General features: G+C 46.5%; 1 protein-coding gene across 1 annotated transcript; it reads left to right on the forward strand.

Moving 5' to 3' along the window:
- Positions 1 to 1222: 1222 nt before the first annotated feature.
- LOC135910149 (dentin sialophosphoprotein-like) lies at positions 1223 to 60567 on the forward strand. Its single transcript, XM_070521011.1, has 9 exons — positions 1223 to 1369; positions 5870 to 6328; positions 17331 to 17789; positions 23053 to 23511; positions 33787 to 34230; positions 38479 to 38937; positions 47721 to 48179; positions 54686 to 55144; positions 60376 to 60567. Exons 1-9 carry the CDS (start codon positions 1223 to 1225, stop codon positions 60565 to 60567), a joined length of 3537 nt encoding a protein of 1178 aa, XP_070377112.1.
- Positions 60568 to 72089: the final 11522 nt, after the last annotated feature.

Below are 72089 nucleotides of genomic sequence, written 5' to 3' on the forward strand. Positions count from 1 at the left end.
GCTGTACCGTGATGGCGGGGTGGGTGAGGAGCCGGTGCAGGAACCGGATCTGTCATTTCTTGATATTTAGTGTGTTGCTTATGCATTATTCACCCTTGTCATGCTTTTAGTGTATCAATAAACAACGCTGCGTTACACATTTTATAGTCGCCTGGAGCAAATGTTTCGTGTATGTGTACAATAATGTGAGTGAATTGTCGGTAATATCGTAGGTGTCCTTTTTTGATAGTGAGAGCGCTTTTGGTGTATCTTGTTGTCTGTATAGATTTCTCTTTCTTCGTACAATATGTTGCATGAAAGTGTTCACAACTGCCTGCATATAAAAATTGAATCAGACGGACGGCGACACTCCACTAAACAAATCTTACATTTCAACGCACAACTGCAACAAAAACACGAAATAACATTTAATCCTTAGCAAAAGTGCTAGACAAAGAACTACAAAGAAACTTAAACAAAATATTTTGGCCAAAGTTGAGGGCCTCCGTAGGGTTAATCACCGGACTTAATTGGTTGATCTGACACACATACACACAAAAAAGAAAAAAAAAACGATATATACGCTGCCATTAGTGTATATAATGTTTGTCGGAGCCACAACTACTATCACACATAAAGCGGTCATTGAATACTTCTTAAAATCTGAAGGTGTTGCTTTATATGTCGAAGATTTAGTACAGAAAAAAATAGATTGGTTCCATAATCTGCAAATTATCACAGGGAAACAAAAAAAATTTGGAGATCCGCTGCAATTTGAGGATCTATGTTAAGTGTTTTCTGCGCTGGTTCCTTTCCTATGATAGTTATCGGTGGCCACAATTATTCCATGACCGGGGTAGTTGGAGAAGTATGGGAAAGGCCTTTGCCCTGCATTGGGCGTAACGAGGCTGATGATGATGATCGGTGGTGTTGACACCGAAAGTCTGCTTGCTTCAACGTTTAATGTAACACAAGCGTGGTGAGATGTTAAAGGCATACGGACACAAAATTTGAACATTTTGCAATAATACAGAAAATGCGTCCTCGGTGTGCGAGTACACCGAGAACAAGTAGTCACTTCGCTCATTTTTCAGCGGATGGCCTTATTTTTGGCGTTTTTTTGAGCGCGCGCAACGCCGCCCGGCCCAAGCGAGTTGCAAGGCGTGACGTCACGAAACCCCCGTCGGATAGCCAGCCCGGCGACCACGGTCATGCGAGGCGCGCCGCCGCCGCAATCGCGAGCATGGATTCGGGTTCTGGTGCCTCTACCAGCGATGAGTACACGTCTGCAGTCGAGGACCGTTTCAACTTGGCAAGAAATATAACCGCTTACGGTTGCGAGCCTTCCGCGTCAAGCGGCGAAGAAGAGCAGGCGGCCTTGAACGTGCCGGTCAGGCAGTCAGGGCCAGCAACATGGTAATTGCTTTTTCTAGTAAGCTTATAGTGCTGCAGCAGCAGTTTGTAAAGTTATGTTATGTAGGATTCAAAATGCCTAGTTTCGTGACCTGCGTTGAGGCAGAAAAGGAGCTATTACGGTTGAATCGTAGGTTGCGTAGCTCGTCGCTTTGTGCTTACCTACGCTGTCGGCTTTCGATCGCTGCACACTTCGTTTTTACGCGACGAGGCACGGCATGTGTAGAATTTTCCAGCCGGTTCATAGCCCTGTGTTTATGGCTACATTCACATTCGCGCCATTAGAAGCCATATACTGGTTGAACTCGTTGAGATGGGCGGCTGCGCTAGGGACCCGTCGACCAGATCACTTAGCTACATCGATTCTGTGGACATAGACAAAGGAAAGTCTTTTACTGCGACATTTACTAGGGAAATGCTGCGCGAACAACCAAGTCATGAAACCCGACGCATGATTATGCAGAGACCTATGGAAATCCGTAATTTTTTGCTTGAGGTTGAAAAGCAACGTGTGAAACGGCAATGTAGATAAATGTGCTGCGCATTTTAGATTACTACACATGTATGCTGTTGTGTGGCGTTCATTCACTGGCTGTGTTTTGTGTATTTGATCAATTAAAAGAGCGCTCGTATTCTGTCGTTCAATATTAGACGCAGCGAGAGTGTACACAACATGACTATTTTGTTTTGTGATAAACACATGCATCCGCAGGGTAAACAATTTCTGTCACAAGCCGAGAATATCTGTTCTTTCAACAGGCACTCCTGCTGTCACCGCTGCGGCTACATGCCTACAGAAAGAGAGAGGGTCTGTTGCCAGAACAACAAAAGTTGGCGAACACAGCTAACAGTTACGAATGCATCACTAAGCACCCGCTCTTTGAATTGTATTGCCTCAACAGGGGGAGCCTTTTGAGCGGCATGCCAAGGCTTTTGAACACAGCCGGACTGGTCGCATAAGCGTCGTCGACGAAGTTGTCCGCGCAAATGAAGCCATTTTTTAGAAGTCTCCTTGCTGGGTGTGGTGGCTGACAGGAACGTATGCAAAGTTCACGCACCTTCTTGTCTCTGGGAAATGTGCGCGACGGCGTGTCACGACCGATAATGCTGTTATAAAAGCCGTGGGTGCAGTGTTGTCTGGGAATTTTCTTCCGTCAAGTTGAATGCTTCAATACCGATCGATGACCGTGCGAAAACGCTTGTAAGATGCACCGCCTGCATGGAGCGCTGACGCGGATAATGTTTCACACAGACCACGTGCGAACATAGCCGACGGCGATAAACAAGCACTGCAAGGCACTGACACTCCGGAAAGACTGCGCCGGCTGTGGCTGACCTCGGCCGCGCGCGCGCGGGCACGCGGGGGTATCATGACGTCAAGTTTCAGCTCCTCCCGGCGGCCGCTTGGAGGCAACGCGCAACAGAAAATCGCAAAAGAAAGGTGTTTCTCGTTCTTTTTTTTTAAGCAGCTTGTTGTATTTGTCATTTTTAACAGTTCAACTTTTGTTCTGACGCAGAAAACCACCCACCAATTTTTGTGTCCGTATCCCTTTAAACGTTACCTTGCGTGCACCACTGCTTAGTGTCTGCGTAACACAGAGAACACACAAGGAGAGGTGTTTGTACGATGTATTTTGTTGCGCCACACTTCACAACTTGAGAAGTTTCAGTATTGCAACTGCTTCACATGGCACATCTTATCGTGGCAGGAGTATTAAAAGCAAATACGATTAGGTGGCTGTGCGTGCCAAAAGAAACCTCCGTGGGATTACGAAGCGCGTTGTAGTAGCGTATGCTGCTTTATGTTTGACACCATGACGTTCTCAAGCGTGTCCCAAAACATAAGTGCACGTGCGTATTCGATTCCGCCCCGTCGTAATGCGGCTGCCGCGCTCGGGATGAAGTCGGCGACCTCCAACAAGGCGACAGTCACCATGCTACCGCAGTGGGCAGAGAAACGTTCGTTTGGTGGTCCACCGCTTCAGTAGTGTCCCCTGCACTCTGCGGTGTGCTTTAATTATTGCAGGGCTGCTTCTGCACGACCTGCGTATTTTGCCATCTTTACATATATGCGTATTGTTTATTTTTTGTAAATAGCAATACCGTATTGAGCCGTGCCTTGTACCTATGCTTATTCTGTGTCCCCGAAACCGCTGTGGTATATTAGTAAGGTTAGCCTTGCCTTCAAACGTCACCCCCCTTCCTCGCATGTAAAGTCCCTCTTCTCCGCCCTCCTGTAGGCAGTTCTTTCGACGTGCCCTCTGGTCTCGCACCTTAGCGCCAAGGGAAGCGGTGCAGTTTCTGCAATGTTTATGTTTGGGGCTGGGGGGTCACGGATAATTACAGCTGTCACAAGGTAAATTTGACGAGGCCAGGGAGCTCCAGAAGACATTGAGCACATTCGATGCGTGGGGTCCAAACGAGTTTCTCGCGTCGCCTTTTATGCGAAGCATATTACGAGAGCTCAACCCAGCTCCTCAGGCGCGGCGGTGTCGCCATGAAACCACGTGACACCGTGACGTCACGACAGAGGAGAAGTGGCTTTGGCTCAACTCTTGCAAGACGGGCTGGGTGGGAATCGAACCAGGGTCTCCGGAATGTGGGACGGAGACGCTACCACTGAGCCACGAGTACGATGCTTCAAAGCGGTACAAAAGCGCCTCTAGTGAATGCGGTGTTGCCTTAGAAACGAGCTGTTTCTAAGGCGTGCGTCTCTTGCTCAGGCGCACATTTCGTTGCCGCGCCGAACGCTGCTTTGCTCGACGCTCACCGCGTCCAATGCGGGGTGCGTAGTCGCTGCCCTGTAGCCCATTGTCTTACACCCCTTGGCGGGTCGACGGGAACGCTGTCGCGTTCCACTCTTGAAGCCGAAGCGGTAATGCATGAGTTGTTTCTTCGTCTAGCCGAACCAAATATAGCCAAGCAACAGCAGTTCACCAGGCTAAACAGTGTTTCAACAACTAAAATAAAGGCTAGTATGCTTCGCATCCTGGGCTTAACCTTACCTAAGCCACAGCCATTTTTATTGTATGACACGCTCTTTTCATATTGGCACGCTTTGAACCACCCCCCAACACGGTGTGCCAGAGAGCAGCAGCCGCAGGAGTGCGAAGTTAAAAAGAAGAGGGAAGGAAAGCACCGCTTAAAAAACAATTATGTGAAAACCTATCCTACGTAGAACGTTGATTACGTTTATGCGATAAGCTTTGCGAAAGTTGTGAGAGGGAATTACAACCGATGAAGCCATTTACCTAGGCAGGCGTGCATTGAAGGCTTGACTCCAGACCCACTGCGACACGTATTGGCACCGCCGCGAAGTGCAGGCGTAAATACTTTCAAATATCGCAGAGAAATCAATTAACGTCGTTAGCGTTCGACGGTGAGGCTGCATTGTACGGAACAGGAACGTACGGTCAATTTTTACCGTCTTCCCTGCAGGGCACACACGTGTTCGTACTTGGGTTTCCATGTAGAGCGTTCGTCATCTCCGCGCAGCAATACCATCCCCAATTTTAAAACTTTTTTACCAGAAAGTACTGCGTCTAGCGCGATGTTTCTTGACAAGTCTTCGGCACGATAGTTGACTTTCACGCCATTGTTAAGCAGCTTTCTATAAAATGTTGGTTGCGGCTATAATCTTTTCGACGGCACTTGCAAATGTGTTGTGTTGCGACTCGAGTCATAATGGAAACGCTGCGCAGAAATCGCAGTCAAGGCTGAATATTCAAGGCAATCGCCATGACACTACAATATATTAAAGGCAGGATGGATTCACAACATTTTAACACCTTTTGATAAAGGGTGGTCTTATAGATCGCAACATAAATGAGAGCGAGATAAGAGGAGCATAGGTTTTTAGCCCTGAACAAGGAAAAACGATTTAAGTAATAGTTTGTTTAAATTCCGAAGGAACTAAAAAAATGGACGCGAATGAAAGAAAGCCTTATATATTGCTCTCCAGAAATTAGTTTTCTTGAATATAAAATTTGATAGAGCTTTATAGAGCACGGAATTGGAGTTAGGGTTGAACGGTACAGACGATCCACAGTTGAAGATTTGAGATAGGGAGCCGCCACAGGTGGCGGTATACTAAAGCAATGTATTAGCTGCCGTCGAATAAAAGTAATGGGAGCCTATTTGACAAGAAATAGGCCGGCTTATTGACATATACGCTTTGAATATAAATATCTGGCTTTTTTTCCAAATCAATGGAATTGCATGTCGCTTTCAAGGTCAGTGACCTGAGCGCGTCGCCTTTGCGTCGACGGAGGCGAGGCAGAAAGGGGAGTGGAGAGGGAAAGTTTGGAAGGGTAGCCCTCGCCTCTCTCAGATGAGGCAGGCGCTCAGTTGGCTGCTGACGTCGCTGCCGATCGGACGCTGCCGAGCACGTTGTCCGCGACCACACCGTCTAGGTACCGCTGTAAGTTGCAGAATGAGTTTCGACAAATGCCTTAACGTCACTGCTCTTCTCTCGCAGGCGACAGAAAAGATCCAGGAAATCGAAAACGGTGACAAGTCAGTAAGCCTGCACCGTCGTGTGTTGCTTGAGCAATTGCTCAACGAATGGGCCTGGCTAGACGACTCTGACAGCAGCAGCTCCAGCGACGACGAGGACAGCGATGGTGGTGACGGCGGGCCACCTGTACCCGTCGTCCTTGCCTGCGGCGGGAAGCGTGGCAGAGACGATTGCGACAGTCAGGACAAACATTCATCGCAGGAGAATTCTAGGGATGAAGAAGGTGTATTGCCCAATTTTGCAGACGGAGAGCCTGGACCCTCCAAGCACCCTAGAGTGGACGAGGAAGAGTGCTGTGATTGCAGCCCAGGGCCTAGCGGTGACCAGGAAAATTACATCTCACCGCAGCTCGAAGACGAGCATGACTCTTACCGAATGAAAGTTGCGCCGTTCCCAGACTGGCTGGACAGTGATGGCGGGGTGTGTGAGGAGCCAGTGCAGGACCCGGATCTGTCATTTCTTGATATTTAGTGTGTTATTTATGCATTTTACCCCCTTGTCATGCTTTTAGTGTATCAATAAACAGCGCTGCGTTAGACATTTTACCGTCACCAGCAGCAAATGTTTCGTGTAAGTGTACAATAATGTGAGTGAATTGTGGGTAATATCGTAGGTGTCTGTTCTTTATAGAGAGAGCGCTTTTGGTGTATGTTGTCTGTATAGCTTTCTCTTTCGTCGTACAATATGTTGCATGAAAGTGTTCACAACTGCCTGTATATGAAAATCGAATCAGACGGATGGCGACACTCCATTAAACAAATCATATAGACCGTTTTTTTGTAGGCGCCGCCATATTGCGAACGCAGTGGCGCCGCCTATGAGCAGTGCCATACTGGCTTGGGTGAAAGCGGTCTTTGGCATGGCAGGTATACGCTCGGCGATAGGTTCTGGCGTTTGTTTTCGCGGTCGTGCGGTCTGTTTAGTATGACGTACGTCTTCTATGTGATAAACGGTTCTGTGAGACGTGCTGAAGTGGTTTAAGGCGTCATGGCCGGAATTTTCGCTGGCGCTGAGGTGGACGGAACACGCAGCGTGATGTGTGCGAGCATATTTGAGCCTACAATCAGCCTCGGAGATCAATTGTGTATTTCCGAATGTTCCAATCATTTATGCGACCTATTGCAATATTATCCTCCATTTCTCAGCTGCGGTTTAGGAGCCATGAATATTACGCGACAATCGTAACAGCGTGGGTACCGTTCTGCTACGATAGGAGCTGTGCCGTTATACTTTGACAAGCGTTCAAACTGTCCGCTGCAGGTTACATTGCGTGACTACTTGGTTGGATGGATGAAGTTTCCACCCATGAATAAAATAGTTTTGGCTAGTTATAGCAGCGTACCTTACAGTCTGAATTAAGCTTGTCCAGCAAAGCGACCGTTTACGAACTGCGCGAGCGTCCTAAGCAGTAGTAGGTGCTGGATACAGATATCTTTGTTCTATATAGCGCATGGTCCAAGCATACGGTATCAGCGGTCATATATTTATAAACGTTGTGCTGCGTTAGCCCGTTTTCGCTTGCTTTTTAGAGAAAGAGGATGATAACCGAATTTTCTTTTCGGTTGTGTTCGTTCAGTTCTCTACGACGCACTCACACGTATTACGGAAATTTGGCGCTAAAAATAGCCATCGCATTGTTTTTATGCGAACCCTCTCATATATTATGGTTGTATACAGGCTAAAAAGGCAATGCCGAAGCACACAGCTTATATATGCATCGCGCTGGCTCACCAACCGCAGTGATCGCTGTGTTGAGCACCGCCATAGGCCCCATGCAGCTAGGCTAGCGTAGAGATATGATAATTTCAAGCATACTAGACGTGAAATGCGTGAGAACAACGTTAGTGTATCACAAATATTTGATAGCGCCTGCGACTCAGATGTTTCGTGGTGGCCTTAGGATGGCCGTGCACGAGCGTGCGCTCTTATGTTTTATGTTTTACTGGCTGCGCCAATCGATCAGACAGTGAGCTGATTTACTATTTAATGCTGGTAATACAGAGACGCCGGTTTTCTTTGTTGAATTAAAATCGATATAAGCAAAATAGTAAACAACACATACACGCAAGGCGACTGATAATGCGCGTACACCGCAGCTGATTATGCGAGTCACATTTTTGCGCCCCCAAGACATATTTCTGCCTAAAGTAGTTACCGATGCACCGAAAGGCTTCCCTGACGACCTTTTATGAACGGACACGGCATAAATTTCACAGAGTACGATCTAAAACATCAAGAAATCGTTCCGCAGCACGCGACAGCAATACTTTCAAGCAGCGCCGCGCCGGATCGCCCAAGCCAGAGAGGAGGAAAGGCTCTCCGCGAGCCCTGTCCTCCTCGGCCGATGAAACGGTCTATATTTACACGCAGAATTGCAACAAAAACACGAAATAACATTAGAGAGTTCTAGTGTAGGGGACGCAAGGCGTTGGGTCCCCTAGTGCTTGGGTGCGTTTGAGTACGCAAGCAGAAGCACGTTGTACGCTAGCGGCCCCAAACGCACGCCGCTGTGAGGTCGCATGCGCTCGCAGCGCCATGAACGTCTGATCTTTGCTGCGTTATCATTTTTTAAAACATGAATTCAAGCATATGAAGTAAAGCACTTAAAACTATTCTTATTAAAAGCAGTTAATAGAGAGGTTTACAGTATCCGGTAATCGGGCAAAAGCAGGTTGGGGCGGAGCCATGAACTAGGGTGGCCTGCATGGTGCTGCCACCTGGTGGCGCAATGCTCAAACACACAAAAACAGCTAATATTGCAGTAAGCAGGTGTATTTTACTTTTCTGGGGGTATAAATTTTTGGCAGTAACACAGTTACGCCAGTGCCGACAATTTACACCAGCAGCGAAGCAGAATAGACTTGGTTACAGCAATATTAGCTGCTGTTGTCAATTTGAGCTTTGCGCTGCGAGGTAGGTGCACCATGCAGACCATCCCCGTTTATGGCTCCGCCCCAACTGCGCTTCTCCAAATACCAGACACGCTAAACCTATCTAATAAACAAAAAACGACGCCTGTCGACACTTGGCGAAAGATTTATTAGATTATCTACCCGCTAGCTACTAGTAGGTTCTCCTACACCGCAAGAGTCACGTGGGTAATGTGACCACTTAGGGGCAGCGATGATTTTGGCCGGCCAAACAACCCAAGGATGCAATTAGACGTAGCAGTCTGCGCATGCGCAGTGCCGTCGGCCCTAGTTCTTGCGTACGCAAGCCGCTTGCGTCCCCTATACTAAAACTGTATATTTACTAATTAGCAAAAATGCTACACAAAGAACTACAAAGAAACTTATAACAAATTATTTTGGCGAAAGTTGAGGGCCTCCTTAGGGCTAATCACCTGACTTAATCGGTCGATCGGACACAGCTACACTCACAAAAAAGCAAAAAAAAAAATTAAAGGAACGAAAGATACGCTGCCATTAGGTGTATCTAATGTTTGTCGGAGCCACAACTGCTACTATCACGCATAAGGCGGTCATTTAATACTTCTGAAAATCTGAAGGTGTTGCTTTCTATGCCGAAAATTTAGTACAGAAAAAAAGATGCGCTCCATAATCTGCAAATTATGACGAGGAAACAAAAAAAAATTGGAGATCCGCTGCAATGTGAGGATCTATATTAAGTGAAGCTTCTGCGCTGGTTGCTTTCCTATGATAGTTATCGGTGTCCACAATCAGCACATGACCGGGGTAGTTGGAGAAGTATGGGAAAGGCCTTTGCCCTGCATTGGGCGTAACGAGGCTGATGAATATGATCGGTGGTGTTCACCCCGAAAGTCTGCTTGCTTCAACGTTTAATGTAACACAAGCGTAGTGAGACGTTAAACGTTACCTTGCGTGCACCATTGCTTAGTGTCTGCGTAGTACAGGGAACATGCAAGGAGAGGTGTTTGTACGATGAATTTTGTTGCGCCACACTTCACAACTTTAGAAGTTTCAGTATTGCAACTGCCTCACATGGCACATCGTATCGTGGCAGAAGTAATTAACGCAAATTTGATTAGGTGGCTGTGCGTGCCAAAACTTCCGTCGGATTACGAAGCACGTTGTAGTAGCGTACGCTGTTTGGCACCATGGTGTTCTAAAACATGTTCCAAACGATAAGTGCACGCGCGTTTTCGATTCTGCCCCGTTGAAATGGGGCTGGCGCGGTCAGGATGAAGTCGGTGACCTCTAACAAGGCGGCAGTCACCATGCTACGGCAGTGGGCAGAGAAACGTTCATTTGGCGGTCGACCACTTCAGTAGAGTCCCCTGCACTATGCGGTGTCGTTTAGTTATTGCAGGGCTGCTTCTGCACGACCTGCGTAATTTGCCATCTTTACATATCTGCGTATTGTTTATTTTTTGTAAATAGCAATACCGTATTGATCCGTACTTTGAACTTATGTTATTATGTGTCCCCGAAACTGCTGTGGTATATTAGTAAGGTTAGCCTTGACTCCAAACGTCACCCCCCTTCCTCTCATGTAAGGTCCCTCTTCTCCGCCCTCCTCTAGGCAGTTGTGTCGACGTCCCCTCTGGTCTCGCACCTTAGCGCCAAGGGAAGTGGTGCAGTTTCTGCAATGCTTATATTTGGGGTTGGGGGGTCACGGATAATTACAGCTGTCACAAGATAAATTCGACGAGGCCAGGGAGCTCCAGAAGACATTGAGCACATTCGATGCGTGGGGTCCAAACGAGTTTCTTGCGTCGCCTTTATTGTATGACACGCTCTTTTCATATTGGCACGCTTTGAACCACCCCCCAACACGGTGTGCCAGAGAGCAGCAGCCGCAGGAGTGCGAAGTTAAAAAGAAGAGGGAAGGAAAGCACCGCTTAAAAAACAATTATGTGAAAACCTATCCCATGTAGAACGTTGATTACGTTTATGCGATAAGCTTTGCGAAAGTTGTGAGAGGGAATTACAACCGACGAAGCCTTTTACCTAGGAAGGCGTGCATTGAAGGCTTGACTCCAGATCCACAGCGACACGTATTGGCACCGCCGAGAAGTGCAGGCGTAAATACTTTAAAATATCGCAAAGATATCAATTAACGTCGTTAGCGTTCGACGGTGAGGCTGCATTGTACTGAACGTGAACCTACGGTCAATTTTTACCGTCTTCCCTGCAGGGCGCACACGTGTTCGTACTTGGGTTTCCATGTAGAGCGTTCGTCATCTCCGCGCAGCTATATTGTCGCCAATTTTAATACTTTTTTACCAGAAAGTACTGCGTCTAGCGCGATGTTTCTTGACAAGTCTTCGGCACGATAGTAGACTTTCACGCCATTGTTAAGCAGCTTTCTATAAAATGTTGGCTGCGGCTATAATCTTTTCGACGGCCACGTACAAATGTGTTGTGTTGCGACTCGAGTCATAATGGAAACGCTGCGCAGAATTCGCAGTCAAGGCTGAATATTCAAGGCAATCGCCATGACACTACCATATATTAAAGGCAGGATGGATTCACAACATTTTAACACCTTTTGATAAAGGGTGGTCTTATAGATCGCAACATAAATGAGAGCGAGATAAGAGGAGCATAGGTTTTTAGCCCTGAACAAGGAAAAACGATTTAAGTAATATTTTGGGTAAATTCCGAAGGAAAAAGAAAAATGGACGCGAATGAAAGAAAGCCTTATGTATTGCTCTCCAAAAAATTACTTTTCTCGAATATAAAATTTGATAGAGCTTTATAGAGCACGTAATTGGAGTTAGGGTTGCACGGTACAGACGATCCACAGTTGAAGATTTGAGATAGGGAGCCGCCACAGCTGGCGGTATACTAAAGCAAAGTCGGCGACCTCTAACAAGGCGACAGTCACCATGCTACCGCAGTGGGCAGAGAAACGTTCATTTGGCGGTGCACCGCTTCAGTAGTGTCCCCTGTACTATGCGGTGTGCTTTAGTTATTGCAGGGCTGCTTCTGCACGACCTGCGTAATTTTCCATCTTTACATATCTGGCTAATGTTAGTTTTTTGTAAATAGCAATTCCGTATGGAGCCGTGCCTTGTACCTGTGCTTATTCTGTGTCCCCGAAACCGCTGTGGTATATTAGTAAGGTTAGCCTTGCCTTCAAACGTCCCCCCCTCCTCGCATGTAAAGTCCCTCTTCTCCGCCCTCCTCTAGGCAGTTCTATCGACGTCCCCTCTTGTCTCGCAGCTTAGCGCCAAGGGAAGTGGTGCAGGTTCTGCAATGCTTATTTTTGCGGCTGGGGGGTCACGGATAATTACAGCTGTCACAAGGTCAATTTGACGAGGCCAGGGAGCTCCTGAAGATATTGAGCACATTCGATACGTTGGGTCCAAACGAGTTTCTCGCGTCGCCTTTATTGTATGACAGGCTTTTGTCATAGTGGCACACTTTGAACCACCTCCCAACACGGTGTGCCAGGGAGCAGCAGCCACAGGAGTGCGAAGTTTAAAAGAAGAGGAAAGGAAAGCACAGCTTTAAAAAACAATTATGTGAAAACCTATCCCACGTAGAACGTTGATTACGTTTATGCGATAGGCTTTGCGAAAGTTGTGAGAGGGAATTGCAACCGACGAAGCCTTTTACCTAGGAAGGCGTGCATTCAACCCAGGCGGCACGTCAGGTTGGGCCAACGTTCGAAACATATTGGCACTTCTTGGCCCAATGTCGGCGTAAGATTAAGAGCGTGGTTCCAATATTGGCAGTGCCATTCTGATTCCTGGCCCAATGATGGCCTAAGGCTAACAGCGTGGCGCCAATATTGGCTGTGCCATTCTGATAGAGATCCAACGTTGGCCCACATTACACAGTCAGTATACAATATTGGCTGTGCCATTCTGATGGAGATCCAATGTTGGCCCAGTTTACACAGTCAGTAAACAAAATTGGCACATCCGTTCAACAAGGCGGGTATTATTGGACCGACTTTCCTATGGATTTGCCATTATGGGTTACTAGTTGGTTATCTTTGGAGGACATTGGCCCGTAATAAGCCAATTTTCGCCTTGTCGGCTTTTAGTGCTCTACGACTTGCTGAGATTGAACAACGTGTTTTGAAAACTAACGCACTGATCACAGGCACACTGCGCAGGAACGAGAAATATGTTCTCCCATGTCAACTCCATGAATGGTACACCGCCATTATTGCACTTCTCCTTTACCGAAATGCGCCCCCTAAAGAGAAAAGCCAGTGTACCGCGTAGCAAGCAGGGGAAGTCGCATAAATTTAGCCGCTGCTTTATAGATCGTGAATAAGAACTTGAACTTTCCATAAGAAGCAACGGTATTGAGAATTTGCCTGCGCATCGTATGTTTTGCATGTACGCTCGTCGGCTTTAGTGGGTCAGGATTCTGAGGAGAATTGAGAATTACAGTGCCTCAGAGCTGATGAAACCATTTTATATTGCATCGAGATGGAACGCATATGTATTAGTGAAACTATTGTTTGTTTGTTTAGCATGCATGGTATGTTGCGGCGATATAATCATCATGCTCCTATTATAATATATTTGTTTGTTCGTGCATGTGTAGTAAGCTCCTTGTATGAATGCCCCTGACAGAAAAAACAATTAATTGCATGTTTTGGCATTTGCGTGTCAACAACCTCTTCTTTGCCTTTAGTAGGCACGGCGCATTCCGGATTTCTTTTTTCGGCCTAGCTTTCCATCCTTCAGCCCCCCCCCCCCTTGCCTCTCCCCCACTGCTATGCTATGAGTCAGCGTTCAGACAGCCATAAGCTGCTGTGTCGAATTTTGTGCTCTCGGAAGCATCGGGGAAAGCGGTGGGGTCACTATTGTCCTTGTCACCCTCCGTCGCTGTCACCCCAAAATGCGGTCAGGCTAGGTCCAGCGGGGGAAAGTGGCGTTTACGCCGTATTCTTCGTTCACCCTTTCCTTTCACTCTTTCCTTCTATGCGTCGCTAGCACGCCGACTGGGTGCAACACCGCCTGAGTGCTTGCCGTCTTGTCCGTTCTTGCCAGCGCACTCCTCTCGTGAAAAATGCTCGCTTGCGGTCGTCATTCGTACTTAGAAGCCTACATCTTGAAATACGCAGCAATGTGGCCACGAATTTTTGTGAGTGTTAGGGCACATTCACACCGGCGACTTGAGGAGGTCGCGCGACCAAGTTGGTCGCTTTGCGACCAGTCGCAAATGGTCGCAAACGGTCGCCTTTCTCGAAAAGCGACCATTTTGGGCGAGTCGCTCTCTGCGCGATTTTTCAGTAGCGCGACCGTGGTCTTAAAACTGATAAACCAATCAGCGGCGCACCGGAAGTGATCTTTCGTGTGTCTACATCCGGCCGCCTCCGGCGTCGCATTCAAATTCCGCGTAGATTCCGAGAGTTCTCGCTGAGAACGATAATCTCCGGGATTGCGACTTGCGGGTCGCGCTCAGCCGGGCTTGCCGGTGTGAGCATCAGTCGCCTTCGGTCGCTTTTTGATTGCGAGTCGCAAATGGTCGCGCGACCTCCTCAAGTCGCCGGTGTGAATGTGCCCTTAGAATTAATATAGGCGAAACAACAATTAGAAAAAAAGTCGGCGCCCGTGGCCACCGTCTTCGATGCGGGATGAACTCGGATACAAAGAAGCATGGATCTTACAATGGTGAGTGCATTTGTTTTGCGCATGTTATAAGTTTTATAAGGAGCAATATCACTCAAGCTATATCACCCAAGCAATATCACGCGGTATATATATTACTGAAACAGGCCTGGCTAATGTAGAGTGCCTGTAATTAAATAGCTCTTTTTATTTGCAGCTTTTGAATAGTGCCTGGAGTAGAACCACGTGTAAATCTCTGAATTTCACCCGAATTCCAGGACTATGATTTTATCAAGCCACGCGCGCGGCCTGATCCTGCTAGTGATACCGAGGAACCACGCTTCTTCTCACTGTTATAGGTCAAGCATCATTTCCAGCTGACAGTATTTCTTTCTTTTCGTATAATAGATCCCTCTTTTACTAGTGTTTCCTGACGGAACTTCTCGGTTTCCACATTAAAAATTTCGCACGAAGGCCGCATTGTGTCTACACAGTCTGAAACTAGGCTTTTTGTGCTGCAGCAGATTTTGCTGCAATTTTTTAATTATAAAGTGCTACGCTGACTTTGTGGGGGCGGTAAACAAAGCGGACGGATCCTGCGCATTTTATGTCTTTTCTAAATATTACGTTACGCCTTGTACAAGGTATGCCATATATGTCGAAATATTAAGAAGTGTTACTTGACAAATCTGTTGCAAGAAAGTTTCTTGATTCACCCCTTCGAACTCTCTGCTCAGACTTATAATATTGTTGCAGTATGGCGATTTTCAAATGAAAACGCTCCCACATACATTTGTCATACCAACATCTCTGATAATGTTTCTTTTTATTTTACAGTGCAAGCATTTCCTCCAAGTAATGGTCAAGTCGCTATGGGATATGGTAGCAATATCAACGAAACCACAACGTTATCGTGGTCCTCGGGGGTCTGATGAGCCCGCTGTCATCCAAGCACTGACAAACCTGCCTACCGACGTAAGCTCCCTGCCCTGAAACCTCTGGGCAGCCCACCGTCCTCGGCACCTAGCCCAATTCCTATCCTGAGGGCAGTGCCTATAAATAAACTGTTTAAAGAGAACCGAGCGTCACCCATCTAGGTCGACAGAAAATGCCTGTTTGTGAAAATTTATTCGCAAATAAACTGTCATAAACGTCAATTTCAGTATTCTTTTATTATATTTGCAAGCATATATGACTTTTGCTTCTTGACATCTTTTTGTCGAGCTTTCCTAGCTACTATGGAGGGAGACGGTAAGGGGACAATTGCTACAAAAAATGCCGCTAGCAAAAGGTTTGCGGTAAGAATGTGTGCGTGCTCTAAAGCCAGCATAGCTAGAATATTCGTCATGCAAAGGCATTGGCTCAAAGCTGGCATTAATAATGGCAAGGATATGGCTCAACACTGGTTCTACGCTGGCAGCACGATGGGTGCTGCATTGGCATAACATTGGTCCAAGCTTGGCTTTAACGCTGGTCCTACGATGGCTGCTGCATTGGCATAACATTTGTCCAATCTTGGCTTTAACGCTGGTCCTACGCTGGCAGCACAATGGCTGCTGCATTGGCGTAACATTGGTCCAATCTTGGCTTTAACGCTGGGCCAGCATTGGATTGGGTTGCACTTTGCCAATATGCCAACATTGGTCCAACATTGGTACCAATTTCTGCCAGCATTGGGCCATGGCTGAACCAATGCGGGTGTGCTGCCTGGGAAGGCTTGACTCCAGACCAACTGCGACACGTATTGGCACAGCCGCGAAGTGCAGGCGTAAATACTTTAAAATATCGCAGAGAAATCAATTAATGTCGTTAGCGTTCGACGGTGAGGCTGCATTGTAAAGAATGTGAAGGCACGGTCAATTTTTACCGTCTTCCCTGCAGGGCACACACGCGTTCATACTTGGGTTTCCATGTAGAGCGTTCGCCATCTCCGCGCAGCAATTATCAACCCCGATTTTAACACTTTTTACCTGAAAGTACCTCGTTCAGCGCGATGTTTCTCGACAAGTCTTCTGCACGATAGTGGGCATTCACGCCATTGTTAGGCTGCTATCTATAAAATGTTGGCTGCGGCTATAATCTTTCCGACGGCCACATGCAAATCGGTTGTGTTGCGACTCGAGTCATAATATAAACGCGGCGCAGAAATCGCACTCGCGGGTGAATATTCAAGGCAATCGCCACGACACTACAAAATATGAAAGGCAGGATGGCTTCACAACATTTTAACGCCTTTTGATAAAGGATAGTCTTAAAGATAGCAACATAAATGAGAGCGAGATAAGAGGAGCATAGGTTTTTAGCTCTGAACAAAGAAAAACGATTTAAGTAATATTTTCTTTAAATTCCGAAGGAACAAAAAAAAATGGACGCGAATGAAAGAAAGCCTTATATATTGCTCTCCAGAAATTAGTTTTCTTGAATATAAAATTTGGTAGAACTTTATAGAGTACGGAATTGGAGTTAGGGTTGCACCGTACAGACGATCCACAGTTGGAGACTTGAGATAGGAGCCGCCACAAGTGGTGGTATACTAAAGCAATGTATTAGCTGCCGTCGAATAAAAGTAATCGGAGCCTATTTGACAAGATATATGCCGGCTTATTGAAATAATCCCTTTGAATATAAATATCTGGCTTTTTTCCCCAAATCAATGGAATTGCATGTCGCTTTCAAGGTCAGTGACCTGAGCGCGTCGCCTTCGCCTCGACGGAGGCGAGGCAGAAAGGGGAGTGGAGAGGGAAAGTTTTCAAGGGTAGCCCTCGCCTCTCTCAGATGAGGCAGGCGGTCAGTTGGCTGCTGACGTCGCTACCGATCGGACGCTGCCGAGCACGCTGACCGCGACGACACCGTATTGGTAACGCAGTAAGTTGCAGTATGAGTTTCGACAAATGCCTTAACGTCACTGCTCTTCTCTCGCAGGCGGCGGAGAAGATCCGGGAATTCGAGAATGGCGAGAAGTCGGTAAGCCTGCACCGTCGCGTGTTGCTGGAGCAATTGCTGAACAAATGGGCCTGGCTTGATGACTCTGACAGCAGCAGCTCTAGCGACGACGAAGACAGCGATGATGGCGACGGCGGGCCTCCTGTACCGGTCGTTCCTGCCTCAGGCGTGAAGCATGGGCGAGATGATTGCGACGGTGAGGACAAAGATTCATCGAAGCAGAACTCTGGGTATCAAGAAGGTGTCTTGGCTAATTTTGATGACAGAGAACCTGGACCCTCCAAGCGCCGGAGAGTGGACAACGAAGAGTGTGTGGATTGCCGTCCAGGGCCTAGCGGTGACCAGGAAAATTACACCTCGCCGCAGCTCGAAGACGAGCATGACTCTTACCGGATGAAAGTTGCGCCGTTCCCAGACTGGCTGGACAGTGATGGCGGGGTGTGTGAGGAGCCGGTGCAGGAACCGGATCTGTCATTTCTTGATATTTAGTGTGTTGCTTATGCATTATTCACCCTTGTCATGCTTTTAGTGTATCAATAAACAGCGCTGCGTTACACATTTTACCGTCGCCAGCAGCAAATGTTTCGTGTATGTGTACAATAATGTGAGTGAATTGTCGGTAATATCGTAGGTGTCCTTTTTTGATAGTGAGAGCGCTTTTGGTGTATCTTGTTGTCTGTATAGATTTCTCTTTCTTCGTACAATATGTTGCATGAAAGCGTTAACAACTGCCTGCATATAAAAATCGAATCAGACGGACGGCGACACTCCACTAAACAAATCTTATATTTCAACGCACAACTGCAACAAAAACAGGAATTAACATTTAATCGTTAGCAAAAGTGCTAGACAAAGAACTACAAAGAAACTTAAACAAAATATTTTGGCCAAAGTTGAGGGCCTCCGTAGGGTTAATCACCTGACTTAATCGGTTGAGCTGACACACATACACACAAAAAAGCAAAAAAAAAACGATAGATAGGCTGCCATTAGGTGTATAAAATATTTGTCGGAGCCACAACTACTATCACAAATAAAGCGGTCATTGAATACTTCTTAAAATCTGAAGGTGTTGCTTTATATGTCGAAGATATAGTACAGAAAAAAAAATAGACTGCTTCCATAATCTGCAAATAATGACAGGGAAGCAAAAAAATTTTGGAGATCCGCTGCAATTTGAGGATCTATGTTAAGTGGTTTCTGTGCTGGTTCCCTTCCTATGATAGTTATCGGTGGCCACAATTATTACATGACCTGGGTAGTTGGAGAAGTATGGGAAAGGCTTTTGCCCTGCATTGGGCGTAACGAGGCTGATGATGATGATCGGTGGTGTTGACACCGAAAGACTGCTTGCTTCAACGTTTAATGTAACAAAAGCGTGGTGAGATGTTAAATGTTACCTTGCGTGCACCACTGCTTAGGAGAGGTGTTTGTACGAAGCATTTTGTTGCACCACACTTCACAACTTGAGAAGTTTAAGTATTGCAACTGCTTCACATGGCACATCGTATCGTGGCGGGAGTATTAAAAGCAAATACGATTAGGTGGCTGTGCATGCCAAAAAAAACCTCCCTCGGATTACGAAGCACGTTGTAGTAGCGTATGCTGTTTCATGTTTGACAACATGATGTTCTAAAACGTGTCCCAAAACATAAGTGCACGTGCGTTTTCGATTCCGCCCCGTCGTAATGCGGCTGCCGCGCTCGGGATGAAGTCCGCGACCTCTAACAAGGCGACAGTCACCATGCTACCGCAGTGGGCAGAGAAACGTTCATTTGGCGGTGCACCGCTTCAGTAGTGTCCCCTGTACTCTGCGGTGTGCTTTAGTTATTGCAGGGCTGCTTCTGCACGACCTGCGTAATTTTCCATCTTTACATATCTGGCTAATGTTAGTTTTTTGTAAATAGCAATTCCGTATGGAGCCGTGCCTTGTACCTATGCTTATTCTGTGTCCCCGAAACCGCTGTGGTATATTAGTAAGGTTAGCCTTGCCTTCAACCGTCACCCCCCCTCCTCGCATGTAAAGTCCCTCTTCTCCGCGCTCCTCTAGGCAGTTCTATCGACGTCCCCTCTTGTCTCGCAGCTTAGCGCCAAGGGAAGCGGTGCAGGTTATGCAATGTTTATATTTGCGGCTGGGGGGTCACGGATAATTACAGCTGTCAAAAGGTCAATTTGACGAGGCCAGGGAGCTCCTGAAGATATTGAGCACATTGGATGCGTTGGGTCCAAACAAGTTTATCGCGTCGCCTTTATTGTGTGAAAGGCTCTTGTCATATTGGCACGCTTTGAACCACCTCCCAACACGGTGTGCCAGGGAGCAGCAGCCACAGGAGTGCGAAGTTTAAAAGAAGAGGAAAGGAAAGCACAGCTTTAAAAAACAATTATGTGAAAACCTATGCCACGTAGAACGTTGATTACGTCTATGCGATAGGCTTTGCGAAAGTTGTGAGAGGGAATTGCAACCGACGAAGCCTTTTACCTAGGAAGGCGTGCATTCGAGGCTTGACTCCAGACCAACTGCGACACGTATTGGCACAGCCGCGAAGTGCAGGCGTAAATAGCTTAAAATATCGCAGAGAAATCATTTACCGTCGTTAGCGTTCGACGTTGAGGCTGCATTGTGAAGAATGTGAAGGCACGGTCAATTTTTACCGTCTTCCCTGCAAGGCACACACGTGTTCGTACTTAGGTTTCCATGTAGAGCGTTCGCCATCTCCGCGCAGCAATTATCACCCCCGATTTTAACACTTTTTACCAGAAACTACCTCGTTCAGCGCGATGTTTCTCGACAAGTCTTCTGCACGATAGTGGCCATTCACGCCATTGTTAGGCTGCTTTCTATAAAATGTTGGCTGCGGCTATAACCTTTTCGACGGCCACGTGCAAATCGGTTGTGTTGCGACTCGAGAGAGAGATAAGATAATGCAGAGAAAGGCAGGGAGGTTAACCAGAGGTAGTTCCGGATAGATAGATAGATTATGGGGTTTTACGTGCCAAAACCACTTTCTGATTATGAGGCGCGCCGTAGTGGAGGACTCCGGAAATTTCGACCACCTGGGGTTCTTTAACAGAGGTAGTTCCAGTTGGCTACCCTGCGCAGGGGGACGGGTTAAAGGGGATAAAAAGAGAAACATAGCGGAAGAGGAAGATAGAAAGAAAGAGAGACAAGCACGAACAAAGCGCGTAGAGTAAAGAGCGGTAGGGGGCGGCATTCTTAGAGTCTTTCGTGAAGCCCCGTAGACCGCAGGAACCTTAATAACGCGAGTAAAGCCTTCAACGCGGATGTTTTTTTCGGAGCATTGACCTAAAGCTTTTAGTTCTGATAGTGGACGATTGTCCAACTGGTCCAGTACTCTGCACATCACTTGTCTCTGAGCACTATAACGCGGGCAGACACAGATAATATGTGCGAGCGTCTCGTCAATGTTGCATGTGTCACACGTGGGGCTGTTGGCCATTCCAATGAGGAAAGCATATGAGTTAGTAAAGGCAACGCCTAGCCACAGACGGTAGAGCATGGTCTGTTCACGTCGTGGTAACCCAGGCGGGAGGTGCATCCGTATGTCCGGAGACAACGAATGCAACCGACACATGGTGAAAACATTTGAGTCCCACAGGGGCAAAGTACAGTCACGGGACATCAATCGCAGCCCAGCCGCGGCGTCTGTTCGCGAAAGCGGAATGAAGACTCGTTAACCACTTTCATGCGCAGATCGGGCGGCTTCGTCGGCGTGGTCATTCCCGCTGATGTTACAATGTCCTGGAAGCCACTGAAAGATTATGTTATGTCCCTTTTCATGGCTTTGATGATATATGTGCCGAATTTCTGAGGCCAGTTGTTCACTGGGTCCGTGGCGCATTGGGCTTCCTATACACAGAAGGGCTGCCTTGGAGTCACTTAAGACTGTCCATTGTTGCGGTGGCTTCTGCTTAATGAAATCAAGTACAGCACGAAGCGCCGCGAGTTCTGCACCCGTCGACGTGGTCGCACATGAAGTTCTTACTTTGATTTCCTCAGATGTTGCAGGGATGACGACTGCAGCAGCAGAGCTGTTCAGTTTTACTGAACCATCTGTGTACACATGTTGCTGGAATCTGTGCACGTTGTGAATGTGCTCCAAGGTTGCTTGTTTCAAAGCTTGCAGTGGCGCTCCAGCTTTCTTTCTGATTCCTGGAATTGTCAGTTGCACTTGCGGCCGGTGCAGACACCACAATGGATCTGATAATCGTGTAGCGGCCGTAAATTCTGATGGCAAGTAGGACTGATGTCTTACAATAGTTTTTGACAAAAGTTGAAAGTGGCCTCTTTGCTGGCAAGCAAGCAAGATGGTGGGAGGGAATCCGAGTCATGTGTCGGATGTGTGCTCTCAGGACATCTGTATCCATGTAAACGGTCAAAGGAGCGTCTCTGGCTATGGCCACTGTCGCAATCGATGACGTAGTTTTGGGGAGACCGAGACAAGTCCTGAGGGCTTGGGCTCGAACGCTTTGGAGCTGGCGGATATTCGTAGTGCAAGTATTTCCTAGTACAGGTAAGTTGTACCGCAGCAAGCCCAAAAACAGTGCTTTATATAGTTGCAACATTGACGGTACTGTTGCGCCCCATGACTTACCGCCGAGAAACGCAAGAAGGTCCACAATGGCGGCCAAACGCTTTGTCATGTACGAGATGTGAGGGCTCCAAGACAAGTCTCTATCAATGATGACGCCAAGAAATCGGTGCGTTCGTCTATATCGTATAACTTGGTCATTAATCCGCAATGCATACGGGGCCATCGCTTTCCGAGTAAAAGAAACGAGTGCACATTTCTCAGCGGAAAGCTCCAGGCCTTGTCTTCTTAGATATGTTGACACAGCTGTTGAGGCTTTCTGAAGTCGTGCGCGGACTTGTTGCGACTCGAGTCATAATGGAAACGCGGCGCAGAAATCGCACTCACGGCTGAATATTCAAGGCAATCGCCATGACACTACAAAATATGAAAGGCAGGATGGCTTCACAACATTTTAACGCCTTTTGATAAAGGATAGTCTTAAAGATAGCAACATAAATGAGAGCGAGATAAGAGGAGCATAGGTTTTTAGCTCTGAACAAGGAAAAACGATTTAAGTAATATTTTGTTGAAATTCCGAAGGAACTAAAAAAAATGGACGCGAATTAAAGAAAGCCTTATATATTGCTCTCGAGAAATTAGTTTTCTTGAATATAAAATTTGGTAGAACATTATAGAGTACGGAATTGGAGTTAGGGTTGCACCGTACAGACGATCCACAGTTGAAGACTTGAGGTAGGAGCCGCCACAAGTGGTGGTATACTAAAGCAATGTATTAGCTGCCGTCGAATAAAAGTAATGAGAGCCTATTTGACAAGAAATATGCCGGCTTATTGACATAATCCCTTTGAATATAAATATCTGTCTTTTTTTCCCAAATCAATGGGATTGCATGTCGCTTTCAAGGTCAGTTACCTGAGCGCGTCGCCTTCGCCTCGACGGAGGCGAGGCAGAAAGGGGAGTGGAGAGGGAAAGTTTTGAAGGGTACTCCTCGCCTCTTTCAGATGAGGCAGGCGGTCAGTTGGCTGCTGACGTCGCTACCGATCGGACGCTGCCGAGCACGCTGCCCGCGACGACACCGTATTGGTAACGCTGTAAGTTGCAGTATGAGTTTCGACAAATGCCTTAACGTCACTGCTCTTCTCTCGCAGGCGGCGGAGAAGATCCGGGAACTCGAGAATGGCGAGAAGTCGGTAAGCCTGCACCGTCGCGTGTTGCTGGAGCAATTGCTGAACAAATGGGCCTGGCTTGATGACTCTGACAGCAGCAGCTCCAGCGACGACGAAGACAGCGATGATGGCGACGGCGGGCCTCCTGTACCGGTCGTCCCTGCCTCAGGCGTGAAGCGTGGGCGAGATGATTGCGACGGTGAGGACAAAGATTCATCGAAGCAGAACTCTGGGTATCAAGAAGGCGTCTTGGCTAATTTTGATGACGGAGAACCTGGAACCTCCAAGCGCCGGAGAGTGGACGAGGAAGAGTGCTGGGATTGCCGTCCAGGGTCTAGCGGTGACCAGGAAAATTACACCTCGCCGCAGCTCGAAAACGAGCATGACTCTTACCGAATGAAAGTTGCGCCGTTCCGAGACTGGCTGGACAGTGATGGCGGGGTGTGTGAGGAGCCGGTGCAGGAACCGGATCTGTCATTTCTTGATATTTAGTGTGTTGTTTATGCATTTTACCCCCTTGTCATGCTTTTAGTTAGTTAGGTAAATGGGGTTTAATGGCGCAAAAGCGGCTGAGGCTATGCTGCGCCAAACACGAGGTGTTTTTAAAATCAAGTTTATGCAGGAAAAGGCTTTGTTAATCTATATTTTATGTAAAAATCCAGTGTCGTGTAGAAATTTACGGAGGTCACATAATGGGACTAGCGGATCATCACCTAAAATTAGAGCAGGGTGTAAAGGTATGTGTAGTGGATATAATTTGTGCAAAAGTGTTCGTCTATGTGTTTCAGTCTGCGTACATGTGAGTAATATGTGCATAACTGTTAGTGGCTGTTGACATTTCTCGCATGTTGGTGTGTCTTCTTTCGTAAGTAAGTAATTGTGTGTGAGGTGTGTGTGCCCAATGCGTAGTCGGCATAAAACTACTTCGATGAACCGCTCCTGATGATAGCATGACTTCCACTCGCCAAGTATGGGTTTCGTGAGATGTAGCTTGTTGTCGGCACAAAGGTCCCATTCGCGTTGCCATTTTACCGTTAAGGCTTTTCTAATTGCACGGATGCTATCTTTGTATGGGAGTGTTGTGTTTGTGATGTCTTTGTGCGCTGCCATCAATGCATATCTATCAGCTTCTTCGTTACCCGGTATCCCAACATGGCTTGGGACCCAGCAGAAACGAATTGACCTCCCGTATTCGTTAAGTACCACCATGTTTAAAATATCTCCCATCAAGGGTTCACACTCAGATTTAAAATTTAGAGCCTTTAGTGTGCTTAAAGAATCTGTGTATATGACTGCATTTTTGTGTTTCTCAGCGATAATCTTTTTTACAACAAGCCCTATAGCGAAAACTTCGGCCGTGAAGACAGAGGCGTGTTGTGGCGATCGAATACTTGTTCCCCAATTTTCCGTTACGGCGCCCACTCCCACGTGATCTTTTGTTTTAGAGCCATCAGTGTAATATTGCATGTTATTTTGATATTTGTCCTGAAGTGCACGGAATTCTTGTGTAATGTGTTCGTGTGGGGTGTCTTTCTTCTTTAAATGAGTCAATGTCCAGTCGCACAACTGTGTGAAATCGTACCACGGGGCCAGCCGTTGTGGTTTCTTGGCAACCTGGAGGACTTCGTGGGGGAATGTCATAATCCCGAACATATTCCTCATATCGCAGGAGAAGTGGTTTAATCGTGTTTGGTTTATTTGTATAGTGTAGGCGTGAGTTGCATTGTGTGAGTATATTGTAGCACATGTGTTGTGGTGATGACTGAATTCTTAGTACGTAGGAAAAAAGTGAGTAATGATCTACGCTGATGTAATGAGGGTTCATTACACTCAACATATAAACTTTGCACAGGTGACGTTCTGTAGGCGCCACTTGCCAGTCGCAGTCCAAGGTTATGTACTGGATCAAGTCGCTTGATGTATGACTGTCTGGCTGAACCGTAAACCACGGAGCCGTAGTCTAAAATGCTGCGCACAAGAGACCGGTAAACTCGTAAAAGGCACGTTCGGTCGGAACCCCAGTGTTTATGGGACAAAACTTTAAGGATATTTAGAGCTTTATTTGCTTTAATCTTTAGTGCTTTTATGTGAGTTTGGAAATTAAGTTTGCTGTCAAAGGTTACTCCTAAAAACTTATGATCTTGTTTCACCGGCAATATGGTGTCGTTCAATTTTAGGACTGGATCGCTGTTTAGTCCTCGTTTCTGAGAGAACAAAACAGTAACTGTTTTCTGTGTGGAGAAGCGGAAACCATTTTTTGTTAGCCCATTGTGTAAGTTTATTTATTGTTATTTGAAGCTGTCTTTCACAGGTTGGCAATCTTGAGGCGCGGCAAGCTACTTGGAGATCGTCTACGTAAACAGAGTGCATAAGAGATGATGGTATAATCTTATTAATTGAATTCATCTTTACTATAAACAGCGTCGTGCTGAGAACACAGCCTTGCGGAACGCCATTTTCTTGTGTAAATGCATTAGAATGAACTGAACCCAGACGTACCTGAAATGTTCTGTTAGACATAAAATCAGCTAGGCAATTGCATTTTACCGCGGATGCCGAGGTAAGCCAAGTCTCTTAAAATTCCATATCTCCATGTGGTATCATAGGCTTTTTCTAAATCGAAGAAAACTGCAAGACAGTGTTGTTTGTGTAAAAATGCATGTCGAATTTCATGTTCAAGACGGACAAGATGATCGGTGGTTGAACAACCCTTTTTATATCCACACTGATGGGGGTCTGTGAGGTTCCTTGATTCTAAAATAAATGAGAGTCTTATATTGATAATGCTTTCATATGATTTTGCCAAACAGCTTGTGAGGGCAATGGGTCTGTAGCTGGTTGCGGATGTTGGGGATTTACCGGCTTTTAGAAATGGGACTACTATTGCTTTTTTCCACTATTCGGGCATTATACCTGATTCCCAGATTATGTTGAAAAATTTGAGGAGAGCGTCTACAGATGCCTGAGACAGATGAGCCAGCATGGCGTAGTGAATGCGGTCGTGACCTGGCGCTGTTGTTTTCCCTGCAGAGAGGACTCTGTTTATTTCTTGATGTGTCAGGGGGGAATTATACGGTTCATTTGACGCGCCGGTAGTGGGCAGCTTCTGTTTTTCAGCGGACTGTTTGTATTGCAAAAATTCCTCTGTATAATTCCCTGAACTGGATACATCACGGAAATGTTCGCCAAGTATATCTGCCTGTTCTTGTATTGTTGTTTGTGTGCCTGGACATGTAAGTAGTGGAATTGTGTACGATGAGTACTCTCCTCTAAATTTCCTGACCTGGTCCCACATTCGTTTTGATGTTACTGTACTGTTGATTGAAGATATGTATTTTTGCCATGACGATTTTTCAGCCTGTCTTCTAATGAATCGTGCTTTGGCTTTGGCTTGTTTGAAGTTTAACAGGTTGCAATAGGTGGGGTACCTCCGTAGGATTCCCCAGGCCTTATTTTGTTCTTTTGTAGCGTTGGTACACTCCTTCGTCCACCAGGGGTTTAGCCTTTTGCTGACATTTCCCGATGACTGGGGTATCGCCTTTTCTGCCGCTGAGATTATTACCTCAGTGAATTTTGTGTTAAGTTCGTTAACGCTTAGGTTTGGCGAAAAGACATCTTCTAGTTTCGAATTTTCCGTAAAGAGCGGCCAATTAGCGAGCTTTAGTTTCCATCGGCGTGGCCTAGTGGTTAAGGTTGATGGTGATGATACGAGTTTAATGACTGCTGGTAAGTGATCACTACCATATGGCGTGTCGAGGGCCTCCCACCTAAGATCATTAAAAAGAGATGGTGAGCAAAAAGCTAAATCCAAACAGCTAAAACTGCGGGCAGTTGGTGAAAAGTACGTTGGGGCACCTGAATTTAAAAGGCAGATATCATTGGATAAGATAAAATCTTCAACCAGCTGTCCTCTTTGGTCAGTTTTGGCACTGCCCAAAAGAGTGCAATGAGCATTGAAATCCCCTACTAAAACAAATGCTTCCGGTAATTGATCTGTTAAATTTTCTAATTGTTTAGTAGTGAAGTGGGTGTGGGGTGGTATATACAGTGAGCAAATGGTGATGGTTTTATAAGACAGGATGGTGACAGCTACGGCTTCTAAAGATGTATTCAATTGGACGTTTCGGGTAGGAGTGCCGCCTTGCACAACTATAGCCACTCCGCCTGACAAACGGGTGGAACAATCGCGGTTCTTTCGGACAACGGTGAAACCTTTGAGAATTTGACTATTTTTTGGACCGAGATTTGTTTCCTGAAGACATACGGCAACTGGTGAAAAGATGTTGATGATGTCTTTGATGTCACCTAGATTGTGCATGAGACCTCTACAATTCCAATGAATAATAAAAGCCATTTTAAAATTGAAAGGTAAGAATTGGCACTATGGAATGAATAATAGGTGAGATGTTAGGTGACATGGAATTTAAAAGGCTTATACAAATGAGCGATAACCTTTACGTTATCGCTTTCTTATTCTGAGTGGTTATTGGGATCTTGTCCCTCTTACCGCGCTCAAGAGAGCGCTTGTCCTTTTGTGTCAATGACACCGGGGTTTTTGCGTCGACCTCCATCGCTCTCTCTGAGGCGCTGGAGGACCGAGAGTTAGGCGCCGAGACACGTGCCTCGGGCCTTGGGGTTCGCTTGATCTTAGGGCCCTGCGGGACTGGTGTCTGCAGGGCGTTCGAAGGGGATGGAGCAGCGTCGGCTGCTTCCATCACGGGGGCGGGAGGGGTCACTGCGGGACCACTGCGCGTGGGCTCGGAGGACTCCTGAAACCTCTGTGACGCTGCCCCCATCTGCGTCACATCGGCGTAACTTCTTTGTGGAAGGTCGATAGCCGCTGTCTGGCTTCATAGAAAGAGATTTTTTCTTTGACTGTTAGGGCAATTACTTCTTTTTCTTTTTTCCAGCAAGGGCAACTCCGTGAGTATGCTGGGTGATCGCCCTTGCAATTTACACATTTTGCGGGAGCATTGCAGTTATCAGAAGGATGGTCATTGGCGCTACATTTCGCACATGTTTCTTTACCTCTGCATGATTGTGATCCATGCCCAAACCTCTGGCACTTGAAACACCGCCTCGGGTTCGGTATGTACGGCCTCACGTTGATTTTCAAATATCCTGCGTCGAGTGAACTAGGGACTGTGCTGCTACCAAATGTCAATATCACATGTTTTGTCGGAATCTGTTGGTCATTGCGTCGTATTGTGATTCTCTGTACCCTAATTACATTTTGCTCCTGAAATCCTTCGAGTAGCTCTTCGTCGCTGAGGTTCAGGAAGTCTTCTTCAGATATAACTCCTCTGCTTGTGTTGAGTGAGCGGTGTGGAGAGATTGTTACTTTGATGTCACCGATAGTGGTGAGTTCGGCGAGTTTATCTAGTTGGTCTTTTTTGGTCAGTTCAAGGAGGAGGTCTCCGCTAGCCATCTTCGAGGCTTTGTAACCAGCTCCAATTGTGTTTGCTAGGCATTTCGAAACTGTGAATGGTGACAGTTTTCTTACGGTCGTGTTGCCTTCACTGTGAAGAACGTGGTATGTTGAAAATGAGTTGTCGGTTGGTTTTAAGAAGAACTGGAAAGTTGCTTCGGAGCGACCTCTTTTCAGAGGCCGATCTAAAAGTCGCGGGAACACTTCTGCCATTGGATAGTTTGGAAATTCGGCAGCGGTGGTAGCCGCCCACCACCGAGCCCAACAAGGGGACGCTGCAGGTTCCAAGAAACCTGCAGACGCCAGCTATACACCGCCACTATAACCTAATGTATATACCCAAGGTTGAATATATGACACACGGTTAACCCTTGCCGCCCGGAAATACGGAAGTAAGAATAAGTGAGTAGAAGACAGGAAAGATTGAGAGTGAGAGAGACAGATAAAGATTGAAGAGGGGGACAGGAAAAGGCGACTGCCGATTTCCCCCGGGTGGGTCAGTCCGGGGGTGCCGTCTACGTGAAGCAGAGGCCAAAGAGGTGTGTTGCCTCCGCCGGGGGCCCTTAAAGGTCCAAACACCCGGCATCGGCTCAACCCCCAGGATCCCCCTTTCCCCGGACACGGCTAAGCCGCGCACGGCTACACGCGGGAGGGTCCAACCCTCGTGTGCTCGGGTCCGTGGTGTCGCAACACACCAAACGCCTGCTGACGCAGACGCCCCTGCGGGGCCATGCTTTTAGTGTATCAATAAACAGCGCTGCGTTACACATTTTACCGTCGCCAGCAGCAAATGTTTCGTGTATGTGTACAATAATAGTGACGTTTAGCTTGTACGCTAATCCGGTAAACGGGAGCCGTTTGGGCGGGTTACCGGATGGTCGGGGCGTAAACGTGAGCGGTGAAGCCGCCTGGTGTTGTATAGCTCAACCAGACAAACGCATAGCTAAAACTGCAGTAACTCACCATATCCTCCTTCGCCACTCGTGCAAATTTTTGGCAGCGGCGTAATTGTGAACACGATTACGCCACTGTCGAATATTCACCCCAGCAGCTAAGCAGAATACAGCAATTAGCTCTGTAGTTGTGTGGTTGAGCTTTGCGCCACCAGCTGGCGCCATCGATCGGGCCGCTCACCTTTACGCCCCCCCTAAACCGGAAAATCGCCCGCGCTTTCCCGGATACCGGACGCGCTAAAAGTCCCTAATGTGAGTGAATTGTCGGTAATATCGTAGGTGTCCTTTTTTGATAGTGAGAGCGCTTTTGGTGTATCTTGTTGTCTGTATAGATTTCTCTTTCTTCGTACAATATGTTGCATGAAAGTGTTAACTGCCTGTATATAAAAATCAAATCAGACGGATGGCGACACTCCACTAAACAAATCATATATTTCAACGCAGAATTGCAACAAAAACACGAAATAACATTAGAGAGTTTTAGTGTAGGGGATGCAAGGCGTTGGGTCCCCTAGTGTTTGGGTGCGTTTGCATACGCAAGCAGAAACACGTTATAGGTTTGCGGCCCCAAACGCACGCCGCAGTGAGGTCGCATGCGCTCGCAGCGCCATCAACGTCGGATCTTTGCTGCGTTTCCATATTTTGAAACATGAAATCAAGGATATGAAGTAATGCACATAAAACTATTCTTATTAAAAGCAGGTAATAGAGAGGTTTACAGTGTCCGGTAATCGGGTAAAAGCAGGTTGGGGCGGAGCCATGAACTAGAGTGGCCTGCATGGTGTTGCCACCTGGTGGCGCAAAGTTGAAACAGAAAAAAAAGCTATTATTGCAGTAAGCAAGTGTATTTTACTTTGCTGCGGGTTTAAATTTTTGGCAGTAACGCAGTTACGCCAGTGCCGAAAATTTACACCAGCAGCGAAGTAGAATAGACTTGGTTACAGCAATATTAGCTGCTTTTGTCAACTTGAGCTTTGCGCCGCCAGGTAGATGCACCATGTAGACCGCCCCCGTTTATGGCTCCGCCCCAAGTGCGTTTCTCCAAATACCAGACACGCTAAACCTAACTAATACTTATAAAAACGACGCTTGTCGACACTTGGCGAAAGATTTATTAGATTATCTACCAGCTAGCTACTCGTAAGTTCTCCTACACCGCAAGAGTCACGTGGGTAACGTGACCACTTAGGGGCAGCGATGTATTCGGCCGGCCAAACAACCCAAGGACGCAAGTAGACGTAGCAGTCTGCGCATGCGCAGAGCCGTCGCCCCTAGTTCTCTCGTACGCAAGGCGCTTGCGTCCCCTATACTAAAGCTCTCTATTTATTAGCTAGCAAAAGTGCTACACAAAGAACCAAAAATAAAATATTTGGCGAAAGTTGAGGGCCTCCTTAGTGTTAATCACCTGACTTAATTGGTTGACCAGACACACAAAAAAAGCTTAAAAAATAAAGGAACGAAAGATACGCTGCCATTAGGGTGTATCTAAGGTTTGTCGGAGCCACAACTGCTACTATCACACATCATCAGCCTGGTTACGCCCACTGCAGGGCAAAGGCCTCTCCCATATTTCTCCAACAACCCCGGTCATGTACTAATTGTGGCCATGACAACCTCCTATCACACATAAAGCGGTCCTTTAATACTTCTTAAAATCTGAAGGTGTTGTTTTATAAGACGAAGATTTAGTACAGAAAAAAATAGATGCGCTCCATAATCTGCAAATTATGACAGGGAAACAAAAAAATTTTGGAGATCCGCTGCAATGTGAGGATCTATATTAAGTGAAGCTTCTGTGCTGGTTGCTTTCCTATGACAGTTATCGGTGGCCACAATTAGTACATGACCGGGGTAGTTGGAGAAGTATGGGAAAGGCCTTTGCCCTGCATTGGGCGTAACGAGGCTGATGATGATGATCGGTGGTGTTGACACCGAAAGTCTGCTTGCTTCAACGTTTAATGTAACACAAGCGTGGTGAGATGTTAAACGTTACCTTGCATGCACCACTGCTTAGTGTGCGTAATACAGAGAACAGACAAGGAGAGGTTTTTGTACGATGCATTTTGTTGCCCCACACTTCATAACTTGAGAAGTTTCAGTATTGCAACTGCTTCACATGGCACATCGTATCGGGGCAGGAGTAATAAAAGCAAATACGATTAGGTGGCTGTGCGTGCCAAAAAAAACCTCCGTCGGATTACGAAGCACGTTGTAGTAGCGTATGCTGTTTCATTTTTGACACCATGATGTTCTAAAACGTGTCCCAAAAAATAAGTGCACGTGCGTTTTCGATTCCGCCCCGTCGTTATATGGCTGCCGCGCTCGGGATGAAGTCGGCGACCTCTAACAAGGCGACAGTCACCATGCTACCGCAGTGGGCAGAGAAACGTTAATTTGGCGGTCCATCCCTTCAGTAGTGTCCCCTGTACTCTGCGGTGTGCTTTATTATTGCGGGGCTGCTTCTGCACGACCTGCGTAATTTGCCATCTTTACATATCTGCGTATTGTTTATTTTTTGTAAATAGCAATACCGTTTTTAGCAGTGCCTTGTACCTATGCTTATTCTGTGTCCCCAAAACCGCTGTGGTATATTAGTAAGGTTAGCCTTGCCTTCAAACGTCACCCCCCCTCCTCACATGTAAAGTCCCTCTTCTCCGCCCTCCTCTAGGCAGTTCTATCGACGTCCCCTCTGGTCTCGCTGCATAGCGCCAAGGGAAGCGGTGCAGGTTCTGCAATGCTTATATTTGCGGCGGGGGGGGGGGGGGGGTCACGGATAATTACAGCTGTCACAAGGTCAATTTGACGAGGCCAGGGAGCTCCTGAAGATATTGAGCACATTCGATGCGTTGGGTCCAAACGAGTTTCTCGCGTCGCCTTTATTGTATGACAGGCTCTTGTCATATTGGCACGCTTTGAACCACCTTCCGACACGGTGTGCCAGGGAGCAGCAGCCACAGGAGTGCGAAGTGTAAAAGAAGAGGAAAGGAAAGCACAGCTTTAAAAACAATTATGTGAAAACCTATCGCACGTAGAACGTTGATTACGTTTATGCGATAGGCTTTGCGAAAGTTGTGAGAGGTTACTGCAACCGACGAAGCCTTTTACCTAGGAAGGCGTGCATTCAAGGCTTTACTCCAGAGCAACTGCGACACGTATTGGCACCACCGCGAAGTGAATGCGTAAATAATTTAAAATATCGCAAAGAAATCAATTAACGTCGTTAGCGTTCGACAGTGAGGCTGCATTGAAAAGAATGTGAAAGCACGGTCAATTTTTATTGTCTTCCCTGCAGGGCACACACGTGTTCGTACTTGGGTTTCCATGTAGAGCGTTCGCCATCTCCGCGCAGCAGTTATCACCCCCGATTTTGACACTTTTTACCTGAAAGTACCTCGTTCAGCGCGATGTTTCTCGACAAGTCTTCTGCACGATAGTGGGCATTCACGCCATTGTTAAGCTGCTTTCTATAAAATGTTGGCTGCGGCTATAATCTTTTCGACGGCCACGTGCAAATCTGTTGTGTTGCGACTCGAGTCATAATGGAAACGCTGCGCAGAAATCGCACTCACGGCTGAATATTCAAGGCAATCGCCATGACACTACAAAACATAAAAGGCAGGATGGCTTCACAACATTTTAACGCCTTTTGATAAAGGATAGTCTTAAAGATAGCGACATAAATGAGAGCGAGATAAGAGGAGCATAGGTTTTTAGCTCTGAACAAGGAAAAACGATTTAAGTAATATTTTGTTTAAATACCGAAGGAACAAAAAAAAAATGGACGTGAATGAAAGAAAGCCTTATATATTGCTCTCCAGAAATTAGTTTTCTTGACTATAAAATTTGGTAGAACTTTATAGAGTACGGAATTGGAGTTAGGGTTGCACCGTACAGACGATCTACAGTTGAAGACTTGAGGTAGGAGCCGCCACAAGTGGTGGTATACTAAAGCAATGTATTAGCTGCCGTCGAATAAAAGCAATGGGAGCCTACTTGACAAGAAATATGCCGACTTATTGACATAATCGCTTTGAATATAAATATCTCGCTTTTTTTCCCAAATCAATGGAAATTGCATGTCGCTTTCAAGGTCAGTGACCCGAGCGCGTCGCCTTCGCCTCGACGGAGGCGAGGCAGAAAGGGGAGTGGAGAGGGAAAGTTTTGAGGGGTACCCCTCGCCTCTTTCAGATGAGGCAGGCGGTCAGTTGGCCTCTGACGTCGCTACCGATCGGACGCTGCCGAGCACGCTGCCCGCGACGACACCGTATTGGTAACGCTGTAAGTTGCAGTATGAGTTTCGACAAATGCCTTAACGTCACTGCTCTTCTCTCACAGGCGACGGAGAAGATCCGGGAAATCGAGAATGGCGAGAAGTCGGTAAGCCTGCACCGTCGCGTGTTGCTGGAGCAATTGCTGAACAAATGGGCCTGGCTTGATGACTCTGACAGCAGCAGCTCCAGCGATGATGGCGACGGCGGGCCTCCTGTACCGGTCGTCCCTGCCTCAGGCGTGAAGCGTGGGCGAGATGATTGCGACGGTGAGGACAAAGATTCATCGAAGCAGAACTCTGGGTATCAAGAAGGCGTCTTGGCTAATTTTGATGACGGAGAACCTGGACACTCCAAGCGCCGGAGAGTGGACGAGGAAGAGTGCTGGGATAGCCTTCCAGGGCCTAGCGGTGACCAGGAAAATTACACCTCGCCGCAGCTCGAAGACGAGCATGACTCTTACCGAATGAAAGTTGCGCCGTTCCCAGACTGGCTGGACAGTGATGGCGGGGTGTGTGAGGAGCCGGTGCAGGAACCGGATCTGTCATTTCTTGATATTTAGTGTGTTGTTTATGCATTTTACCCCCTTGTCATGCTTTTAGTGTATCAATAAACAGCGCTGCGTTACGCATTTTACCGTCGCCAGCAGCAAATGTTTCGTGTATGTGTACAATAATGTCAGTGAATTGTCGGTAATATCGTAGGTGTCCTTTTTTGATAGTGAGAGCGCTTTTGGTGTATCTTGTTGTCTGTATAGATTTCTCTTTCTTCGTACAATATGTTGCATGAAAGTGTTAACAACTGCCTGTATATAAAAATGAAATCAGACGGATGGCGACACTCCACTAAACAAATCATATATTTCAACGCAGAATTGCAACAAAAACACGAAATAACATTAGAGAGTTTTAGTGTAGGGGACGCAAGGCGTTGGGTCCCCTAGTGTTTGGGTGCGTTTGCATACGCAAGCAGAAACACGTTAAGGTTAGCGGCCCCAAACGCACGCCGCAGTGAGGTCGCATGCGCTCGCAGCGCCATCAACGTCGGATCTTTGCTGCGTTTCCATATTTTGAAACATGAAATCAAGGATATGAAGTAATGCACATAAAACTATTCTTATTAAAAGCAGGTAATAGAGAGGCTTACAGTGTCCGGTAATCGGGTAAAAGCAGGTTGGGGCGGAGCCATGAACTAGAGTGGCCTGCATGGTGTTGCCACCTGGTGGCGCAAAGTTGAAACAGACAAAAACAGGTAGTATTGCAGTAAGCAAGTGTATTTTACTTTGCTGCGGGTATAAATTTTTGGCAGTAACGCAGTTACGCCAGTGCCGAAAATTTGCACCAGCAGCGAAGTAGAATAGACTCGGTTACAGCAATATTAGCTGCTTTTGTCAACTTGAGCTTTGCGCCGCCAGGTAGATGCACCATGCAGACCGCCCCCGTTTATGGCTCCGCGCCAAGTACGTTTCTCCAAATACCAGACACGCTAAACCTAACTAATACTGATAAAAACGACGCCTGTCGAGACTTGGCGAAAGATTTATTAGATTATCTACCAGCTAGCTACTCGTAATTAAGTTCTACACCGCAAGAGTCACGTGGGTAACGTGACCACTTAGGGGCAGCGATGTTTTCGGCCGGCCAAACAACCCAAGGACGCAAGTAGACGTAGCAGTCTGCGCATGCGCAGAGCCTTCGCCCCTAGTTCTCTCGTACGCAAGCCGCTTGCGTCCCCTATACTAAAGCTCTCTAGTTATTAGCTAGCAAAAGTGCTACACAAAGAACCAAAAACAAAATATTTGGCGAAAGTTGAGGGCCTCCTTAGTGTTAATCACCTGACTTAATTGGTTGACCAGACACACAAAAAAGCTTAAAAAAATAAAGGAACGAAAGATACGCTGCCATTAGGTGTATCTAATGTTTGTCGGAGCCACAACTGCTACTATCACACATCATCAGCCTGGTTACGCCCACTGCAGGGCAAAGGCCTCTACCATATTTCTCCAACAACCCCGGTCATGTACTAATTGTGGCCATGACAACCTCCTATCACACATAAAGCGGTCATTTAATACTTCTTAAAATCTGAGGCTGTTGTTTTATAAGACGAAGATTTAGTACAGAAAAAAAATAGATGCGCTCCATAATCTGCAAATTATGACAGGGAAACAAAAAAATTTTGGAGATCCGCTGCAATTTGAGGATCTATATTAAGTGAAGCTTCTGTGCTGGTTGCTTTCCTATGATAGTTATCGGTGGCCACAATTAGTACATGACCGGGGTAGTTGGAGAAGTATGGGAAAGGCCTTTGCCCTGCAATGGGCGTAACGAGGCTGATGATGATGATCGGTGGTGTTGACACCGAAAGTCTGCTTGCTTCAACGTTTAATGTAACACAAGCGTGGTGAGATGTTAAACGTTACCTTGCGTGCACCACTGCTTAGTGTCTGCGTAATACAGAGAACAGACAAGGAGAGGTTTTTGTACGATGCATTTTCTTGCGCCACACTTCACAACTTGAGAAGTTTCATATTGCAACTGCTTCACATGGCACATCGTATCGTGGCAGGAGTAATAAAAGCAAATACGATTAGGTGGCTGTGCGTGCCAAAAAAAACCTCCGTCGGATTACGAAGCACGTTGTAGTAGCGTATGCTGTTTCATTTTTGACACCATGATGTTCTAAAACGTGTCCCAAAAAATAAGTGCACGTGCGTTTTCGATTCCGCCCCGTCGTAATGTGGCTGCCGCGCTCGGGATGAAGTCGGCGACATCTAACAAGGCGACAGTCACCATGCTACCGCAGTGGGCAGAGAAACGTTCATTTGGCGGTCCACCGCTTCAGTAGTGTCCCCTGTACTCTGCGGTGTGCTTTAATTATTGCGGGGCTGCTTCTGCACGACCTGCGTAATTTGCCATCTTTACATATCTGCGTATTGTTTATTTTTTGTAAATAGCAATACCGTTTTTGGCCGTGCCTTGTACCTATGCTTATTCTGTGTCCCCAAAACCGCTGTGGTATATTAGTAAGGTTAGCCTTGCCTTCAAACGTCACCCCCCCCCCTCCTCGCATGTAAAGTCCGTCTTCTCCGCCCTCCTCTAGGCAGTTCTGTCGATGTCCCCTCTGGTCTCGCAGCATAGCGCCAAGGGAAGCGGTGCAGGTTCTGCAATGCTTATATTTGCGGTGGGGGGGTCACGGATAATTACAGCTGTCACAAGGTCAATTTGACGAGGCCAGGGAGCTCCTAAAGATATTGAGCACATTCGATGCGTTGGGTCCAAACGAGTTTCTCGCGTCGCCTTTATTGTATGACAGGCTCTTGTCATATTGGCATGCTTTGAACCACCTTCCGACACGGTGTGCCAGGGAGGAGCAGCCACAGGATTGCGAAGTTTAAAAGAAGAGGAAAGGAAAGCACAGCTTTAAAAAACAATTATGTGAAAACCCATCGCACGTAGAACGTTGATAACGTTTATGCGATAGGCTTTGCGAAAGTTTTGAGAGGTTATTGCAACCGACGGAGCCTTTTACCTAGGAAGGCGTGCATTCAAGGCTTTACTCCAGAGCAACTGCGACACGTATTGGCACCGCCGCGAAGTGCAGGCGTAAATACTTTAAAATATCACAGAGAAATCAATTAACGTCGTTAGCGTTTGACGGTGAGGCTGCATTGAAAAGAATGTGAAAGCACGGTCAATTTTTACCGTCTTCCCTACAGGGCACAAACGTGTTCGTACTTGCGTTTCCATGTAGAGCGTTCGCCATCTCCACGCAGCAATTATCACCCCCGATTTTGACAATTTTTACCTGAAAGTACCTCGTTCAGGGCGATGTTTCTCGACAAGTCTTCTGCACGATAGTGGGCATTCACGCCATTGTTAAGCTGCTTACTATAAAATGTTGGCTGCGGCTATAATCTTTTCGACGGCCACGTGCAAATCTGCTGTGTTGCGACTCGAGTCATAATGGAAACGCTGCGCAGAAATCGCACTCACGGCTGAATATTCAAAGCAATCGCCATGACACTACAAAACGTAAAAGGCAGGATGGCTTCACAACATTTTAACGCCTTTTGATAAAGGATAGTCTTAAAGATAGCGACATAAATGCGAGCGAGATAAGAGGAGCATAGGTTTTTAGCTCTGAACAAGGAAAAACGATTTAAGCAATATTTTGTGTAAATACCGAAGGAACAAAAAAAATGGACGTGAATGAAAGAAAGCCTTATATATTGCTCTCCAGAAATTAGTTTTCTTGAATATAAAATTTGGTAGAACTTTATAGAGTACGGAATTGGAGTTAGGGTTGCACCGTACAGACGATCCACAGTTGAAGACTTGAGGTAGGAGCCGCCACAAGTGGTGGTATACTAAAGCAATGTATTAGCTGCCGTCGAATAAAAGCAATGGGAGCCTACTTGACAAGAAATATGCCGGCTTATTGACATAATCCCTTTGAATATAAACATCTGGCTTTTTTTCCCAAATCAATGGAAATTGCATGTCGCTTTCAAGGTCAGTGATCCGAGCGCGTCGCCTTCGCCTCGACGGAGGCGAGGCAGAAAGGGGAGTGGAGAGGGAAAGCTTTGAAGGGTACTCCTCGCCTCTTTCAGATGAGGCAGGCGGTCAGTTGGCCTCTGACGTCGCTACCGATCGGACGCTGCCGAGCACGCTGCCCGCGACGACACCGTATTGGTAACGCTGTAAGTTGCAGTATGAGTTTCGACAAATGCCTTAACGTCACTGCTCTTCTCTCGCAGGCGACGGAGAAGATCCGGGAAATCGAGAATGGCGAGAAGTCGGTAAGCCTGCACCGTCGCGTGTTGCTGGAGCAATTGCTGAACAAATGGGCCTGGCTTGATGACTCTGACAGCAGCAGCTCCAGCGACGACGAAGACAGTGATGATGGCGACGGCGGGCCTCCTGTACCGGTCGTCCCTGCCTCAGGCGTGAAGCGTGGGCGAGATGATTGCGACGGTGAGTACAAAGATTCATCGAAGCAGAACTCTGGGTATCAAGAAGGCGTCTTGGCTAATTTTGATGACGGAGAACCTGGACCCTCCAAGCGCCGGAGAGTGGACGAGGAAGAGTGCTGGGATTGCCGTCCAGGGGCTAGCGGTGACCAGGAAAATTACACCTCGCCGCAGCTCGAAGACGAGCATGACTCTTACCGAATGAAAGTTGCGCCGTTCCCAGAGTGGCTGGACAGTGATGGCGGGGTGTGTGAGGAGCCGGTGCAGGAACCGGATCTGTCATTTCTTGATATTTAGTGTGTTGTTTATGCATTTTACCCCCTTGTCATGCTTTTAGTGTATCAATAAACAGCGCTGCGTTACACATTTTACCGTCGCCAGCAGCAAATGTTTCGTGTATGTGTACAATAATGTGAGTGAATTGTCGGTAATATCGTAGGTGTCCTTTTTTGATAGTGAGAGCGCTTTTGATGTATCTTGTTGTCTGTATAGATTTCTCTTTCTTCGTACAATATGTTGCATGAAAGTGTTAAGAACTGCCTGTATATAAAAATCAAATCAGACGGATGGCGACACTCCACTAAACAAATCATATATTTCAACGCAGAATTGCAACAAAAACACGAAATAACATTAGAGAGCTTTAGTGTAGGGGACGCAAGGCGTTGGGACCCCTAGTGTTTGGGTGCGTTTGCATACGCAAGCAGAAACACGTTATAGGTTAGCGGCCCCAAACGCACGCCGCCGTGAGGTCGCATGCGCTCGCAGCGCCATCAACGTCGGATCTTTGCTGCGTTTCCATATTTTGAAACATTAAATCTAGCATACGAAGTAAAGCACATAAAACTATTCTTATTAAAAGCAGTTAATAGAGAGGTTTACAGTGTCCGGTAACCGGGTAAATGCAGGTTGAGGCGGAGCCATGAACTAGAGTGGCCTAGAGTTACTGTATATGCTACCACAGGTAGCAGAGTTGCGCGTAGGTCCGCCATCTTGCTGGGAAGCAACCAAATCTATGCGGCGAAGCCGCACTCAGTTTTTGCAGGCGGCATGCCTACCGTATCGTCGATCGCTCGTTGGTGGTTTTGCATCGCTTTTGGACTGCTTGTCCACCTAATGGCAAACAGAGCGCATCGAAACAGCGGACTGCATAGGATCGTCAAGAAAAAGGCGCCGAGATCGGTCCCCACCGAAGCTTAGGCCTAGCGTATCCGCCGAGTCCGTCTGCATGCTCTCGGCGCGCCTAGGCTCAGGAATCAAGAAGTCTAACACGGATAAATCACTCTGTATTTCAGCTTTCGCATCGGTGTTCTTAATTAAACCATTTTTTCATGTTTACAGTGCCAGCACAAGTAGCGATGAGCGCCGATGTGACGCGTCATAAACACAGGTATATATGTGCTGTCGCGGAAGGCTCCCGGCACTAGCCTACGCTTCTTTGACGAAGATAAATGACTAGACAGACGTGTCAACTGAAAGGCATCACTGAAGTAAGAAAACGTTGCATATCCTTCGCGTGAAGAACAAGAAACAGCTATCCAAATCAGTAGTAACAGCCCGTACACGTCCCGGGTCGGCGGTTCATTTAGGAGTTTTTTCAAAGTTAAAATGCCAGTCGCAAGTGAAAATCGATGTTGTGGCACTTCCGAGCATGCTACTGAATACGGACAGCAAAATTTTCTTTGTGGTACAGGCGTGAGTTTTATATGCAGGGCGATAGCGCATCTACCATGACTGAGCGAGACATCTCTGTGAAACTAAAACTGCTTCTCGATCATTGACATGGCATATTATACACCAATGCTGCCCTCTTGGCGTGGCGCAGCGGTAAAGTATCGGGCTTGGGATCTGTAGGTCCGACGATCGAATCCTGGTCGGAGCTATTTTCTTATTGCACCAAATCGCTCTCTGTTGGTTTTTGTATTCTAACAAAAATATATACGGCGTCCAGGCACCGAGTATATAACGCGCTTGAGTTATTTTTCCCATAAGTACCCAGTGCCTCCGAGTACGCCGCGCCTGCCCAGCATCCAGCGCGCGGCACTGGGCCCATAATCCGGCGTTGCACTGGATAATGGGTACTCGGTTTTGCATTAGAGATACCTGCTTATGTGCCAAAGCTTTCAACGCGTAGGCAGTCTGAAACATTACTGGTGAAAAAATGATCAACCATTAGTATTTCGACACTGGTACCCCATTAGACTTGCTGTAGAAACGTACCCACCTACTAGCAGGCACTGGATATCAGCCACACCTGCAAGTACCACTTCATTATGTGCCTTTTCACTGCAGGGATTCCAAAAGTAACCTTCTGTGGGAGTGTAATGAAAGTTTTTCTCTCACAGGATTGACATAGCTACATTGACATAGCTATATAGCTAGCTCTCCGCAGCTAGCCCGCACGTGAACAGCAAACGCCAAGGTCGGCCGGATTCGCTTTGAATTTGACTGGCGATAACTTGTGTCAATCCAGTTCGCTGCAGCGGCGGTGTCGGGAATACAAAAATTGGCCCGAGCATCTGCTTCTCCGCAATGCACGGTTGCTTGACTACCACGTGATGAGGCTCGGCCAATAGAGGCGCTAGCGGCGTGATAAAACAGACGCGCAACTCTGCTACCTTTGGTAGCATATACAGTACCTCTACAGTGGCCTGCATGGTGCTGCTACCTGGTGGCGCAAAGCTGAAACAGACAAAAACAGCTAATATTGCAGTAAGCAAGTGTATTTTACTTTGCTGCGGGTATAAATTTTTGGCAGTAACACAGTTACGCCAGTGCCGAAATTTACACCAGCAGCGAAGTAGAAGAGACTTGGTTACAGCAATATTAGCTGCTTTTGTCAACTTGAGCTTTGCGCCGCCAGGTAGATGCACCATGCAGACCACCCCCGTTTATGGCTCCGCCCCAACTGCGTTTCTGCAAATACCAGACACGCTAAACCTATCTAATACATATAAAAACGACGCCTGTCGACATTTGGCGAAAGATTTATTAGATTATCTACCCGCTAGCTACTCGTGAGTTCTCCTACACCGAATGAGTCACGTGGGTAACATGACCACTTAGGGGCAGCGATGTTTTCGGCCCGCCAAACAACCCAAGGACGCAAGTACACGTAGCAGTCTGCGCATGCGCAGTGCCGTCGCCCCTAGTTCTTGCGTACGCAAGCCGCTGGCGTCCCCTATACTAAAGCTCTCTATTTATTAGCTAGCAAAAGTGCTACACAAAGAACTACAAAGAAACTTAAAACAAAATATTTGGCGAAAGTTGAGGGCCTCCTTAGGGTTAATCACCTGACTTAATCGGTTGATCAGGCACATATACACACAAAAAAAGCAAAAAAAAATAATGGAACGAAAGATACGCTGCCATTAGGTGTATCTAATGTTTGTCGGAGCCACAACTGCTACTATCACACATAAAGCGGTCATTTAATACTTCTTAAAATCTGAAGGTGTTGCTTTATAAGACGAAATTTTAGTACAGAAAAAAAATAGATGCGCTCCATAATCTGCAAATTATGACAGGGAAACAAAAAATTTGGAGATCCGCTGCAATGTGAGGATCTATATTCAGTGAAGCTTCTGTGCTGGTTGCTTTTCTATGATAGATATCGGTGGCCACAATAAGTACATGACCGGGGTAGTTGGAGATGTATGGGAAAGGCCTTTGCCCTGCATTGGGCGTAACGAGGCTCATGATCATGATCGGTGGTGTTGACACCGAAAGTCTGCTTGCTTCAACGTTTAATGTAACACAAGCGTGGTGAGACGTTAAACGTTACCTTGCGTGCACCATTGGTTAGTGTCTGCGTAGTACAGAGAACATACAAGGAGAGGTGTTTGTACGATGAATTTCGTTGCGCCACACTTCACAACTTTAGAAGTTTCAGTATTGCAACTGCCTCACATGGCGAATCGTATCGTGGCAGAAGTAATTAACACAAATTTGATTACGTGGCTGTGCGTGCCAAAACCTCCATCGGATTACGAAGCACGTTGTAGTAGCGTACGCTGTTTGACACCATGATGTTCTAAAACGTGTCCCAAAACGTAAGTGCACGTTCTTTTTCGATTCCGCCCCGTCGAAATGGGGCTGCCGCAGTCGGGATCAAGTCGGCGACCTCTAACAAGGCGACAGTCACCATGCTACCGCAGTGGGCAGAGAAACGTTCATGTGGCGGTCGACCGCTTCAGTAGAGTCCCCTGCACTCTGCGGTGTCGTTTAGTTATTGCAGGGCTGCTTCTGCACGACCTGTGTAATTTGGCATCTTTACATATCTGCGTATTGTTTATTTGTTGTAAATAGCAATACCGTATTGAGCCGTACCTTGAACTTATGTTTATTCTGTGTCCCCGAATCCGCTGTGGTATATTAGTAAGGTTAGCCTTGCCTTCAAACGTGACCCTCCTTCCTCGCATGTAAGGTCCCTCTTCTCCGCCCTCTTCTAGGCAGTTGTGTGGACGTCCCCTCTGCTCTCGCACCTTGGCGCCAAGGGAGGCGGTGCAGTTTCTGCAATGCTTTTATTGCGGCTGGGGGGTCACGGATAATTACAGCTGTCACAAGGTAAATTTGACGAGGCCAGGGAGCTCCAGAAGGCATTGAGCACATTCGATGCGTTGGGGGCAAACGAGTTTCTCGCGTCGCCTTTGTTGTATGACACGCTCTTTTCATATTGGCACGCTTTGAACCACCCCCCAACACGGTGTGCCAGAGAGCAGCAGCCGCAGGAGTGCGAAGTTAAAAAGAAGAGGGAAGGAAAGCTCCGCTTAAAAAATAAGTGAAAACCGATCCCACGTACAACGTTGATGTCGTTTATGCCATAAGTTTAGCGAGAGTTGTGCGAGGGAATAGGTACGGATGAAACCTTCCACCTAGGATTGCGTGCATTCAAGGCTTGACTCCAGACGCACTGCGACACCTATTGGCACCGCCGCGAAGTGCAGGCGTAAGTGCTTTAAAATATTGCACAGAAATCAATTAACGTCGTTAGCGTTCGACGGCGAGGCTGCATTGCACAGAACGAGAAGGCACGGGTTATAGTTACCGTCTTCCCTGCAGGGCAGACACGTGTTCGTACTTGGATTTCCATGTAGAGCGTTCGCCATCTGTTGTGTTGTGTTGCGTTGCTGTTGCAAATCTGTTTTGTTGCGACTCGAGTCATAATGGAAACGCTGCGCAGAAATCGCACTCATGGCTGAATATTCAAAGCAATCGTCATGACAATACTTAATATAAAAGGCTGGATGGATTCACAACTTTTTCACGGCTTTTGGTAAAGGATAGTAATAAATATAGCTACATAAATGAGAGAGAGGTAAGGGGAGCAAAGGTTTTTAGCTCTGAACAACGAAGAACGATTTAAATAATATTTTAGTAACATGAAAAATGGACGCGAATGAAAGAAAACCTGATATATTGCTCTCGAAAAATTACTTTTCTCGCATATAAAATTTGACAGAACCTTATAGAGTACAGAATTGGAGTTAGGGTTGCACGGTACAGAAGTACCACAGTTGAAGACTTGAGATAAGGAGCCACCACTGTAGGCATTAAACTTAAACAATGTATTATGTGCCGTCGAATAAAAGTAATGGGCGCCTATTTGACAAAAAATATGCTGGCTTATTGACATAATCGCTTTGAATACAGATATCTGGCAGCGTCTTTTTTTTCCGAATCAATGGTATTGCATGCTGGTTTCAAGGTCAGTGACCTGAGCGCGTCGCCTTCGTCTCGACGGGGGCAAGGCAAATGCGACGCGCTGCGCTAGGCCCTGGACTGCGATTACAGGCCAGGGCCTAGCGGTGACCAGGAAAATTACACCTCACTGCAGCTCGAAGACGAGTGTGACTCTTAGCCAATGCAAGTTATGCCGTTCCCAGACTGGCTGGACAGTGATGGCAGAGTGTGTGAGGAGCCAGTGCAGGACCCGGATCTGTCATTTTTTGATATTTGTGTGTTGTTTATGCATTTTCCCCCCTTGTCATGCCTTTAGTGTATCAATAAACAGCGCTGCGTACACATTTTACCGTCGCAAGCAGCAAATGTTTCGTGTATGCGTACAATAATGTGAGTGAATTGTCGGTAATATCGTAGGTGTCTTTTCTTGATAGTGATATTGCTTTTGGTGTATGTGATTGTCTGTGTTGATTCCTCTTTCTTCGCTTCAAATGTTGCATGAAAGCGTTCATAATTCTTTGCATAGGGATAGGAAAATCGAATAAAATGGATGGCGACGCTCCGCTAAAGAAATTTTATATTTCAAAGCATAAGCGCAAGAAAAACACGAGAAGACATATTTATTGGTTAACATAAGTGCTAGACAAAGAATGACAAAGAAATTTTATCTAAATATTTAGGCGAAAATTGAGGGCCCCTATAAGGTTAATCACATGACCTATTGGGTTGATCAGACACGCACACGAAAAATGAAAAAAAAAACGAAAGATACGCCCCCATTAGGTGTATCTACCATGTGTCGCTGCCACAACTACTAATATCACATATAACGCTGTCATTGAATACTTCTTAACATATTAAGGCGTAGATTTATATGCCGATTTAGTATAAAAAATAGATGCGCTCCATAATCTGCAAATAATTACAGGGAAAGAAAAAGATTAGAGATCCCCTGAAATGTGAGAATCAATGTAAGTGAAGACGCCGTGCCGCTTGCTTTCCTTGATGATAATTATCGTTGGTGTTGATGCCGAAAGCCTACTTGGTTCAACGTTTAATGCAACGCAAGAGTGGCGAGCTGAGGTCAAACGTTGCCTTGCGTGCACCACGGCTGTGAGTCTGCGTATTACATAGAACACACAAGGAGAGGTGTTTCATGCCTTGTGTTGCACCACACTTCATAACTTCTGAGAAGGTGCAGTAATGTTACTGCCGCAGATGGCACATCGTATCCTGGTAGTAATATTTAAACGTCCATTAGATTATGTGGCTGAGCGAGCCGAAACCTCGATCAGATTACAATGCGCGCCATAGTGGCAGACACTTATTAATTTTGACCCAATGATGTTCGGAAACGTGTCCCAAAGCATAAGTGCCCATGCGTTTTCTATTTTGCCCAGTCGAAATGCTGCTGCCGCATTGGCGATGACGTCCGTTACCTGTAACCAGGCCACAGCCGCCAAGCTACCGCAGTGGGAACATAAACGTTCATTTGGCGATTGACGGCTTCCGTAGTGTCACCTGTACTCTCCGGTGTACTTTAAACAATGCAGGTCTGCTTTCCATGACTTGCGAAATTTGCCCTCTGTACATATCTGCGTAGCGTTTATTTTTTGGAAACAGCAAAGCGTATTCAGCCGTACCTTGAACTTAAGCTTATTCAGGTTGACCGCCACCACTGTGGTATAGTAGTAAGGTTATCCTTGCCTTGAAGCGTCATCCCGCCCCCCCATATTCTATGAAAAGTGCCTCGTCTCCGCCCTCCTCTGTGCAGGTCTATCGACGTGCCCTCTAGACTTGCACCTAAGCACCAAGAGGAGGGCTGCAGTTTTCGTAATGCTTATTTTTGGGCTGGAGGCTCGATGAGTCCAAACGAGTTTCTCGCATCGCCTGACAGTATGACTCCCCCTTTTGATGTATGCACGCTTTGAACCATCAGCCGGCACGGTGTGCCAGACAACAGCAGCCGCCACGGTGTGAAGTTCAAAGGAAGAGGAAAGGAAAGCTCCGCGTTAAAAAATTAAGAGAAAATCGATCTCAACTAGAACGTTGACGTTTATGCGATAGGCTTTGCGAAAGTTGTGAGACGGGGCATTGCGACCGGCGAAGCCTGTCATCTCGGAATTCGTGGATTCGGGCTTCCTTTTCGAAGCACTGTGACACCTATTGGCGCCGCCACGAAATTGAGGCGTAAATATTTTTAAATTATTCACACAAATCAATTACCGTCGTTAGCATTTAATGGTAAGGCTGCATTGCACGGAAAGCGAAGGCCCGGTCAATTTTTCCCGTCTTCCCGCATTGCAAACACGTGTTCGTACTTGGATTTCCATGAAGGTCGTTCCCTATCTCCGCACAGCAGTTATCTCCCCCGATTTTAACACTTATCAAAAGAAAGTACTGTCTTCTGCGCGATGCTACTCGGCAAGTCTTGAGCCCGGTAGTGGACAATCACGTCATTGTTTACCTGCTTTCTATAAAATATTCGCTGCAGGTATAAACTTCGCGATGGCGATCGCAAATATGTTGTGTTGTGACTCGAGTGATAATGCAAACGCTGCAAAGAAATCGTACTCACGGTTGAATATTCAAAGCAATCACCATGACACTACTAAATATAAAGGGCACAATAAATTCAATACATTTAAATGGCTTTTGGTAAATTACAGTGTTAAAAATAGCAACATAAATGAGAGCGACGTAAGAGGAGCATAGCTTTTTAGCTCTGAAGAAGGCAAAAAAAATTAAAATATTATTTTGATTAAATTCCCAAGGAACGAAAGAAAATAGACGCGAATGAAAGAAAGCTATTATATTGCTCATAAAAATAAATTTTCTCCCCTATAAAATTTGATAGAACTTTCCAGAGTACGGAATGGGGATAGGGTTGCACAGTTACAGAAGTACCTCGGTTGAATACTTGAGATAAGGAACCACCACAGGTGGCTTTAAAGTAACACTATGTATTAGGCGCCGTGGAATTAAAGTAATGAAGGCTTAATTGACAAAAACATTTGCTGGCTCATGCATATAATCACTTTGAATATAAATATCTGGATCCGTCTTTTTTCTGAATCAATGCAATGGGAAGCCGGTTTCAAGGTCAGTGACCTGAGCGCGTCGCCCTGGTCTCGAGGGAGGGGAGGCATAAAGGGAAGTGGAGAGGGTGTGTTTGGAAGGGTAGCGCTCGCCTCTCTCAGATAAGGCGGGCAGTCAGTTGGCCGCTGACGTTGCTGCCGATCGGACGCTGCCGAGCACGCTGCCCGCGACGACACCGTATTGGTAACGCTGTAAGTTGCAGCATGAGTTTCGACAAAAGCTATAACATCGCTGCTCTTCTCTCGCAGGCGACGGAGAAGATCCGGGAAATCGAGAATGGCGAGAAGTCGGTAAGCCTACACCGTCGCGTGTTGCTGGAGCAATTGCTGAACGAATGGGCCTGGCTTGATGACTCTGACAGCAGCAGCTCTAGCGACGACGAAGACAGCGATGATGGCGACGGCGGGCCTCCTGTACCGGTCGTTCCTGCCTCAGGCGTGAAGCGTGGGCGAGATGATTGCGACGGTGAGGACAAAGATTCATCGAAGCAGAATTCAGGGGATCAAGAAGGTGTCTTGCCTAATTTTGGTGACGGAGAACCTGGACCCTCCAAGCGCAGGAGAGTGGACCAGGAAGATTGTTGGGATTGCCGTCCAGTCCCTAGCGGTAACGAGGAGAATCACAAAACCGCGCAGATCGAAGACGGGTATGGCGACTACCCTTTGAAAGTGGCGCCATTCCCAGACTGGCTGGACAGTGAAGGCAGGGTGTGTGACGAACCGGTGCAGGTCCCGGATCTGTCTTTTCTTGATAGTTAGTGTGTTGTTTATGCATTTTCCCCCCTTTTCATGCTTTTAGTGTATCAATAAACAAAGCTGCGTCACATATTTTACCGTCGCCACCAACAAATATTTCATGTATGTATAAATACGGTGAGCGAATTCTCGGTAATACCGTAGATGTCTTTTCTTGATAGTGATATTGCTTTCGGTGTATGTGATTGTCTGTGTAGATTCCACTTTCTTCGTTTCAAATGTTGCATGAAAGTGTTCATTCCTCTGTGCATAGGAATAGGAAAATCGAATAAAACGGATGACGACACTCCGCTAAACAAATGTTATATGTCAACGCATGATTGCAACAAAAACACGCGAACACATATTTATTGGTTAACGTAAGTGCTAGACAAAGAACGACAAATAAACTTAAATAAAATTGTTAGGCTAAAATGGAGGGCCTCAATTAGGTTAATCACCTGACCTACTGGGTCGATCAGACACGCACACAAAGAAATGAAAAAAAAAGGAACGAAAGATACGCAGCCATTAGGTGTATCTAACGTGTGTCACTGCCAACACTACTAATATCACATGTAACGCTGTCATTGAATACTTCTTAACATACGAAGGCGTAGATTTATATGCCGATCTAGTAACAAATATAGAGATGCGCTCCATAATCTGCAAATAATTACAGGGAAAGAAAAAGATTAGAGATCCCCTGAAATGTGAGAGTCAATGTAAGTGAAGACGCCGTGCCGCTTGCTTTCCTTGATGATAATTATCGTTGGTGTTGATGCCGAAAGCCTACTTGGTTCAACGTTTAATGCAACGCAAGAGTGGTGAGTTGAGGTCAAACGTTGCCTTGCGTGCACCACGGCTGTGAGTCTGCGTATTACATAGAACACACAAGGAGAGGTGTTTGATGCCTTGTGTTGCACCACACTTCATAACTTCTGAGAAGGTGCAGTAATGTTATTGCCGCAGATGGCACATCGTATCCTGGCCGAAGTATTAAACGTCCATTAGATTATGTGGCTGGTCGTGCCGAAACCTCGATCGGATTACAATGCGCGCCATAGTGGCAGGCACTATTAATTTTGACAGAATGATGTGCTGAAACGTGTCCCAAAGCATACGTGCCCGTGCGTTTTCTGTTTTGCCCAGTCGAAATGCTGCTGCCGCATTTGCGATGACGTCCGTTACCTGTAACCAGGCCACAGCCGCCAAGCTACCGCAGTGGGAACATAAACGTTCATTTGGCGATTGACCGCTTCCGTAGTGTCACCTGTACTCTGCGGTGTACTTTAAACAATGCAGGTCTGCTTTCCATGACTTGCGAAATTTGCCCTCTGTACATATCTGCGTAGCGTTTATTTTTTGGAAACAGCAATAGCGTATTCAGCCGTACCTTCAACTTAAGCTTATTCAGTTTGACCGCCACAACAGTGGTATAGTAGTAAGGTTATCCTTGCCTTGAAGCGTCATCCCCCCCCCCCCCCCCCATTCTATGAAAAGTGCCTCTTCTCCGCCCTCCTCTGTGCAGGTCTATCGACGTGCCCTCTAGACTTGCACCTAAGCACCAAGAGGAGGGCTGCAGATTTTCTAATGCTTATTTTTGGGGCTGGAGGCTCGATGAGTCCAAACGAGTTTCTCGCGTCACCTGACAGTATGACTCCCTCTTTTGATGTATGCACGCTTTGAACCGTCAGCCGGCATGGTGTGCCAGACAACAGCTGCCGGCACGGTGTGAAGTTCTAAGGAAGAGGCAGGGAAAGCTCCGCGTTAAAAAATTCAGAGATAATCGATCTCAACTAGAACGTTGAAGTTTATGCGATAGACTTTGCGAAAGTTGTGAGACGGGGCATTGCGACCGGCGAAGCCTGTCATCTCGGAATTCGTGCATTCGGACTTCCCTTTCGAAGCACTGTGACACCTATTGGCGCCGCCACGAAATGGAGGCGTAAATATTTTTAAATCCACACAAATCAAATATCGTCGTTAGCGTTTAATGGTGAGGCTGCATTGCACGGAAAGCGACGGCATGGTCAATTTTTCCCGTCTTCCCGCATTGCAAACACGTGTTCGTACTTGGATTTCCATGAAGGTCGTTCCCTGTCTCTGCACAGCAATTATCACCCCCGATTTTAACACTTATCAGCAGAAAGTACTGTCTTCTGCGCGATGCTACTCGACAAGTCTTGAGCACTATAGTGGAAATTCACGTCATTGTCTACCTGCTTTCTATAAAATATTCGCTGCTGGTATAAACTTCGCGATGGCGATCACAAATATGTTGTGTTGTGACTCGAGTGATAATGGAAACGCTACAAAGAAATCGTACTCACGGTTGAATATTCAAGGCAATCACCATGACACTATAAATATAAAGGGCACAATGAATTCAATACATTTAAATGGCTTTTGGTAAATTAGAGTGTGAAAAATAGCAACATAAATGAGAGCAAAATAGAAGAGAGGCGTGCAGACAGGACACAAGAGTAGAGAAGTGGACAACACGAACGCCGGCTATCAACTGAAGGGAGCACTGAGGCGAAAAAATGAAAGAAGACACAAAACTCATCTGCGCATGCTCAGGAATGGGAACACCACGTGTCAATCGGGTACACGTGCTGATCTACGTGAGAGATAACTGTTAAGGCACTTAATCTCTTCCTTATGTAAAGTAATCGAAGGCTGACTCATGCATGCACATCCACCATTATAGATATGCCATGCGTCTACCATAAGACGCGTATCTTCATTCTTATGCCTGTACAATATCGCGCATTCATCTAACTCTGGCTTGCAGTTACAATCTCGGCAATGTAGCGAAAGATTAGAAGGCGATCCACCGGTTAACGACCTTTTATGCTCCATTAGCCTCTGATTGATACACCGTCCCGTTTGCCCTGCGTAGAACTGGCCACAGCTAAGGGGAATTTGATAAACCACACCCATACGACATTCAGTAAAACTGTTGTTCTTATTGTGCTTCACTGGACAAATATCTGTTCGTTTTTTGCCTTTAACCCGCTCCTTTTTATTCTGTACGGCAGCGCATATCTTACCTAGCTTATTGGGAGCAGTGAAAGCAACATTAACATCATATCTACTAGCAACTTTTTTAAGCCTGTGCGACACTGAATGAATATACGGAATAGCCACTACTCTTTTTTTCCGATTACTGCTTTCTGTAATTACGTCCGTCCCTCTCGAAACCGACTTCTTTAGGCGCTCAGCTACAGTGGCCACCGCTACACTAGGATAACCTGCTTCTATTAGGCGCCGGACCTGCGCATTAAAACTGGCGCTCATTCTGTGCATGCAAGATCTTGTGAGGAAAGACTTAAGGCACGACATGGCAATTCCGTTTTTTACTAATTTAGAATGCTTGGATTGAAAGTTTAGCAACGGCTTCGAAGATCTTGGGGTGTACTGCCAACAAACATGATTTTGTTCGAAGATCAAGGAAATGTCAAGAAACTGAATTACGCGTCGCTGGGGAAATTCCTTGGTAAACTTTAATCCTCCCCCATAAAGTTTGAATTGCTCACTTACTGAGGTAGCAGCAGAGTCTAATTCTTCCCTATTGCAGAAAATCAGGTAATCATCAACGTAACGAAATATCGTAATAACGCTATCGCCTAAGGCTTTCTCTAAGCAGTTGTCAACCTTACTCAGGTAAATGTTGCTAAGAATAGGGGCAACCTTTGAACCAATGCAAATGCCTGATTTCTGCAGAAAAAGCCATCTCTCCACCCAATCAGCGTCGACTTCAAGTACATTGAAAGAATTTCTAGAAAAGCTCCCGTGGAAACACCGCATCTGTCAATAAAAGCCGACTCCTGCACTTGTTCTTTATTGCACTCATTTACGGAATTTAGCAACCCGTCATGCGGCAAGGAATAATACAGGTCTTCGATATCCATACTAAAAACTGTACAATCACCCGGATTTTCCTCTCTCAAATAGTGAACTAGCGCCTGAGAATTACGTAGGCAAAAGGGATCTGAAAAAATGAGTGAAGCTAGGCAGTTCTGTAGGTAACTAGCGACACAGACCTGCCACGTCCCTTTCTCTGACACTATAGCACGAAAAGGAATTTCTTGTTTATGGGTCTTGGCCGAGAAAAACAGTTCTAAGGTGAGGGATTTAGCTTTATTGACATTTCAAACAAGCCTGTCAAGATTATGTCTTGACAAGAGGTCAACCGCACGTTGCTTAACTACCGAAGGCTTGAGTTTGACTGGTTGCAAATTCTTTTCTATGGCTGAAATCGCTTTTTCTGAAAACACGTCATCTGGCATAATTACGAAATAACCTTCCTTGTCAGATATTACAGGTCTAAGTTTATGCTCCACAAGGTAATCAACTAACGGTCGGACAGGGTCAGGCGTCTTAAAATGGGAATTAGATTGTTTAAGGCTAGCAATGCAATCCGAAATACAGCGTGAGCGTTCTTCTTCCGGAACAAACCTGGTTATGCAGCGCGGTAAGCTTAAAACTTCATCGGGTTTTATGTTAGGCTTAAAACAGTGCTTAGGGCCTAAAGCAAGGGTTCTTCTATGGTTATCACTTACGATGGCGTCTCCAAGAAGCAGTACATTCTTTGACGGTGAATTATTAGAAAGGTGTTTCCTCTTACTTTGTTGAAGCTCCGGAAGTTTCATCCTCCATAGGAAGTCCACATGTTGCATGGCTAACTTATTCCAATCGTTGTAAGGGTGGTTCCAAAGGTGACCGTCTCCCAGGGCCGCGCAACGGAGCCTTAGACACTCCTGGTAGAACCTAACTTGGCGCCATGATTCAGCGGAAAGAATAGCTCCAATCCTCCTGGCATGCCCAGTTGATGGTTGAAGAAAGCCGCACATCATTTGAACTTCCAAAGGGACGACACGATTACGACTAAACCACGACATGCTTCTAGCGCGGAACATACATATCGCAATTAAGGAAGCTAACGAAGCAGGATTGTGCAGATAAGTAGGGGAACAAGGAAAAGAGCTCAGAGTACTAGAAATGAAGCTTAGAACGACAGAAAGCTGAGCTAGTTGGTACGGATTCATTATGCAAAATAGAAGTGAGTAGTGGCTATTCCGTATATTCATTCAGTGTCGCACAGGCATAAAAACGTTGCTAGTAGATATGATGTTAATGTTGCTTTCACTGCTCCCAATAAGCTAGGTAAGATATGCGCTGCCGTACAGAATAAAAAGGAGCGGGTTAAAGGCAAAAAACGAACAGATATTTGTCCAGTGAAGCACAATAAGAACAACAGTTTTACTGAATGTCGTATGGGTGTGGTTTATCAAATTCCCCTTAGCTGTGGCCAGTTCTACGTAGGGCAAACGGGACGGTGTATCAATCAGAGGCTAATGGAGCATAAAAGGTCGTTAACCGGTGGATCGCCTTCTAATCTTTCGCTACATTGCCGAGATTGTAACTGCAAGCCAGAGTTAGATGAATGCGCGATATTGTACAGGCATAAGAATGAAGATACGCGTCTTATGGTAGAGGCATGGCATATCTAAAATGGTGGAAGTGCATGCGTGAGTCAGCCTTCGATTACTTTACATAAGGAAGAGATTAAGTGCCTTAACAGTTATCTCTCACGTAGACCAGCACGTGTACCCGATTGACACGTGGTGTTCCCATTCCTGAGCATGCGCAGATGAGTTTTGTGTCTTCTTTCATTTTTTTGCCTCAGTGCTCCCTTCAGTTGATAGCCGGCGTTCGTGTTGTCCACTTCTCTACTCTTGTGTCCTGTCTGCACGCCTCACTTCTATTTTGCATAATGAATCCGTACCAACTAGCTCAGCTTTCTGTCGTTCTAAATGAGAGCGACGTAAGAGGACCATAGCTTTTTACCTCTGAAGAAGGAAAAAAATTTAACATATTATTTTGATTAAATTCCCAAGGAACGAAAGAAAATTGACGCGAATGAAAGAAAGCTATTATATTGCTCATAAAAATAAATTTTCTCCCCTATAAAATTTGATAGAACTTTCCAGAGTACGGAATGGGGATAGGGTTGCACGGTTACAGAAGTACCTCGGTTGAATACTTGAGATAAGGAACCACCACAGGTGGCTTTAATGTAATACTATGTATTAGGCGCCGTGGAATTAAAGTAATGAAGGCTTAATTGACAAAAACATTTGCTGGCTCATGGATATAATCACTTTGAATATAAATATCTGGATCCGTCTTTTTTCTGAATCAATGGAATGGGAAGCCGGTTTCAAGGTCAGTGACCTGAGCGCGTCGCCCTGGTCTCGAGGGAGGGGAGGCATAAAGGGAAGTGGAGAGGGTGTGTTGGGAAGGGTAGCGCTCGCCTCTCTCAGATAAGGCAGGCAGTCAGTTGGCCGCTGACGTCGCTGCCGATCGGACGCTGCCGAGCACGCTGCCCGCGACGACACCGTATTGGTAACGCTTTAAGTTGCACTATGAGTTTCGACAAAAGCTATAACATCGCTGCTCTTCTCTCGCAGGCGACGGAGAAGATCCAGGAAATCGAGAATGCCGAGAAGTCGGTAAGCCTGCACCGTCGCGTGTTGCTGGAGCAATTGCTGAACGAATGGGCCTGGCTTGATGACTCTGACAGCAGCAGCTCTAGCGACGACGAAGACAGCGATGATGGCGACGGCGGGCCTCCTGTACCGGTCGTTCCTGCCTCAGGCGTGAAGCGTGGGCGAGATGATTGCGACGGTGAGGACAAAGATTCATCGAAGCAGAATTCAGGGGATCAAGAAAGTGTCTTGCCTAATTTTGGTGACGGAGAACCTGGACCCTCCAAGCGCAGGAGAGTGGACAAGGAAGATTGTTGGGATTGCCGTCCAGTCCCTAGCGGTAACGAGGAGAATCACAAAACCGCGCAGATCGAAGACGGGTATGGCGACTACCCTTTGAAAGTGGCGCCATTCCCAGACTGGCTGGACAGTGAAGGCAGGGTGTGTGACGAACCGGTGCAGGTCCCGGATCTGTCTTTTCTTGATAGTTAGTGTGTTGTTTATGCATTTTCCCCCCTTTTCATGCTTTTAGTGTATCAATAAACAAAGCTGCGTCACATATTTTACCGTCGCCACCAACAAACATTTCATGTATGTATAAATACGGTGAATGAATTCTCGGTAATACCGTAGATGTCTTTTCTTGATAGTGATATTGCTTTCGGTGTATGTGATTGTCTGTGTAGATTCCACTTTCTTCGTTTCAAATGTTGCATGAAAGTGTTCATTCCTCTGTGCATAGGAATAGGAAAATCGAATAAAACGGATGACGACACTCCGCTAAACAAATGTTATATGTCAACGCATGATTGCAACAAAAACACGCGAACACATATTTATTGGTTAACGTAAGTGCTAGACAAAGAACGACAAATAAACTTAAATAAAATTGTTAGGCTAAAATGGAGGGCCTCAATAAGGTTAATCACCTGACCTACTGGGTCGATCAGACACGCACACAAAGAAATGAAAAAAAAGGAACGAAAGATACGCAGCCATTAGGTGTATCTAACGTGTGTCACTGCCAGCACTACTAATATCACATGTAACGCTGTCATTGAATACTTCTTAACATACGAAGGCGTAGATTTATATGCCGATCTAGTAACAAATATATAGATGCGCTCCATAATCTGCAAATAATTACAGGGAAAGAAAAAAATTAGAGATCCCCTGAAATGTGAGAGTCAATATAAATGAAGACGCCGTGCTGCTTGCTTTCCTTGATGATAATTATCGTTGGTGTTGATGCCGAAAGCCTACTTGGTTCAACGTTTAATGCAACGCAAGAGTGGCGAGCTGAGGTCAAACGTTGCCTTGCGTGCACCACGGCTGTGAGTATGCATATTACATAGAACACACAAGGAGAGGTGTTTGATGCCTTGTGTTGCACCACACTTCATAACTTCTGAGAAGGTGCAGTAATGTTACTGCCGCAGATGGCACATCGTATCCTGGCAAAAGTATTAAACGTCCATTAGATTATGTGGCTGGTCGTGCCGAAACCTCGATCGGATTACAATGCGCGCCATAGTGGCAGGCACTATTAATTTTGACAGAATGATGTGCTGAAACGTGTCCCAAAGCATACGTGCCCGTGCGTTTTCTGTTTTGCCCAGTCGAAATGCTGCTGCCGCATTGGCGATGACGTCTGTTACCTGTAACCAGGCCACAGCCGCCAAGCTACCGCAGTGGGAACATAAACGTTCATTTGGCGATTGACCGCTTCCGTAGTGTCACCTGTACTCTGCGGTGTACTTTAAACAATGCAGGTCTGCTTTCCATGACTTGCGAAATTTGCCCTCGGTACATATCTGCGTAGTGTTTATTTTTGGAAACAGCAATAGCGTATTCAGCCGTACCTTGAACTTAAGGGGAGACGCGGCCCTTGAAAACCGAAAAATCGCGAAAAAGGCGATTTTTGAAAAACCATATTTTTGGTTTGTATGTCTCATAAACTACCAGTTCTGTAATTATCAGCACCTAATTCAGCACCGTAAAGTACCAAAAAAGACGCTACTTTAGAGGCCACCGCGGACCACAAAACACGCGCAAATGCCGAAGTAAAGTCAAACTTCGCGCGCGCGCCATTCCCGGCCCCTGCGGCCTGCCCGCGCCATCTTGGTGTCGTTTTGAACGTGGATTCTTTGTCTCTACTTTGCCGCCCTGTAAAATGGCATCGTCGGCGCGGTTGAGGCGCTATTGGCGTTTTCCCGCGATGTGATGCTGAGCGCTGATTGGCCGGAGCAGCGTGTTCAAATCCCGCGGCTAACGCGCGCCAGCCATTGGCTGCTGCGCGGGCGGCGGCGGCTGCTCCCTTTGATACCGCGCTCTCGCTGTTGCCGCTTGCTCCGTCCGCCTCAACATGAGCTTGCGAGCTGCTCATCGCCATGCGCTATCTTTTACATTATTTGCTCAGCTTTCTTTTTTTTTCGCTAGTTCTTTGCTGCACGCGATGCCGGCAAAGCCCAAGACACCGCAGATGTTCGGTACACGGGAGCGTGATATGCGTCTTGTACGAGCATCTAACTTCGATCTTCCGCAGCGAGTGCCGACTGCGAGACGCTTTTCAGCGGCGAAACTGTGCTTTCGGCTGTCGCCAGTCGAAAATCCGACACACTGAGTGTGCCTGGAGCCGCAAGCGCTAATTAGAAGCTCCGCAAGTGCTTTCTCAAAAAATAAATAAAAAACACGTGTTCAACTTAAAGGCCCGTTTTCTCGGAATGGATTTTTTCGCTAGTAGTGGTGCTGGGGAAGGCGATATCTCAAGAACCGCTCTTCAGATTTGTATGCCGTTTTAGAGCGCAGCTCTTTGGCGTCCGTTCCTGGGTTTCGCGTCGTCGTCGGCCTCGTAACCAGCTCCGCCCCCCTTCGCTGGAGTGGGAGACGAAGGACGCGAGCCGCGAATGGCGGAGACCAATGAGAGCGGCCCCTTCAGTGACGTGCGCGCGCGATGCTGGTGTCATGCGGACCCTCCTTACGGCTCGATGCGCACTCGTGTCTGGTCTCAGCCGATCCGCTCGTTTCGTACTATCGTCTGCTCGCGCCACAGCTCTCGCCCGCGCCTGTTTGGTTCTGTTGGGTCGGTCTCGTTCGCGCTTGTTTTGGTTGTTATTTCGACAGCAAACGGTTACAAATATCCCTCGAGGCCAGCGCACCTTCCACAACTTAATGCGGTGAGTGTAAGACTCGTATCTCCGCAAATCCCATTCATGCAAGTGCGACGACTGATGCACGGCGGAGGCCAATATGGCATTAAGGGCCCAGTTGTGAACGTCTTTGTGAACGTCTTTGAGAATCAAGCATTGGTGTACCAAGTCGAACATATATCAGTCTATTTCTCCGACCACAAAGCTTCCTTCATGACTGTCAAGAACTGTGAGTGGAGTCTTTGTTAAAGGAATACGTGTGAAAAATAAAAAAAAAATTATGTGATAGCGCATACATGTGTTGCTCGATTTCTTTGCCTCAATCTATCGAAAAGGTGAAACAGCTTATTTGCTGCGCTCAAATTTCGCAATAGGAAGTAACGTAATCGTCGGTAATTTTTTTTGTATTCTGTTCCTGGATGACTTTGCCAGGGGGTAACAGGCTTCTTTTTTGAAAGCTGGTGCAGTTAATTCATAATAAGCAAATAATTATTGATGAATGCGGTCATTAATGGCTACATCAAGTTCAAAGTTGTCTTAAAATTTTTTGGAGGGGAAATTAAAGAAAAGGGCCCTTTAGCCCCCTGCGATATCTATCAAGGGATCATCACAGTGAATTTCAGCTTCCTACGATGCCCTGGCATTTCTCCAGGCTTTTCCTCAGGCATATACATGAATCACCTAGTTATACCTCAATAACTCTTTAACTAATTAACATAATTTCATTAAACTTTGCACTTCCTCATAGTTCGGTGGTGTGAACCTACCCTGAGAATTTCATCTGAATATCTTAGAAAATAAGAAAGGTCGGTCTCCAGGGTAGCCTCCCCCCTTAAGCTTATTCAGTTTGACCGCCACCACTGTGGTATAGTAGTAAGGTTATCCTTGCCTTGAAGCATCATCCCCCCCCCCCCTATTCTATGAAAATTGCCTCTTCTCCGCCCTCCTCTGTGAAGGTCAACCGACGTTCCCTCTAGACTTGCACCTTGGCACCAAGAGGAGGGCTGCAGTTTTTGTAATGCTTATTTTTGGGGCTGCAGGCACGATGAGTCCAAACGAGTTTCTCGCGTCGCCTGACAGTATGACTCCCTCTTTTGATGTATGCACGCTTTGAACCATCAGCCGGCACGGTGTGCCAGACAACAGCAGCCGCCACGGTGTGAAGTTTAAAGGAAGAGGCAAGGAAAGCTCCGCTTTAAAAAATTCAGAGAAAATCGATCTCAATTAGAACGTTTATGCGATAGGGTTTGCGAAAGTTGAGAGACTGGGCATTTCGACCGGCGGAGCCTGTCATCTCGGAATTCGTGCAATCGGGCTTCCCATTCGAAGCACTGTGACACCTATTGGCGCCGCCACGAAATGGAGGCGTAAATATTTTTAAATCATTCACACAAATCAATTACCGTTGTTAGGGTTTAATGGCGAGGCTGCATTGCACGGAAAGCGAAGGCACGGTCAATTTTTCCCGTCTTCCCGCATTGCAAACACGTGTCCGTACTTGGATTTCCATGAAGGTCGTTCCCTATCTCCGCACAGCAATTATCACCCCCGATTTTAACACTTATCAACAGAAAGTACTGTCTTCTGCACGATGCTACTCGACAAGTCTTGAGCACGGTAGTGGACATTCACGTAATTGCTTACCTGCTTTCTATAAAATATTCGCTGCTGGTATAAACTTCGCGATGGCGATCGCAAACATGTTGTGTTGCGACTCGGGTGATAATGCAAACGCTACAAAGAAATCGTACTCACGGTTGAATATTCAAGGCAATCACCATGACACTACTAAATATAAAGGGCACAATGAATTCAATATATTTAAATGGCTCTTGTTAAATAAGAGTGTTAAAAATAGCAACATAAATGAGAGCGACGTAAGAGGAGCATAGCTTTTTAGCTCTGAAGAAGGAAAAACATTAAAAATATTATTTTGATTAAATTCCCAAGGAACGAAAGAAAATAGAAGCGAATGAAAGAAAGCCATTATATTGCTGATAAAAATAAATTTTCTCCCCTATAAAATTTGATAGAACTTTCCAGAGTACGGAATGGGGATAGGGTTGCACGGTTACAGAAGTACCTCGGTTGAATACTTGAGATAAGGAACCACCACAGGTGGCTTTAAAGTAATACAATGTATTAGGCGCCGTGGAATTAAAGTAATGAAGGCCTATATGACAAAAACATTTGCTTGCTCAGGGATATAATCACTTTGAATATAAATATCTGGCTCCGTCTTTTTTCTGAAAAAATAGAATGCGAAGCCGGTTTCAAGGTCAATGACCTGAGCGCGTCGCCCTGGCCTCGACGGAGGGGAGGCATAAAAGGAAGTGGAGAGGGTATGTTTGGAAGGGCAGCGCTCGCCTCCCTCAGATAAGGCAGGCAGTCAGTTGGCCGCTGACGTAGCTGTCGATCGGACGCTGCCGAGCACGCTGCCCGCGACGACACCGTATTGGTAACGCTGTAAGTTGCACTATGAGTTTCGACAAATGCCTTAACATCGCTTCTCTTCTCTCGCAGGCGACGGAGAAGATCCAGGAAATCGAGAATGGCGAGAAGTCGGTAAGCCTGCACCGTCACGTGTTGCTGGAGCAATTGCTGAACGAATGGGCCTGGCTTGATGACTCTGACAGCAGCAGCTCTAGCGACGACGAAGACAGCGATGATGGCGACGGCGGCCTCCTGTACCGGTCGTTCCTGCCTCAGGCGTGAAGCGTGGGCGAGATGATTGCGCCGGTGAGGACAAAGATTCATCGAAGCAGAATTCTGGGGATCAAGAAGGTGTCTTGCCTAATTTTGGTGACGGAGAACCTGGACCCTCCAAGCGCAGGAGAGTGGACGAGGAAGAGTGTTGGGATTGCCGTCCGGTTCCTAGCGGTAACGAGGAGAATCACAAAACCACGCAGATCGAAGACGAGTATGGCGACTACCCTTTGAATCAACGGACTTGAGTGCCCGACTATAGACATCCTACACTTAAGTTCTCTCTCTTCCCCTTTCACTCCCCATTCCCCTCCCCACGTGTAGGGTAGCAAACTGGACTCAGTCTGGTTAACCTCCCTGCCTTTCCGTCTTCCCTTCTCTCTCTCTCTCTACCCTTTGAAAGTGGCGCGATTCCCAGACTGGCTCGACAGTGATGGCAGGGTGTGTGACGAGCCGGTGCAGGACCCGGATCTGTCTTTTCTTGATAGTTAGTGTGTTGTTTATGCATTTCTCCCCCTTTTCATACTTTTAGTGTATCAATAAACAAAGCTGCGTCACACATTTTACCGTCGCCACCAACAAATATTTAATGTATGTGTAAATACGGTGAGAGAATTCTCGGTAATACCGTAGATGTCTTTTCTTGAGTGATATTGCTTTTGGTGTATGTGATCGTCGGTGTTGATTCCTCTTTTTTCTTTTCAAATTTTGCATAAAAGTGTTCAATAATCTGTGCATAGGAATAGGAAACGAATAAAATGAATGGCGACACACCACTAAAGAAATCTTATATTTCAATGCATAAGTGCAAGAAAAACACGCGAACACATAATTATTGGTTAACATAAGCGCTAGACAAAAACGACAAATAAACTTAAATAAAATTGTTAGGCTAAAATGGAGGGCCTCAATAAGGTTAATCACCTGACCTACTGGCTCGATCAGACACGCACACAAAGAAATGAAAAAAAAGGAACGAAAGATACGCTGCCATCAGGTGTATCTAATGTGAGTCGCTGCCACAACTACTAACATCACATGTAACGCTGTCATTGAATATTTCTTAACATATGAAGGCGTAGATTTATATGCGGGTTTAGTAAAAAAACATAGATGCGCTCCATAATCTGCAAATAATTACCCGAAAAGAAAAAAATTAGAGATCCCCTGAAATGTGAGAATCAAGGCGTGTTACGATGCGGTGCTGCTTGCTTTCCTTGATTATAATTATCGGTGGTGTTGATGCCGAAAGCCTACTTGGTTAGTTGAGGTTAAACGCAAGAGTGGTTAGTTGAGGTTAAACGTTACCTTGCGTACACCATGGCTGTGAGTCTGCGTATTACATAGAACACACCAGGAGAGGTGTTTGATGCGTTGTGTTGCACCACACTTCATAACATCTGAGAAGGTTCAGTAATGTTACTTCAGCACATGGCGCATCGTATCCTGGCAGAAGTATTAAACGTCAATTTGATTATGTGGCTGTGCGTTCCAAAATCTCGATCGGATTACAAAGCGCGCCATATTGGCAGACACTAATAATTTTGACACGATGATGTTCTGAAACGTGTCCCAAAGCATAAGTGCCCGTGCGTTTTCTCTTTCGCCCAGTCGATATGCTGCTGCCGCGTTCGCGATGACGTCCGTTACCTGTAACCAGGCCGCAGCCGCCGAGCTACCGCAGTGGGATCGTACACGTTCATTTGGCGATTGACCGCTTCCGTTGTGTCGCGTGTACTCTGCGGCGTGCTTTAATTAATGCAGGTTAGCTTCTGCGCGACCTGCGTAATTTGCCATCTTTACATGTCTGCGTAGTGTTTAATTTTTTGGAAATAGCAATAACGTATTGAGCCGTACCTTGAACTGAAGCTTGTTCAGTTTTCCCGCAACCGCTGTGGCATAGTGGTAAGGTTATACTCGCCTTCAAATGTCATTGCCCCTTTGTGCATGAAAAGTGCCTCGTATCCGCCCTCGTCAGGGCAGTTCTGTCGTCGTCCCCTCTGGACTCGCACGTTAGTAGCAAGGGAAGCGCTGCAATTTCTGTAATATTTATCTTTGGGTGGGGGTGTGGTGTCAAGGATAACTACAGCTGTCATAAGGCTAACGTGACGTCGCCACGGAGCTCCAGAGGAGTATGAAATTATTTTGGTTAAATTCCGAAAGTACAAAAAAAGATTACGCGAATGAGGAAGGCTTACTATATTGCACGTCGAAATTTACACGCCATCGACGAATAATAATGAGCGCCTACTCGATAAAAGGACATGCCGGCTTGTAGGCATAATCACTTTGATTATAAATATCTGGCGTACAATTCTTTTTTTCAGAACCAATGGAAACGCAAATTGGTTTGAGTTCAGTGACCTGACCGCGGTACCCTCACCTTGACAGAGGCTCTGCAAGAAGGGGAATTGTAGAGGGATAATTTGGAAGGGTAGCTCTCGCCTCTCAGAGCATTCAGGCAGTCTGTTGGCCGCTGACATCGCTGCCGGTTGGACGCCTCCGACCAGGTTGTCCCGCCAGTACCGCTCTAAGTTGCAGTACGAGTTTCATTTATTGTATTAACATCACTGTTTTAACGCGATAGCGTTAAGGAGCTCGTGTCGCAGAAAAGCCGGTGTTGTCGGTGTCGGCGTCCGCGGCGTTGTCCGTGAGCGATAAATCACGGCAGGCACTTCATAAATAAAAATCAACTTCCAAGATTGGCCCGTTGGGAATCGAACCAGGGTCTCCAGAGTGTGAGACCGAGACGCTACCACTCAGCCACGAGTTCGATGCTTCCAAGCGGTACAAACGCGCTTCTAGTGAATGCGGTGTTGCCTTCGAAACGAGCCGTGGAAAGTTATACTGCGGTGTATATCGGTAATTATGAACATGTAACGTACAGAAGTCGCAATTACACGAGTTGCGAAGTGCGTTTCCGCTGCATTTCTTCTGCGCTTTCCGCACACGCAGAGCCATCTTGCGGCAAACACAGAAGACCCCCTCCTCTCAATGTACGGCGCAGCCCCGACAGGAGGCGCGCCGCGCGCGCATTGGGACCACTGCCAGGCGCGTCGCGGTCCCGACTCCCTCTCCCCTGACGACGCTTCGCCGTGCTCCCGGTTGAAGAATCAAGCGCCGTTCCTTTCTTTAGATTACTATCTGTCTCTCTGCCCGTGCCGATCACGGCGTTTGGCTGGTGTAGATCGTTTCCCCTCCGAGACACCGAGTTCTTTGGTTCGTTCCATTCGCTCAGGCGCACGTTTCGTTGCCGCGCCGAACGCTGCGTTGCTCGACGCTCACCGCGTGATAGGTGGGCGCTAAGTCCGATGTGGGGCGCATCGTAAGTGATCGCTGTGCCGAAGCGCATTGTCTTATACCCTTTGGCAGGTCGACGGGAACGCTGTCGCGTCCCACTCTTGAAGGCGAAGCTTAAGCGTTCTCCATTTTTTTTCTCTCGCATTCGAGACAGAAGATTCGGTAAATCGAAAATGGCGAAAAGTTAGTGAGCCTGCCCCGTTGCGTATTGCTGGAGGAATTGCTGAAAAAATGGGCATAGCTTGACGACGAAGACAGTGATGATGGCGCCGTTGAGGACCAACTTTCGTGGAACGACAGTTCTGGTGATCAAGGAGATGTCTTGCCAAGTTTGCAGATGGAGAGACTGGACCGGCCAAGGAACCGAGAGTGGACGAATGATCTAATGAGGGTCCGTGTTGTGGTACGCGTGCACGTGCGAGCGGTCTTCAGGCCAGTCACAGCTCAGCGGTGCTCAATGACCAGCGTGACCCCTTTCCTGTTAAAGTGAAGACTGGCTGAACAGGTACGGCACGGTGTGTGATAAACTGATGCAAGATCCTGATCTGTCTTTTCTTTACATTTAGTGATTTTTGTTTATATCTGTGTCTAGTTTCTAGACTTCAGCCTACTAATAACGAGCGCTTCGTTACAAATTTTATTGTTAGGAGAAGCAAATGTATGGTTGTGTGCAAAATTTAAATGAATTGTGCGTTTTGGTGCATGTCGTTTCTTCATATTGATTGCGTTTGTGTTAGGTATTGTCTGTATTCGTAAATGTGTTTTCTTATGAGCCGCGTCTCGTTAAAAATTATTGTTGAAGGTGTTTTACGTTGCATGAATGTGTCCATTACTGTTTGCAAGCAAAAATAAAAAAGTAAAAATGATTCGGTAACCACACTCAATGAAAACAACGCTTACGTTTCAATATATTTGCATCACAAATAAAAACAATCTACTTCACTATTCCTTCTCATTACTCAATACCAATAAGCTTCTCGCACTGGTATTTCTTGACGGAAGAAAGACATTCGACCGCGTCGAACAATAAATCCTAATAAGGAACTATATTTCTATGGTTCTCGTGGACAACCTTCCGAGTTGCATGGAAGGTATTTAGAAACCCGCAGTCATGTAATTGTAACGAATAACTATAACCTGCCCCGGCGGGTTAGTACAGGTTTTGCTCAGGTATGAGTCCTAGGACTTTTGTTTTTGCTTATACTATGATGGCTAGCGCAATTTTCAATCTCAAAATCAACATTTCAGAAAATTTTTTACCGGAACAGCTCACTTAAACGAGACTTAATTTCAGAGCCTTCGTACATATCGTCGCGTCTTGATCATCGGTTTAAAGTGTTCATTCCTTTATGTCGCACAAATGTTTTCTCTGACTCATTTCTGCCGAAAACCAGTGCCGATTGGACCGCCTTCCCCCCTCCATCCCCTGTATTGAGGAGGCATCGTATTTCAAGACTGCAATAACTGATTATGTTTTGAATTTATCACCTTATTACTAATAATTGTTTGAGCATGTATTTTTATTATTATTATTGTACCCTACCCCTCTGTAACGCCCTTCTGGGCCCTGAGGGTACTGTAAATAAATAAATAAATGTGCTATGCTCTGCACAAATACTGTTGTTTGCCGATAATACATAGTAACATGAGATGATATACAAGACGTTCAAAGGAAAACTAATGCCGAATGAATGAATGTGTGGCTTTTTTTGGCGCAAGTGCCGCGTATGCCGAAAGTGCGCCATGTCGGTGTTACTGATTTTGCAATGGAGTGATGGAATCTATGAAGTTAATGTGACGTGGCTGTAAAGGGGCTTAAGAATACTCGTGTAAAGTGCGTAAAATCTACGTGTGATAAGATTATGGCGATGACTAATGACGTGTACAATGAGCCTTAAGGTACATTGCGAAAATAATATGATATACAAAACATGTCATTGTCAAACATTGGCATCATCAGAGCTCTTGAGGCACAAGGGCCAGGAGGCATGTTCTATACTGCACTGGTATCGCAGTGGCATCCTCTGAATAGAGGGAGCGCTATGAATGTGGGACTAAGAACATCTAGGACAACATGATTCAAGAAAACGAAGAATGCCTTGGCGTTAAAAAGTGGTTATTTGACAATGAACATAGGCGGCTGAAGTGGGATACAATAGCGGCATGCCAGAGGAAAACGTTTCTTTCAGCTCTTCCGCTTGTCGACACACCATTGGGACGTGGAGGACGGCCAGCCTCTCCCCGCATCTACCACAGATTGGAGGTTCATTTCCAGAAAGTATGAGATTATGGGTCCCAAATTTGTGTCCTAATTTGAGACGAGAGAATAGGACATATGTTCGCCCTGATTTTATTGCTGAGGGCCAAGAAATCAATTGTGGCTTTATCACGTGCAGTTTATTATTTGTTTCTGCATCCTACATGCATTGCCAGTTGTTTCGCAGTTTCTTTCGTAAGAGAGGCTTCAGATCTGTGACAGGGACATCAGTGGTAGGATTAACAGCATGTGAGGCACTTGATGTGGCGATCTCGTCCTCCAGAGCGTTACTCTCGATTACCCTATGGCCAAGTACCCAGCATATAATGATGTGAAGGTTAGCTGGATAAGCTTTACACAGCTCGGAATATAGTTGAATAAGTACGGGGTTTTTATGCTTACAGACTGACATCATGGCTTTCACGACACTTAGGCAGTCTCTACATATAACTTCTTGCAGTTTTGATTTCCTTATTTGCGTCAGAGCCGACAATAGTGCGTAGGCGTCGGCCGTAAACATGCTTGTTTCCGGATGTAGTACATCGGACTCGAAGTATGCACCAACGGCTGCATAGAACACCCTTTGGAAGGGTGACTGGGAATCAGCTGTGAAGAACTCTGTGCACGAGTGCTTTATTGAACTTCTAGAAAATGCATACAGATTTCGACCTCTGGAGCATGCTTTGTGACTTCTAGAAACGGTATGTCAAATTCCACCACCTGCCACTCCTAAGGAGGTAACAGCTTGGTGGAATGCATTAAGCGATGCTCGAGAAATGGACATGCATTGCATTACTAAGCTCCCTCACACGCAGCGAGAAAGGCTGTCTTACAGAGGGACGATTACGGAAAAGTGTAGCACAAGTCATATTGTTAACGGTGTTAAAATATGGATGTTCATAATTGGAGTATTTTCGGGAAATATGTGAGGCTCATGTGAGTTCTCTGCAGATGTAGTGACACTTCATTTATTTTGCGTTTAAGCTTTCAATAGAGCTTGTCCTTAAAGCGCCAGTGGCTACGCAGATACCTTGATGGTGGATAGGATCTAGCAAATTTAGTGCGCTCAGAGCGGCAGAGTTATTATAATGCTACCATAATCCAACCATAATCGAATTAGGCTCTTATAAAGATTCAGCAAATACTTCCTGTCGCTGCTTCATGATGTCTGGGATAGAATTGTCAATAGGTCTATTGTTTTTAGACATCTTTCTCTAAGATATTTGATGTGTGGAATGATAGTAAGCCTTGAATCAAGTATACCTAGAAGTTCATGTTCTTTCTTCACAGGTATTTGTTGTCCACACAGTTCCACACAAGGATCTGGAACCAGGCCTCTCTTTCTTGTAAAAAGAACGCAGGAGCGTTTGTGAGGTTTGATTCTAAATCCATTTTTGTCTGCCCACTTCGACACCTTGTTCAAGCCCTGCTGTACCTGTCTCTCGCATACTGCGAGGTTACAGGATTTGAAGCCTACGTGAATGTTGTCTGCATAGACGGAGTAAAAATGGCTGGTGGTAAGCAAGATCACAGCGCGTTCGTCTTCGCGACGAAGAGCTTGCAAGCTAAACACGCACCCCCCCCCCCCTGAAGTATACCAGTTTCTTGCATGAGAGGTCGCGACAATATGTTGCCGACTATCACGCGGAAGATACGGTTCGTCAAATATCTTTCCATTATGTTTAGCATACTTCCACGAATGCCCATTCCCGACAAGTCTCGCAAGATCTGCTAACGCCGCGTTGGTTCATGCGCCTTTTCCATGTCGAGGAATATCGCTAAGAAAAACTGATTATGTACAGATGCATCACGAATATATCCTTCAACATTCACAAGGGGATCAGTCGTGGACCGCCCTTCTCTGAAGCAACACTGATAAGGATCACGTATATTGTTGATTTCAAGGAAAGGTTGAGTGTACGATTGATTAATCTTTTTTTTTTCAAAAAGCTTACACAGGCAACTTGTAAGAGCTTACAGGCGATAACTTGCCACCAAGGAAGGGTCTTCACCCTGCTTCAAAACAGGGACCACAATCGCTTCTTTCCATGCGGATGGAAGGTATCTGGCAGCCCAAATAGTGTTGAGAATCGCGAGTAGTATAGATTGCTTGTCAGTGTGCAAGTTGTTGATGATGTCATGCATGACTATGTCAGGTCCCGGTGCAGAGCTCTTGCTTGCAATCAAAGCAGCTCTCAACTCAGCAATGCTGAAAGGCAGGTTGTACGGTTCGTTCTGACTGCATTTACGTAGGACTGGCTTAAGTTCTTTTATTTATTTGTATTTATGAATGGATTCAGAATAATGGATTCAGCTCACACACGCTCAATGCGCTCCCCAAGAGAGTCTGCCTGGTCTATAGAGAGTCTGCCTGGTCAACGACCTAGGGGTATTCCCTAGGTCGTTGACCAGAGGCAACGGATGGATCTGTTGCCCTTTTAGCTTTCTTAGGGCATTCCACGCTTTCGCCTCCTGCGTGTATAAATTAATACAAGAGAGGAACATCAATCAACTTTCTCTCTTTGCCTGACGTCGTGTACACCTTCCCCGTGATTTAATTTGTTTATATAAAAAAGATTTTCGGCATGTGGCGATCTGCGCAATGAGCCCCATGCCTTGTTCGGCCTCTTTCGCGCCTTTCTATAGTCTTCGTCCTACCAGAGAACACGTCTTGTAAATGAAACAATATTCGTTGGTGGGATAAGCTTTTAGTCCGCGTCAATAATGAAAGCTGTAAAATATGCAAGAGCATAATCTATAGTAAAGCCATTTATAAGATATCGTGGTAGATAAAATGATTCATAAAAATGCTCCCAGTCCACCGATGTTAAGTCCCGAATCGGAACACGAGAAGGCTTGTCGCATTGGGTTAATAAATGTAATGTTAGAGGGAAGTGGTCACTTCTAAAAGGATTGTGGATGACATTCCATTCCAGATGAGGCAAAACAGAAGCTGAGCCTATTGCTAGATCTATCAATGAATATGAGTTGCGTTGTATGCTATAATAGGTCAGCTCCTGCTTATTATACAGGCAGGCACAAGAGTTCAGAAGAAAATTTTCAATCAATCGACCTTTCGCGTCGCATCGCGAAACTACACACATCGTGTTTTGGGCATTAAAATGGCCCACGAGTATGTAGGGGTGAGGAAGCTGATTAATTAGGTATAGAAATCAGTTTTTCTCAGATGATAGGAGGTATGTATATAGTACACACAGTCACCTGTTCGCTAAAAAGGATTGGCCAAACTGACACTGTTTCAAGGCGTGCTTGAAGGGCGATCTGTTCACAACGCGCAGACTTGTCCGCAACTATTTCGATACCGCTGGACGCATCAGCCTCGGTGCGGTCTTTACGATAGATTGTGTACCGACGAAGAAAGTTTGTGTGTGTGGGTTTCAGATGTGTCTCTTGAACACACAGCAACTTTGGATGACGCCTGTGCAGAAGTAATGTAATGTCGACTAGGTTGTGAATGAGTCCTCTAACATTCCGCTGTAGTAATCGTGTCTCAGTTATGGTAAATGTGTGATGTGCTGTGTGTTCAGGAGACCAGGATTAGCTAACGGGCCCTTTCCAGGCACCATGACGCGAGTTTTGTCTTTTTTGGAGCGATCGAGAGACGCTCGGCGCTCCTTAGGCGCTAGTGGCGCCATCTGGCTAGTTGCTGTGTCTAACGCCTCTTGCGAGGCGCTAGAGACGTGCTCTTCCAAGCGCTGTGTTTGAGGTGAAGACCTCGGCACGTTGGACGAGACCTTTGAGACCACCTGCTTGGAGTTCGATGGTCCTTTATTCTGGGGCGGCGGGGGCCGGATGGCGTCACCACCGGCTCGGCGCAACGGCTTCCGGTGGCTGTCCGGCCCACTGCATGTGGGCCGGACAGCCACCGGAAGCCGTTGTGTCGCCGCCCCCAGACGCGTCACATCGGCAAATGTGTTCTTGGGCAGGCAGGATACCCGCCTGCGTGCCTCTTCAAAACACGTTTTGCATTACTTTAATTGTTACAATTTCCTTTTCTTTTTCCAGGAGAGGCATGACCGTGAGTATGCGGCGTGCTCCCTTTCACAGTTTACACTATGGAGAGAGTTGTCGCAAGCTTCAGAGGTGTGTTCATGGGCACTTCATTTCGCATGTTTGGTGGCCTCGGCAGCTCTGCGAACTGTGACCGAAACGCTGGTATCTGAAACATCGGAAGGGATTTGGCACGTATGGTCTAGCACGGAGCTTGATGCACCCGGCCTCGATTGACTTGGGCAGGACACTTGAACCAAAGGTGATTATTAGGTGCTTGGTTTGGATCTTTGCCATACCGCCTGATCTTAATTCTTTTGAAATTGTTAACGTTTTGTTCACTGAAGCCCCCCAAGAGTTCAGCATCAGGAAGCTCCAGCAAGGCATCGTCCGAGACAACGCCGTGGGTTGTGTTCATCGTACGGAGCGGGGTTACAATCACTTGGGTGTCCCAAAATGACACTAGTTTTGGCAATTTCTCATACTGCTTCTGATCGAGTAGCTCCAAGTGTTCATCACTGTTTGCCATCCTCGATGCCTTATAATGACTTATAATGACCTTCAATGACTTGGAAACAAGGAAGGGTGAAATTGTTCGAACTGGTTTATCTTGTTTTTCAGAATTAATGACATGGAAAGGGGGAAGGATACTGTTTGCCGAACAAAAAACTGGAATACTTCATCAGTGCACCCCCGTTTCTGAGGACGATCAGTCAGTGGGGGGAAAATACTATTCATTGAAGAACGTGTAGTTGTCGGCAATAACGCCAGCCACCCGTCGTGGAGCCCTACGAGGGGACGCTACAGGAACTCTGAAAACAGGTTCTGCAAACGCCAGCTGTACGTTATCACCATAACCAAATATGAAATAACCTAGGTTGGCTATTCACCCAAAGTCAACCCTTGCTGCTTGGAAAAATTATGAGAAGCCAGAAGACAGGAAAGGTAAAAAAATGGCTGTGGCTTAGGTAAGGTTAAGCCCAGGATGCGAAGCATACTAGCCTTTATTTTAGTTGTTGAACCACTGTTTAGCCTGGTGAACTGCTGTTGCTTGGCTATATTTGGTTCGGCTAGACGAAGAAACAACTCATGCATTACTGCTTCGCCTTCAAGAGTGGAACGCGACAGCGTTCCCGTCGACCCGCCAAGGGGTGTAAGACAATGGGCTACAGGGCAGCGACTACGCGCCCCGCATTGGACGCGGTGAGCGTCGAGCAAAGCAGCGTTCGGCGCGGCAACGAAATGTGCGCCTGAGCAAGAGACGCACGCCTTAGAAACAGCTCGTTTCTAAGGCAACACCGCATTCAGTAGAGGCGCTTTTGTACCGCTTTGAAGCATCGTACTCGTGGCTCAGTGGTAGCGTCTCCGTCCCACACTCCGGAGACCCTGGTTCGATTCCCACCCAGCCCGTCTTGCAAGAGTTGAGCCAAAGCCACTTCTCCTCTGTCGTGACGTCACGGTGTCACGTGGTTTCAAGGCGACACCGCCGTGCCTGAGGAGCTGGGTTGAGCTCTCGTAATATGCTTCGCATAAAAAGTGAGAGAAAGATGAAGGTTCGAAGGAGAGAGAGAGAGACAGGAAAAGACAACTACCGATTTCCCTAGGGTGGGTGAGTCCGGCGGTGCCGTCAATGTGAAGCAGAGGCCAAAGAGTTTTGTTGCCTCCGCCGGGGGGGCCTTAAAGGTCCGAACATCCGTCATCGGCTAAACTATCAGGATCCTCCTTTTTCCGGACATGACTAAGCGGCACAAGGCTACACGCGGGAGGTTCCAATCCTCGTGTGCTCGGGTACGTGTTGTCCCAAGACACCACACGCCTGCTGACGCAGACGCCCGTGCGGGGAAACTATTGCCAAGCTGACTAGCATTTCCAAATTCTTTCCCGAAAGTAAACGAACACTTACCGTGGAAAAACAAAGCACACGATCCTTTACTTGCGAAAGAAGCCGGTACATGTATCTTCA

This window comes from Dermacentor albipictus, chromosome 6 (genome assembly GCF_038994185.2).
Source record: "Dermacentor albipictus isolate Rhodes 1998 colony chromosome 6, USDA_Dalb.pri_finalv2, whole genome shotgun sequence".
NCBI lineage: Eukaryota > Metazoa > Arthropoda > Arachnida > Ixodida > Ixodidae > Dermacentor > Dermacentor albipictus.

Bases quoted from the DNA above. Each gene is read 5' to 3' on its own strand.
- LOC135910149 (XM_070521011.1), top strand. From the start codon at position 1,223: ATGGATTCGGGTTCTGGTGCCTCTACCAGCGATGAGTACACGTCTGCA. The intron at 34,231-38,478 runs GTGTGTGAGGAG...CTTCTCTCGCAG, and splicing joins GGCTGGACAGTGATGGCGGG to GCGACGGAGAAGATCCGGGA. The intron at 38,938-47,720 runs GTGTGTGAGGAG...CTTCTCTCGCAG, and splicing joins GGCTGGACAGTGATGGCGGG to GCGACGGAGAAGATCCGGGA.